The sequence below is a fragment of the Ipomoea nil genome, unplaced genomic scaffold, assembly GCF_001879475.1.
Source record: "Ipomoea nil cultivar Tokyo-kokei standard unplaced genomic scaffold, Asagao_1.1 scaffold0804, whole genome shotgun sequence".
Lineage (NCBI taxonomy): Eukaryota > Viridiplantae > Streptophyta > Magnoliopsida > Solanales > Convolvulaceae > Ipomoea > Ipomoea nil.
In genome coordinates this window covers 2,155,666-2,221,974 of record NW_017617232.1, presented here as the reverse complement: position 1 = coordinate 2,221,974, position 66,309 = coordinate 2,155,666, and the positions used below count along the sequence as shown (strand labels likewise).

General features: G+C 34.1%; 6 protein-coding genes, 1 long non-coding RNA gene and 7 other non-coding genes across 19 annotated transcripts in view; 6 read left to right on the top strand and 8 right to left on the bottom strand.

Moving 5' to 3' along the window:
- The window catches only part of LOC109177345 (ubiquitin-conjugating enzyme E2-17 kDa-like), a 3,630-nt gene extending 1,455 nt beyond the window's left edge, over positions 1 to 2,175 (bottom strand). The window contains exons 1-3 of the mRNA XM_019326675.1: positions 2,087 to 2,175; positions 1,886 to 1,969; positions 533 to 660 (exon numbers count right to left, since the gene is read on the bottom strand). Of these exons, the coding sequence (XP_019182220.1) occupies positions 533 to 660; positions 1,886 to 1,955 (198 nt within the window). The 5' untranslated portion in view covers positions 1,956 to 1,969; positions 2,087 to 2,175. The remainder of the gene's footprint in view (positions 1 to 532; positions 661 to 1,885; positions 1,970 to 2,086) is intronic.
- A 4,949-nt stretch (positions 2,176 to 7,124) lies between these two features.
- TRNAG-UCC lies at positions 7,125 to 7,196 on the top strand. Its single transcript has one exon. It is a non-coding gene; the product is annotated as a tRNA-Gly (tRNA).
- A 3,087-nt stretch (positions 7,197 to 10,283) lies between these two features.
- On the bottom strand, positions 10,284 to 10,356 carry TRNAV-UAC. The gene has a single exon. It is a non-coding gene; the product is annotated as a tRNA-Val (tRNA).
- Positions 10,357 to 10,808: 452 nt separating this feature from the next.
- On the bottom strand, positions 10,809 to 10,881 carry TRNAV-UAC. Its single transcript has one exon. It is a non-coding gene; the product is annotated as a tRNA-Val (tRNA).
- Positions 10,882 to 10,958: 77 nt separating this feature from the next.
- TRNAV-UAC lies at positions 10,959 to 11,031 on the bottom strand. Its single transcript has one exon. It is a non-coding gene; the product is annotated as a tRNA-Val (tRNA).
- A 1,731-nt stretch (positions 11,032 to 12,762) lies between these two features.
- On the top strand, positions 12,763 to 15,307 carry LOC109177278. Its single transcript, XM_019326588.1, has 3 exons — positions 12,763 to 12,817; positions 13,225 to 15,164; positions 15,227 to 15,307. Exons 1-3 carry the CDS (start codon positions 12,763 to 12,765, stop codon positions 15,305 to 15,307), a joined length of 2,076 nt encoding a protein of 691 aa, XP_019182133.1.
- A 3,341-nt stretch (positions 15,308 to 18,648) lies between these two features.
- On the top strand, positions 18,649 to 29,216 carry LOC109177404 (monofunctional biosynthetic peptidoglycan transglycosylase-like). Of its 4 annotated transcripts, none has more exons than XM_019326780.1 (6): positions 18,649 to 19,225; positions 24,523 to 24,648; positions 25,276 to 25,427; positions 25,543 to 25,702; positions 26,570 to 26,750; positions 28,873 to 29,216. In XM_019326780.1, the coding sequence occupies exons 1-5, from the start codon at positions 18,728 to 18,730 to the stop codon at positions 26,735 to 26,737; spliced, it is 1,104 nt and encodes a 367-aa protein (XP_019182325.1). In that variant the 5' UTR covers positions 18,649 to 18,727; the 3' UTR covers positions 26,738 to 26,750; positions 28,873 to 29,216. The 4 variants fall into 4 exon arrangements, with proteins under 4 accessions (XP_019182325.1, XP_019182326.1, XP_019182328.1 ...); XM_019326781.1 differs by having other exon boundaries at positions 26,570 to 26,767; XM_019326783.1 differs by lacking the exon at positions 28,873 to 29,216 and adding an exon at positions 26,862 to 26,925.
- Positions 26,802 to 33,564, bottom strand: LOC109177406. The gene is made up of 3 exons (XR_002053576.1): positions 31,597 to 33,564; positions 30,070 to 30,074; positions 26,802 to 26,815 (listed from the first exon to the last, which is right to left on the bottom strand). It is a non-coding gene; the product is annotated as an uncharacterized LOC109177406 (long non-coding RNA).
- LOC109177405 (selenoprotein K-like) lies at positions 31,070 to 36,325 on the top strand. Its single transcript, XM_019326784.1, has 4 exons — positions 31,070 to 31,177; positions 35,636 to 35,739; positions 35,820 to 35,967; positions 36,055 to 36,325. Exons 1-4 carry the CDS (start codon positions 31,159 to 31,161, stop codon positions 36,090 to 36,092), a joined length of 309 nt encoding a protein of 102 aa, XP_019182329.1. The 5' UTR covers positions 31,070 to 31,158; the 3' UTR covers positions 36,093 to 36,325.
- Positions 36,326 to 42,661: 6,336 nt separating this feature from the next.
- On the top strand, positions 42,662 to 42,733 carry TRNAG-UCC. The gene has a single exon. It is a non-coding gene; the product is annotated as a tRNA-Gly (tRNA).
- Positions 42,734 to 42,827: 94 nt separating this feature from the next.
- On the bottom strand, positions 42,828 to 42,900 carry TRNAV-UAC. The gene has a single exon. It is a non-coding gene; the product is annotated as a tRNA-Val (tRNA).
- A 70-nt stretch (positions 42,901 to 42,970) lies between these two features.
- Positions 42,971 to 43,043, bottom strand: TRNAV-UAC. Its single transcript has one exon. It is a non-coding gene; the product is annotated as a tRNA-Val (tRNA).
- Positions 43,044 to 46,565: 3,522 nt separating this feature from the next.
- LOC109177298 lies at positions 46,566 to 48,841 on the top strand. 3 transcript variants are annotated; one of them, XM_019326611.1, is made up of 3 exons: positions 46,566 to 47,070; positions 48,044 to 48,622; positions 48,703 to 48,841. In XM_019326611.1, exons 1-3 carry the CDS (start codon positions 47,038 to 47,040, stop codon positions 48,835 to 48,837), a joined length of 747 nt encoding a protein of 248 aa, XP_019182156.1. In that variant the 5' UTR covers positions 46,566 to 47,037; the 3' UTR covers positions 48,838 to 48,841. The 3 variants fall into 3 exon arrangements, with proteins under 3 accessions (XP_019182156.1, XP_019182154.1, XP_019182155.1); XM_019326609.1 differs by lacking the exon at positions 46,566 to 47,070 and adding an exon at positions 47,892 to 47,988 and having other exon boundaries at positions 48,036 to 48,622; XM_019326610.1 differs by lacking the exon at positions 46,566 to 47,070 and adding an exon at positions 47,896 to 47,982 and having other exon boundaries at positions 48,030 to 48,622.
- Positions 48,842 to 65,991: 17,150 nt separating this feature from the next.
- LOC109177459 (cytochrome b) overlaps positions 65,992 to 66,309 on the bottom strand; it is a 16,588-nt gene continuing 16,270 nt past the window's right edge. Inside the window, exon 3 of the mRNA XM_019326854.1 lies at positions 65,992 to 66,309. This exon is cut by the window's right edge and continues 207 nt beyond it. Within this exon, the coding sequence (XP_019182399.1) occupies positions 66,001 to 66,309 (309 nt within the window). The 3' untranslated portion in view covers positions 65,992 to 66,000.

The following is a 66,309-nucleotide window of genomic DNA, read 5'->3' as shown; positions in this document are numbered from 1 at the left end:
TTCACAAGAACTATTTATACTGGTAATAGCCTAAAGGTAATAATCAATCTTCAGAACTGTCCCGTAATCGTTGAACTCATACCTTCTCAATTGACTGCAACCACTTAGAGGCATCACTCAGTAAAAGTTTAGTATACTACACAGAGTACTTACAGTTACCTGGTTCAATCACCAATTGAGAGAAATGAATGAAATAGAAAGATCTAACAATCTCTAACTGCTCATGGTAAAGCAGTTGTATAATCTTTTGAGTAATTAACATCCAGAATCCAATCCAAGCATGTCCAAGCTAACCAATGCCAAGGAAATGAGAATCTACTTTTATATGGAAAAAGGTTTATCTTAACATTGGCATCCAAATTGGAAAGGAAAGATGTAAACTCTAAAGTGGTTATAATGTATGCATTTTTGGGCATCACAAATGTAGTCATGTAGAAATATCAAAACATTAGGAAACAAACTTATGCACATGTATCAGTGATCACCTCATGTAATAACCATGACTGCATTAAAGCTATTGATGATGGGTTACCTTAGGTGGCTTGAATGGATAATCAGGTGGGAAATGAATGGTAACAAGAAATACTCCGCCTGCATAAGGACTGTCAGGTGGACCCATTATTGTTGCTTGCCAGTGAAACATATCTTCAGCAACTGGGCCTAATGTTTTACATCAGGAGCAAAAAATGAAGTATATTGTTTTGGAATGAAGATGAGAAGATCATAAAAAGTTTCAAGCAAATGCATCTAAAAAATATAAGTGGCAGATCTGTGCTCCTAGGATGATATGTCAACACTTTATGAGGGTAGCGGGTGTTCTCTTCAAGTGTCAAGTGAGATTTCCTCGGGGTTGTTATGTTCACAAGTTTGCATATGTTTTTAGTGCAATTGATAGTTGGTGCTACGTGAAAATTGATCTCATTGTGTACATTAACATATAATATCACTGGAAGTCTCTGATTATTAATAACATGCAAAGCACAAATTCAGAACTTTTTACACCACTCTGGCCCACCATGGTCTTTGGTAGTGGTACTCTTGTAAGAAGTCAACTGTGCATCCATTACATCAAGTTTAAAAACAGAAAGTGAAAGCCAGAATCTTGAGAATATACTTAAGCAAAAATATAAGTAGCATAATTCATTAACAAGCAATATCATCCATTTCCCTTTCTCTTTGTTTTTTTCACACTTCTGTAGGCCCTTTAATTTCAGAAGCATTAGGATTCATACATACAGGTGTAAACTAGAAAGTAAACAAACGGGTCAATGATATAACCTAGAATGAAGAAAACTTATGAATGCCAAATCCAATCACTAGAGAAGACCTAGGAATGGAACTTTTCTATAGACCAATTGCATCAACTGAAAATCAGTTTGGTGATAGATCAAAGATTCATAGCAATTGCAATTAGACTTCTCCTTTGACCAGTTTTCAGAAGCATTTATCATCCAACTTTCTATTATTTCTTTTACAAATCAGATCATGGTCCAAGGAGAGACAACCGCAAAGAACAAAAAGGTCACACCAAGGCTCCAGCCAGTAGGATCTGGATGCAATCTCAGGTTAATGCGTTAGAACTTCAAGCTTCACTACACCAAGCCCAACTTGCAAGTACAGAGAACTATTACCTTTTAGTAAACAGACAGTACCAAGGCTAAATTACACCTCAGAATGAAAGCTCTGGTTTTATAAACTCACCATTTGCCAAGAAACTTAGATAAAAACTGAATCGTTACACCAGCCAAACCAAAACAACAGTTCAGATAGTGGCATCAAAATATATTGCAGTAAAATTACGCAAACGAAGTTGAGAACTCAAAAAAAGAAAAAAAATATTAAATTTGTCACAACGAGACAATCAATTAATTGGGATCACACATACCAGCACTGCAAGAGGTAGGAGGATCTTTCTGGAGATCCTTGAGCTCTTTCAGAATTCGCTTCGAGGCCATGTCGAACCAAAACCCTAGTTTCCCAGAAAAACTAGATCAACTCCACGACCAACAAATATGCACACACATATATACAGAGACAGAGAGATGATAGGTGGTTTTTCTCGGGGCGGTGAGGGTTCGGGTCTTACCTGAGAGATCCTCCTACTGCGAAAGGAGAGATTCTGAGCACCGAGACTGCGGGGAGGTCTACAGTTCAGACAAATGAATGTATATAGCCAACAAAAAGGAACATTTTTATTCTACTTTACTCTAAATTACCAAAATAGTCACTTGACTATGTTGATTTCACAAATTTTCACCATTTTGATTTGGTTAATTACAATATTCGACTCTCAACTGTTTTATCCATTTTAGTCCTCCAGCAATTTAAGGCAATTCTGATAAGTATAAGGATAATACAGTAATTTTATTACATTTTGCGTTTGTTCTTTCAAAATACCGAACTCATTTGTTAAAATGTCTAAATATTTAGTCAAAATAAACACTTGCAATTATGAAAGCCTTTATTTACTAACAACCCTAACCATGAATTCCAGTCCAAATATTTAGTCAAAATAAACACTTGCAACTATTTTTTTTTTTTTGGTGAATTTGAGGCCCTCTCAAGAGAGCATTACCTAACCCTTAGGAAAGGGGTATTACAAGCATCCGCTAGAAGCAGATTAATCATATCAACCGGGGCGTCTTCAAAGAATCTTGTCCCCCAATCCGCCTCTTGACCCCAATTGGCCAGCCAGTCCGCGCATTTATTTCCTTCTCTATCAATATGAGAGATACGAGTAACCGTGATCCTTTCCATGAGGTCCAGGCAATCTTTAATGAGAGTATCTAACGTGTCTTTACGAATAGAGCCGCTGGTCAGAATGGACACCACCGCAGCTGAGCCTATTTCCACCCACACCCTATCCAAGCCTTCTTCCAGACAAAGCCGTAGACCCTCCCTTAGGCCCCACAGCTCCGCCGAAAAGCTATCAGTAAGCCCGATTTTTGTCACAAACCCCTTGATCCAAGTCCCCTGAGAGTTACGAATGAGACCCCCGGCGCTAGCCATACCCGTGTTAGATTTCATAGCCCCATCCGTGTTTAGTTTCATCCATCCATGTTGTGGATTTACCCATCTCACCCATTTCTGTTGGCCATGCAAAGAGCCTTTGTGTTTGTCTATGTAGCATCGTGCCTCCATCGCCATGGTGCCGGCTGACTTAATAATGGAAGCAGTCGTGGTTCTGTTATTGTTGAAGGTGAGGTTGTTTCTTGCCTTCCAGATATGCCAAAGCATGTAGCAGAAGGTCGAATTCCAGGCAGTGCCATCATGCATGACGCTTTTGCTTTGGCAGTTCCTCTTGATCCAGACGTTAAAGGGCGAGAAGCTTACAAGATCCACTCCTCCACCGACTTTGGCCATCCCCCAGCATTGCACCGCAAGTGGACAGTCCCGGAACAAGTGTGAGAGCGACTCTTCATCATACCCGCAAGTTACGCACGATCCATCTTGAGTCAGATTGCGTTTCACCCTTTCAGTGTTTGTTAAGAGTTTCCCTTTGAACAGGAGCCATAGGAAAGTTTTAATTTTCTCGACCACGTTCAGTTTCCACACCCACTTCCAGTTCTCCTCATCACTTGGAGTACCTGCAATGAGAGAGTAGGTAGATTTAACAGAAAACATACCTGAATTGTGGGTTGGCCAAACCAGCTTGTCGGAGGTGTTCCCATCCACCGGCAGAGGTATAGTTCTGATTTTGTCAATAATCCGGTCGGGAAGAAAGTCCCTCATAGCCACCGTGTTCCAGTTGCGATCCACCGTAATGAAGTCGCACAGCCTTGCGTTCGAGCACCAAACTGGAATGTCGACATCATGCTCCAGTCCTAGCGGTTTGTCATTGATCCACCAATCGGACCAGAAGTGCAGGGATTCGCCATTCCTCACTCTCCACCTAGCCCCCGTTTCAATGATCGCTCTTCCTTTGAGGATGCTTTTCCAGCCCCATGAGGCATTCGGGGAAGCTGATGCCGTGAAGAAGTCACCAGTGGGGATATATTTTTTCCTTAAAGCACTAACCCAGAGCTTCTCTGGATTGTTAATAATTTGCCAAGCTAGTTTGGCTAAGAGGGCTGCGTTAAAGTCTTTTGCTTTGCGAAGACCCAGGCCCCCGTAGACTCGGGGCGTACACACTTCATCCCAGTTGATGGGGTGAATTTTTCTCATAGCTTCAGTGTAGCCCCAAAGGAAATCCCTGCACATTTTATCAATATCGTTACAAGTACCTGTGGGTAGCGCAGTGGTTTGCATGGTGTAGACGGGGATCGTAGCCAGAGCTGATTGAACAAGGATTCTCCTTCCTGCCAGGCTTAAGAAACCTGCTTTCCAGTTAGCCAGTTTCCTCCGCATGATGTCTAAGATATAGGAAAAATGACTCTTTGTGACTCTCTTTTGGAGAATGGGGATCCCCAAGTATTTCCCCAAGTTCTCGGTGATGGGAATATTGGCCGTGGAACCCACCAGACGCTTTAACCTGTTAGGGGTGTTCGGGGAGCAATATATGAGGGATTTAGCAAGATTAATGTGTAAACCTGATTTACGGGAGAACTTATCCAAGCAGCCCATAATGACCTTCAAAATACCGAACTCATTTTGACCATATTATTACAAATGAGTTCAGTGGCGTATTTGACCTTTATTCCATTTGTTAAAGCAAATTTTATTACATTTTGCGTTTGTTCTTTCAAAATACCGAACTCATTTGTGGTTAGGGTTGTTAGTAAATAAAAGCTTTCATAGTTGCAAGTGTTTATTTGGACTGGAATTCATGGTTACGAATTTTCCTATTTCTTTATTGGTGTATGAAATAGGCTTTCTTTATTTGTTTCATGTGTGTTGTAATTGGTGTATGAAATAGGAACTGTTTTACCTGTGCAACGAATTTTCCGCGCAACCTACAGAAACACAAAGAACCAATAACGATTTTCTGCGCAACCTACAGAAACACAAAGAACCAATAATGCCTCCACTGAGGCTCAAACTCACAACCTTCCAAATAGAAGTCCAACCCGGGTACCATTAGACCACATAGTCTTGGTATATGGATTCTAACTTTGTTGAACATTATTCTAATAAATATTTTGTACTATTGATTTGAAATAGACTTTCTACTATGATTGTTGGTTAGCATAAGTAAATTAATTTTCCATGTTATTGTAATATAACTAGGTTCTTATTCTTTCATATTAAAACTAAGGCATGGAGGTTGGATAGAACAAAGCTTGTCCCCAAAATATGTAGCAGATAAAATATATGTATTTCAAAATATAGAGGTAGATGAATGAGGATTCATTACCTTGCAAGAAAAGTACCAAGAATTTAAATATAATAAGGATGATCCCATTAGGTTTTTTACAATGACTAACATATGTTTAGTGGAGTTAGTAGATGATTTTGAGACTTTTTGCTTGGTAAATTATGTGGATAGACCTACCGAAGTAGAGGTTTGGATAATTAGGAGAGCTATTGCCTATTGGTGATGATGAAGTAGAGTTACATGGTAGTGAAGAGGATTGTGACATGAATAATGGAGCGTATGATGAGGGTATTAATGATGATAGTGATTTAGAAACGCATCGTGGTAGAGTAGATGATTGTGAAAGAATAAAATAGATTTATTGTATTCAGTGTAAAGAACGTAACTGTATAGATATATACTATTTATATATGAATTAACTATTAACCTAATGAGCTCATTCTTAAAATGACCTAGAGTTTCAACACTCCCCACAAGTTGGAGAGCATAAATCATATGCTCTAAGCTTCTTACAAATATACCCAACTCTAGGAGCTCTATGGGACTTTGTCAGGATATCAACTAACTGATCTGCAAAACTGACAAAGCTAGTTTTAATTAATACAGCCTGACAAGATCTTCTCTTTGATGAAGTAGCAATCAACCTCGATGTGTTTGGACCTCTCATGATAAATTGGATTTGAGGCGATGTGTAGAGCTGCTTGGTTTCACATATCAGTGTCATTTGAGCAACATTGTCACATTGCAACTCTTGAAGTAGGTGCTTCAACCACATTAGCTCACATGTGGTAATGACGATAGCCTGATATTCATCTTCAGCACTAGACCTGGAACCACATCATGCATTTTACTTTTTCAAGATATAAGATTACCACCAATGAGTACATAATAACCTGAAGTAAAGTGTCTTTGAAACGGATAACCAGCCCGATCTGCATCAAAATGCCAACAACTTGAGCATGTCATTTATCTTCATATAATAAACCTCGCTCTGGTGTTTCTTGATATACCTTAGAACCCGAACAGCAACATCCCAATGAGTATCACAAGGGTTAACAAGAAATTGACTCAATACATTAACTGCAAACAAGATATCCGGTCGTGTGATTGTCAGATAATTTAATTTTTCAATTAATCTCCTGTATCATTCTTAGTCAAGCAATTGGCTCCCCTTGTCCTGGTAAAAATTTAACATTTGGATCGATTGGATTATCCACATGTCTACAATCCAATATACCAGTTTCTTCTAAAACATTCAAGACATACTTTATTTGAGAAATGACTATACCACTGCTAGACTGAGCCACTTCAATTATGAGAAAATACTTTAGCTTACCCAAATCCTTAGTTTGTAGATGCTCTTCTCAAATTCTTTTCAAAATTATGTTATTAGATTACAATATTAATTTCCAAATTTTTAACTAATGCATAAACTTGTAGATAAGCACTTGAAACAATTAGTCTTGTATCTCTATCTATATACAAGTCATTCTTATATTTATCTCTTATTTTAATAATTCTTTCAAATTCGTTATATATGCCCAAAAACGTAGGTTTAGCATACTAAAGTTATTGAAGTGAGGTCCCAACTTTGCTCCCTCAAACTTTTAATTTTGAATCTTGATTAAAAATACTATATTTGAGATATTTTAATATCTTTGAAATTTAATTTTATTCATTTAGAAGTATCATATTGCACTATTTATGTGTTTAGAGATAACAAAATATGCCGTATTGGCGTATTATGTTTCCATCAATTGGATGGAATTAGATTATATGGAAAAATAAATAACATTAAAAGCCTAAATACTTTGTTACAATCTTTTTTATATCGGTGTAATATGTTTACAATCAATTAATTTGCAGTTCAGCGTTTGTAGTCCAACGGTTAGGATAATTGCCTTCCAAGCAATAGACCCGGGTTCGACTCCCGGCAAACGCAAGCTCCTTTGGCACAGTATCTATGAAATAGAAGACAATTAAAAACTGTCCCCCCCCCCCCCCCCCTCCCTTTATTTCTTCGTTTCCCACTTGTAAAATTTATACATAGTGTTTTGTATTATTCATTCACACACTTATTATTATTATTAACTCAAATGTTTCATCCAATTTAGATGTCTTTTTTAAATCACTTATATTTATTAATTTACTGAACAATTAATTTTACTAAATACTTTTAATCCTAATCAATTAGATTAACAATTTCTAACTACTACCTTTTTTGATAGACATATAAAACAAAACCAATGTAGCATGACTCTAAACAATATAAGTTCTACATTTCTAAAATATAAGTACCCTAGTCACTATTATACCAGTCAGCCGTTAGTAACCAAAATAGTAGCTATGAAATTTAAAACAATTATATGATAAATTCGACCAAATTTAAAATTAAAGACTAAATTAACAGTTGCAAAATAATTAATAGACCAAAACATGTCAAGCACCTTGTGCTCAAATGGCACCTTTGTGGCTCTCCTTGAGGAAGGTCACATGATCGAACCCCTATGGTTAGGTATTGACTCTTTGGGTTGCAGTAGTTAGAAAAAGTATAGAACATATACTACTTTGTAATAGAGTCAATAGTATAAAAAAAAAGACCAAAACATTGATTTTCCCAAAATAATTTACTTAAAGTCCTATTCATACCTTATTTAAGTTGCAGAGGTAGACATACATCTAGGTTTAACTTAATGGTTCAGTATGTAGTATTTGGGAGAAGAGGTCAATGTTTAATTTAAACCTCAGCATTGACAGTGTGGGATTTATGTCCAAAGTTGGTAGATTCATTGTGCGCACCGGCATCTGACCATGTCTGCTAAATCATTGTATTACCGTGATTTATATCCTCTTAAATGCCCTGTTGGGCCAGAGTGTGAGGCTCTTTAATTTAGAGTTGGGGATTCAACTTTTTGGGAGAAGAACTTTGGAATGTCCCAAGGACAATAAAGACCAAGCATCATTCTCGGGCAGTGGTTAGTTTCCTTTGTTAGTTGTCAAACCATTCATGATTAGCAGTTGACACTTCACACTCGTTATGACTATTGACCTTCTTGATTTGAACCACTAGAATTTATACGGTGTATATCTCAAATAGTGACTACAAATTTTTCTCGTCACTAAAAAAAAAAAAAAAAAAAAACTTAACATATCTTTATTATATAGGGGTTTTTGAATACTTATAGTAATTATTTCTAACAACTTATTTCCAACCAATCAAATAATGAAATCACTATTCCAAATAATTTATTTTATAATGAATTTAAATTCAATTCTTTTTTATATTTTTTTCACAAACCAAATGAGTTGTTACTGTTAGATCTTTTCATGGATAGAATCAACGAATAGGCTATTACTATTTTTTTTTTTTTGAAATATTAATATTTTTATTACTAATTTTTAAATAATATGTTTATTTGGTTGATCTGATATTGTTAGAATGTTATATTTTTGGTTGTGCAAAATTTATACATGTTTGGTTCTTTATTGAAATAATTTTTGTATTAAAAAGAGTGCAAATATGCTAACTGAAATCTTCTTCTTTTTAATGAACTCCTAATTATTTACCATATGTTTTTAGAGGGAAAAGTGGAAAACGGAATACGGATGATTATAAACTTGAGTAATAAAATTTGGAAAAAAAAGTCAAATAAATCACTCAAGATAATAGCGCATTTAGCATGTGAATTGGGTTTAGGTTCTTCTAGTTGAGGATATGGATTTTTGTATATTTATATATTCAAAACAAATAACATATGAATAAGAATTGAATCTCAAAATATATTATGAAGTTGAGCAATATGAGAAACTCGTGAAGAGAGCGAGAGGAAAAAAAATTCTTTTAAAGTAGACATTGTTATTATGGGAAAAAGTATGGATTGAACTATAATTTTATCAATAGATAGAAAGAGAGATTACAAGGAAATTCTAATATGTGATGTAAGAAGAATTCTAAATTGATGTAATGAATTGGTAATGTAATGTTAAAAGTATTTATATTAGGAGATGAAATCGTTTTAACCGAACCGAATTAATAAAAAATTTTAAAGCTCTAACCGTTAACTGAACCGAACATTTTATTACCGAATTAACCAAATCGATTTTTTTTTTTCAGTTAACCAATTAACCAAAGTTTTTTAAACTACATTTTTTTAATCCTTAAAATTATAAATAAAAATTAACATTACCAATTATATCAATACCTATATATAATAATGAATCTATTAAAAAATATACAAAAATAATACAATAACAACACTACAATATAAAAGCACAAATTTAAAAGTGTAAGTATAAATAAATAGTACTTTTTAGTCTTGATATTTTACTTGTAGAATAAAAAAAACTTAATTTTAACAAGTTTGTGTAGAGAAAATTGAGGCAATATACCACAATTAAAAAATAAGTTTAGAAAAGTTGCAAATGAAATATCAAACAGGTAAAATTGTAATAAAGTTTGTTGCTCAAGATATTAAAAGGGATAAAGTACAAATAAGTCACTGAACTATTTGAGAAATGACAATTAAGCCACCGAATTCAAATAACTCCCAAATAAGCTAATGAACTCGAAAAAAAATAGCAAATAAGTCATTGAACCCGGAAAAAATAGCAATTAACATTTTTAACAAGTTAACTCCATATTTTTGCTGATTGGATTGCCAAATATTTATTTTATTTACGTTTTTTATTATTATTATAATCCACCTACATAGTAATATATTTTAAATTAATCATACTCAAAATAGTTTTGTCTTGTCGAGATTTGATTTATTTATTATTATTTTTTCATTGGATCTTCTGTTTAAAAAATAATAAGAAATAAATAAATTATATCTAGACAAGACAAAATTATTTTGATTATAATTACTTTAAAATATATTACTATGTAGGTGGATTATAATTTAAAAAAACGTACATAAAATAAACATTTGATAATCAAGTAAAAACTTAAAGTTATAACAACATATTGAGTTGGCTTATTTGTACTTTCCAACTATAACATTGGCCTTTTTACCATAGAATTGTTAAATGTTGTTACCCAGGATTGAACTGAGGACCTTTAGTGTGTAAGACTGACGTGATAACCACTACACCACAACAACACACAACATTTAATTGAACCGAACTTTTTATTACCGAATTAACCAAATCGATTTTTTTATTCGGTTAACCAATTAACCGAAGTTTGTTAAGCTACATTTTTAAATCATTCAAATTATAAATAAAAATTAACATTACCAATTATATCAATACCTATAATAATAAATCTATAAAAAAAAATACAAAAACAATACAATAACAACACTACAATATAAAAGCACAAATTTAAAAGTGTAAGTATAAATAAATAGTACTTTTTAGTCTTGATATTTTACTTGTAGAATAGAAAAACTTAATTTTAACAAGTTTGTGTAGAGAAAATAGGGACAATATACCACAATTAAAAAATAAGTTTAGAAAATATATATTTTGCAAATGAAATATCAAACAGGAAAAATTTAATACAGTTTGTTGCTTAATAAGCAAATTGCAACAGCATGTTTGGGTTGTAAGATGTTGCTGCCCAGGATTGAACTGGGGACCTTCAGTGTGTAAGACTGACGTGATAACCACTACACCACAGCAACGCACAACGTTAAATTGTTTGATTCTCAAGGTATTATATGATAATAGCATTTGGCCCTTTTACAATAGAATTATAAAATGTTGCTGCCCAGGATCGAACTGGGGACCTTCAGTGTGTAAGACTGACGTGATAACCACTACACCACAGCAACACGACGTCTGAAATCTGTATTAGATTTATTAGTAGATATATTATTATTTTGTCTCTTTTGAGCATTACTTCTGCTTAACAGTGGCGTTATTTCGGTTAATTTTTCATAATTCTTTTAAGATTTTGTCAATTACTCACGAATATGTGAAATGTATACTCTGTTCATTTAAAAATTAAAATAAATAACAAAATCTCTTATTATTATTTTTTTTTTTGAAGAGAAATTTCTAATCATCTTATGCATTCTTATTTGTGAGATAGATATTTTTTATAAGTATTATAATTTCTCCCATAAGCAAATCTTCAATCATAAATATTAAGCATTACATTTTTTCAATATATTCATAATTTTGTATTATAAATGATTAGTAATTATGGGTGGATCCACAGTGGTCAGTTACCACCACTATCCTAACTCCACAGTGGGAGCGATGTGTGTGTGCGTGTATATATATATATTAGATGTTTTAGTTGAAATAGATAATGGGTGGTTGGTAAAAAGTTGTTAGCTGATTGTGTTAGTGGGTTACATGCAAAATGACTTTCTCAAAAAGCTAATCATAAAAACTACTTTGAACAACTTTTTGAATTTTAACATTTTGGAGCAATAAGTTGTTATAAAAAAACTAATTAATCAAACACTCATATTGATTGTTTAACCAAGTCAAACATTTAATAGTGGTCATAAGTCAAAATTGGTTGATAGACTAACTATTTTACCAAACAAGACCAATATAATATTAGTCCGCATATGATTAACTAACTGGTTCAGTAAGTAGTATTTATGAGAAGAGATCAATGTTCAGAATTCGAAATCAATATTATAGAGATTATGCATAAAGTGAAGATGTCTCAAATTGAGCGTTTTTATTTTTTGAGTTTTCAAACAAGACCCTTATAAAATTGTTAAAAATGTTAGATTACCTTAGCGAATGTGAGATGATTGGGAATGTAATATTACTGAGAATGTTAGATTTCTGTATTTGGTTTAAAATTGAGGTATCTATTTGGTTGAAGTGCTAATTTTTTTTTTATTTTATTTTATGTTATAATGATTAGTTTACTTTAATATCATTTTAATAAATTTCAAAAATTAAAATAAATAAATACGGTAAAATATAGAAGTAAATGATTTAAAATTAATTAACTAAGAGTTTGAACTTTATAAACACTAGTAATTCACCCACGCGATGCACGGGAAAAAATTATGTTATTATAAATATAAATAAAAAATAGAAAAATTAAAATATTTTAAATTATTTAATATAATAATATTTTTGAACTTCCACTGGTCAAGTATTTATTATTTTTATAGAATACAAAATTACAATTAAAATTAAAATTATAATTTTGTATGGTTAATATAATCTCTAAGAGAAAATTACACTTTTGGTCCTATGACTATAGTGGAGGTGGTAATTTCAGTTCGTGACTTTTAAAACTAACAGATTTAGTCCTTTTAGTAAGCTTTTTTTTGACACATTGAGTCCTTTCGGCTAATTTGCCGGTAGAAAGCCGCCGGAATTACGATTGGAGTTGTTTATTAATTGTGTGGGAGGGGTAAAATCGTCCGTTCAGGCCATAGAAAAGGGGGGTAAATCCCACCTTAATCAACCTCCACGCAACCCTAATTTTATGTGAAAGTAGCGGGAAGACAACAGAGAAGCGCGAAGACAGTGTGGAAGAAGGAAGAAAGCGGGAACAAAGAGAACTCTTCACTTCGCCTACTGCAATGCGTAAATCATTGGCGACTGGAACGGGTTCTGCCCCAAATACGCTCCAACGAAGTAAGTTTGAATAATTTGTAACTGTTTGAATTGTATGAATTTTATAGTGAATGAGTTTGTGTTGTTTGTGTGGAGTGTTTTTTGTGGAGTTGTATGGAAGTTAAGCATTTGTAGGGTTTGCCGTGTGGGTTATATATGCATAAAGCATAAAGGAGATTGTACTCGTGTCTTGTGTCTTGTAATGTGGGGACCATTTTCTGTAGTGGTATGTTGTTTATTATTGTTAGTATGAATTCTGATGAGTATGGGAAAGTGTTGTAGTGGTATGTGGGGACCAATACTACTGTTGTACTTACTGATTCTTGTCATGTGCATATATAGGGTTTAGGAAACATTGTTGTTATTCTGTGGGGACCATTATGTTTAAACTTTTTGTGCATATACTCTGTTGACTGTTGGCTTTACAGGAGCTGGTGTTGGCCCATTTGAAGTTGTCCTTTTCCATAATGGGATAGTAAATAGGGTTGGTGAAGTTAAATACTTGGGTGGTGATGTAGAACTGTATGAAAGGATGGAAGCTAATGAAGTGTGTCTAGATGTGTTGAAGGATAAGATAAAACAGTTAGGGTATAGTGAGGTTGGTGCCCTGATTTATTGTTATTGGAATGATAGTTTGAAGTTGCTACAATCAGACAATGATCTTATACCTATATTGAATGAGGTCAACCCAAGTAAAAGGTTGGAGTTTTGGGTTGAAACAATGGATGAGCAGGACTTGATTGAAGCTGATATGGAAGTACTGGAGCCAGAAAGTGATTGGGAAAATGAGATTGAGGTACAGAGATTGGGGGTAGCTGAGCAGGTTGATATAGGGACTGGGGATGATGGCCAAGTTGTTGATTTCACTGTACAGGATGATAAAGTAGATGAGCATTTGGATGTAGCTCAAACAAAGAAAAAGGTTAAGAATTTGGATGACATCTTCTTTTCTGATGAGGAGTCAGTAGTGGATTCTAATAGTGATGGTGATGGGGAAAGCAAATGGCCCATATTTAGAGCTGCAACAGACATGAAAGACCCCCATTTCACTTTAGGCATGACATTTGCTTCAAAACAACAGTTTAGGGAAGCAGTTCAAAATTATGCTTTCAATAATGGCAAAGAAATTAGAACTCTAAAAAATGACAAGGAAAGGGTTATTGTTAAGTGTACACAGGAGGGTTGCCCTTGGAGAATAGGGTTGAGGAAAGTAATAGGGTCATATGCATGGAGGATTTTGAACATGGTGGATGAACATGAAGGTTGTTCTTGGGTTTGGGAGAACTCACTGGTGAAATCAACTGTGGTTGCTAAGAGGTGGGCAACTCAATTAAAAGATCACCCAGATTGGATGATGAGAAAGTTCAAAGATAAGGTTTGCACAGAGGAGGGATTTTATGTGAGTGATTCACAAGCATATAGGGATATTTGGAAGGCAAAGAAGATAAGAGTAGGTGATGAGGAAGCCAACTTCAAGAAGATTTGGAGTTATAGAGAAGAAGTCTTGACAACAAATCCCGGGTCTTCATGTCTTGTTAAGTTGAGTGACTTAAAGGATGGAAGTGGGCAGGAAAGATTCCTGAGAATGTATGTCTGTTGGAAAAGCAGCAAGGAAGGCTTCAGGATGTGTAGAAGACTAATTGGGGTAGATGGTTGTCACCTTAAATCTGAAACTGGAGGAATGCTTCTGACTGCTGTGAGTATAGATGCAAATGACTGTATATTTCCATTAGCTTATGCTATTGTGGAAGGAGAGAAAAAGGAATCTTGGATATGGTTTCTAAGACTGTTGAAAGATGATATGCAGATAAGTGATACAGAGGAGGATGAGTACTGCTTCATAAGTGACAAACAGAAGGGTCTAATTCCAGCCTTTGGTGAAGTGCTACCTGGTGTGGAAAACAGATTTTGTGTGAGACACCTACATGCAAATATGAAGGTGGCAGGTTTCCAGGGTAAGGCTATTAAGGATACATTATGGACTTGTGCTAGGGCAAACACTGTAAATGCTTACACTGATGCTTTGTATAAACTAAGGAGATTAGATGAAGCTGCATACCAATGGTTAGGTGATAAAAGCCCAACAGAATGGTCTAGATCCCACTTCTCTACAAAATCCCATTGCGACATGTTAGTGAATAACATTTGTGAGTCTTGGAATGCCTCTATAATGGAAGCAAGGGACAAGCCTATCATTGAGTGCCTAGAAATTATAAGGAAAATGATAATGGCTAAGTTGTTTGAGAATAGACAGAAAGCTGCAGAATGGAAGTCCTTGATATGTCCTAAGGTTGTCAGGAAGTTGAAGCAAATAGAGAAGGCTGCATCTGGTTACTTAGCAACACAATGTGATTTCTTCAAGTTTGAGGTTAGACACTTATATGGGGATCAACAACAAGTAGACCTTGAAAGAAAACAATGTTCTTGTAGGAGGTGGGAGTTGACAGGCATTCCATGCAAGCATGCTATATGTGCTATATGGAAAAAATTTGGGAAAGGTGGAGTGTTTGACTTTGTCCATCCATGCTACTCAAAAGAAGCATATCTGAAGATATACAGTGCATGTATCAACCCAATGGCAGGTCCTGCTGAGTGGCCTAGGTGTGATAGACCACCCCCATTGCCACCCTTGTATAATGCCAAGGTGATTGCTTGATTGCTGACCCTTATCCTTTAACTCTCTGCTGTATAAAAACTGATTTAAATTGTTGGTGCTTTTCAGGTTGGGAGGCCCAAAAAGTTAAGGACAAGATCAGCTGCTGAGTTAACCCAAGATGGAAATAGAGTGTCAAGAAACCACATTCAACTGCATTGTTCTGTGTGTAGGGAACCTGGACATAATGCTAGGAAGTGTCCATCTAATCCTAATAAAAAGGTGTAGTACTAAATTCTGTTGGATTACAATATACTGTGTATAAAACAATTGTAACCTAAACTCTATGTATTTCAGTTGAAGCCAAAAAAGAGGGTCATTTATGCCACTCACCAAATCCCCATCAATATGCCTACAAGAGAGCACCAGAGTGAGGAACAGAGTGGAGAAGGGGAACAGACTGGACAAGGGGAAGGGGAACAGAGTGGATTAGGGCAGCATGAGGTTGATGCCCAGCAAGGACAAGGGGAACAGACTAGACAAGGGGAAGGGGAACAGAGTGGATTAGGGCAGCATGAGGTTGATGCCCAGCAAGGACAAGGGGAACAGAGTGGATCAGGAGAACCTAAGATGAACCAACAGCTAGGCAAATCCAAGAAGGGAACCAAAGTGAAGCAATCAAACAGGAAAAAGCCATACTATACAAGGAGCAAGACTGTGTTCAAGTCCAAGTTCTTTGGCAACCATGATGACCCAATTGACATTTAGTGAATGCATGTGAAGTTAGTTTGTATGTATGTTTTGATGAAGTTAGTTTGTGTGTATGTTTTGGTAACTGATTTGGCTGCTAAATGATTACAAACTCTTTAGATAGCAGCTTGTTTTGGTCATAATGTATGATAACTATGAGATTATGGTATGCAGTGTTTTGGTCATATGTTAAATCATGGGCTTTTACAGTGTTGCTAAAAGAGTCACACATTGCTGAATTGTAAACCAAAACAAACCATCATCCTAAATTAACAAAAGAAACCATCATCCTTACATTAACAAAACCAACCATAATTCTTACATTAAGTAACCAAACCATAAATCTTACATTAACACAACATACCATACATCTTACATTACCATGATCCTTACATCACCAAGATCCTTACATCACCAACCATTCCACAATTCTAAAATTACCAAAACACATTACAAATACTGAACACTTTTTTGGATCAGTTCACTAGCAAAACCTACAACCAATAATTAGTGCAACTATTACAACAAAAACTGCTACAAACTTGTTCATCCACTTAGAACTACCAACCACTTTCCCATCATCTTTATTACCTTTACGCATCATATTTAATTTCTGTATCTCTTCCTCTTGTCGGTTGATGCGTCTTAGCAATCCCGGAATTATTTTCTTTGAACGATGGCACATTGGAGGATCATACCAATCAATAAATCCACAGCCCACATTACCCTGGATTAATTCAAAGAACATTTATTCAATTTCATTCATACATCCAGTACAAAAATTACAAAAACCTGTAAAAACCAAAACTTACAATAGCACCGGAGCATTGCCAAAATCTACGACCGGGATTTTCATTTGTCCATGAAGTTCGAATTTTCAATTGTTCACCACATCTACAATGATAATTGGAAACCTTTCCCCAAATTCATAGTACTCAGTAGCAGAATTAGAAGAACAAGAAGAATACGAATTAGCCATACCCAAGACGACCTGATGGAGAATGGAGCGTGCGAGTGGTGCGACTGATTTCTTCTCTTCCACTTCGTCTCTTGCTTCCTTCGCTTCGCGTGAGAATGGAGAATGGAACTGAAAACCCTTCTGCGTGGAGGTTGATTAAGGTGGGAAATGGGAATCCGTTTTACCCCCTTTTCTATGGCCTGAACGGACGATTTTACCCCTCCCAAACAATTAATAAACAACTCCAATCGCAATTCCGGCGGCATTCTACCGGCAAATTAGCCGGAAGGACTCAATGTGTCAAAAAAAGCTTACTAAAAGGACTAAATCTGTTAGTTTTAAAAGTCACGAACTGAAATTACCACCTCCGCTATAGTCATAGGACCAAAAGTGTAATTTTCTCTAATCTCTAATTATGTGCATATTCAAATAAACTTATAAAGAGAATTTACATAATTACATTGATTTATTCTTAATTGTATTTCATTTATATTATAATTTTCACAATACGAATAATAACTAAGATAATTACATTTGGAAAGCAAATTTTAAATTTTGTATGTGTAAATTTAAACTCTAATTGAACACATTTTTTATATGATTATATAATATATAGCTATTTTATTTTTCAAAAGTATATTTTTTATATGATTATATAATATATAGTTATTTTATTTTTTAAATGTTGTGTTTTTTTTTTTTATAATAAAAGATGTTGTGGCATTAATTGTAGCATTAATTATTTCCCAAACCATATAGCTTTATTATATAAAGGATTATATGTCTTGAGGGGAGAGAAAAATTAATGAATTAAAATGACAAAATTAGCAATAAGACAAGAGAATGTGAAAATATTTGAAAGAAATAAGGTTCAAATTGGCCACTGAACATAACCTGTAAATGCAATTAGGCCCTTGAACGAAAAAAATGCAATTAGCCCACTGAACACTCCAAATGTATGCAATTTTACCTGATAGCAGGTTACCATCAATTTTAGCAGGTTACATGCTTACGTGGCAGCTGAGTTGGCATTTTTAAATAATTTTTAATAAGTTTTAATAATAAATTAAAATAAAAAAAGGACGGGTGGCCGGGCAGCCACCTCGTTGTTTTATTTTTTTTGTAATTTTTAAAAATGTATTATTAAAATTATTTAAAAATTATTAAAAATGCAAACTCAACTGCCACGTAAGCAGGTAACCTGCTATCCGGTGAAATTGCATATATTTGAAGTGTTCAGTGGCCTAATTGCACTTTTTGGAGTGTTTATGACCTAATTGCATTTTTTTTTCTTTATTTAGTGGCCTAATTGCATTTTTAGGTTACGTTCAGTGGTCAATTTGAACCTTATTCCCATCTCAAATAATAAAAAGAAGAAACATGTCACATTCTCTTTCAATAGCTAAAAAAAAAAAAACTTTACGTATGAGTTATAATTTCTAAAATAAATTACATAAGTTCAACCAAATATGATTATATTCCCAATTAAATATAATGTTTGTTATTTTATACTTATACTCCGTATAACTTAACCAAACACCCCCTAAATTTTAGCAAGAAGCCTAGGAGTCAGTCTCTACATGTTTGATGTAGCAAACCGAGTTGTCCTGATTGGATCTGCTGTCCTCTGATGGCGTCTTTCGCTTTCCCCTTTGGTCAAACCCTACTGAACCGCAATCTGGTGGCGCCACCACCGATCCTTCGTGCATCCTTCACTACAATCACCATATTGCCTTCTTCAGCGACTCATTACCCTCCCAAAGCTCCACATTTTCAGCTTCACTTCTCCCACCGCCCCTCCGCCTCCCACGACCACACCATTTCTCGCAAAACCCATTCGTCTCTCGCCACTCTCATTCTTCTCGCTTTCTCCTTCGCCCTTCTTTCTCTCCGCCTCGTCTCTGGCGTCCTCCTCCCTGACTTTCCCGACAGATGGGCTCAGCTCATTGCCTTCTCCGAACGAGCCCATTCCGAGGTGATGGTCCATTGCCCACGGGATTTGGTGCGGGCCGTCGTCGCATATGAGGACCGGCGCTTCTTTAGACATTTTGGCGTCGACCCTATTGGCGTGGCTCGCGCAGTTTTGTCGTTCTCGGCTCGCGGTGGTGGCAGCACTATAACCCAACAGGTACGCGTAGTAATGCATATGACTTGTTTGATGTTTTGTCTCAGTGGGTTAGTTTAAGGTTGTTCAACCTGTTTTCCAAATTCCAAGTCCCCGGTTTTCTATTTTACTTGTATACATTTCAGAGGACAAAAATCACTGAGGGTAAAAATGTAAATACATTTTTAAGGGGACTAAGGGTTGATTTGGAAAGGTGGAAAATGATTTTTGGAAAACCTTTTATGAAAATGCGTCATTCTTCAGAATGTTTTTTTTTTTTTTTTTGATCATTTTTCAGAAAATGAGCATGAAAAATTGTATACTTCAACAATGTTATATACTCAAAAAATATTTTTATTATTTTGTTTAGAACATAACAATTTTTATTTCAAATTTCATGCAACATAACTTGAAACCACCATTACATATGAGAAACACCAAAAAGAAATCAACAAAATCAAGTCTTAAGATACAGTCCATGGTGTTTGGTTGAATGTAATTGAGTTGTAATTGAATTGTAATTCAATAAAGGCCTCATTACATTGTTTGGTTGAAGGAAATTGCAATTCTACCGAATTGCAATTCAATGTTTGTGGGAAAGGAAAAAATAGAAGAAATGACAAAAGTATCTTTGGTGATTGTTACAATTATTATTACACAATGACATTTTAGTCTTTATATCACTTTTTTTTCCTTCTCATTCCCAATAATTCTAATAATCCCTATCGAATTGTAATTCCTTTCCTTCTAATTTCTTCCTCCCAACCAAACGCCCCATAAAGTCTTAGCATCCAACATAACCATTAACCAACTACAAAGGCATATGTAAAAATCAAGTCTTATAGATTACAATCCACAATAAAGTCTTAGTATCCAAGATAACCAACTACAAATGCATTCATAATTTAATCCAAAGAAGAAATAAATTTTTCAATCCATTTTTTTTTCAAACTTGCATTTTTCGCTTTGAAAATCCGCGCTTGAACTACATTTGTCATAAGGAATTCAAATACTTTACATAGGTCATCCTCATGAAAGCCATCACCTATTTTCATCATATCATGAAACAATTGATTTTCATCAATACCGGTATTCAATGACTTAATTGTCATGGCAATCAGTTGACTTGAAGGTGGATGAAATGACTGAACAACTCGGTAACATTGCCACGACAATTAAGTCATTGAATACCGATATTGATGAAAATCAATTGTTTTGGGATGTAATGAAAATAGGTAATGACTTTCATGAGGATGACCTATGTATAGTATTTGAATTCCTGGTGACAAAATGAAGTTCAACTGCAGATTTTCAAGGCGAAGAATGCAAGTTTGAAGAGGAAATGTATTGAGAAATTTATTTATTCTTTGGATTAAATTATGAAATTTTTGTAGTTGGTTATGTTGGATGCTAAGATTTTATTGTGGACTGTAATCTTTAAGACTTGATTTTTATGTATGTCTTTGTAGTTGGCTATGTTGGATGCTAAGACTTTATAGTGAATTGTAATCTTTAAGATTTGATTTTGTTGATTTCTTTCTATTGTTTCTAATATGCAATTGTGGTTTCAAGTTATGTTGCATTGAATTTGAAATAAAGTTGTTATATTCTAAACAAAATAATAAATTTTTTTTGGGTATATAACAATTAAAATGTTGATTTTTATAATTCTGCTAATTTTCTGAAAAATGAATTAAAAACACAAAGACAGTTTTTCTGCTGTGCAGCCAAACATCGGAACGGAAAATGTTTTCTAGAAAACATTTCCAGAAGTCATTTTCATGTTTTCCAAACGGACCCTTAATAACTAATGTATTAGCTTGTAAATTGTTTTTTACATTAGCTGTTTGGTCTAAAAAAGTTGATTTTGAAAAGTACTTTGAGAAGCTTTTCACTTTGGCTTTTTTTTTTTTTTTTTTTTTTTTTTTTTTTTTTTATGAATAAATTATCAAATTCCTTTAATATCTTCGTTTTTGTTATCAAATTGTAGGATCCTTCTCATCATTTTGTGAACTTTTAATTTTAACTCATGTATTTTTATTTTATTTTAAATTTTAAAATTTAATATATTTGTTCATGAAAAATTGTGAAAAGTGGTGTTGAAATGAGTAAAGGGTGAGTTTCCCGTTAGACCATACCCGTGATACGGGTCGGGTCAAACTGGAAATGTAATACTTATGTCGGAAAATGTAATACTAATCATGAATAAATTGTTTGTTATTTATAAGGAAAAGTGTAATACTTTTGAAGAAAAATGTAATATTTTTAAATCAAAATGTATTCCCTCTGTCATATTTTATCTGTCTTACTTACTATTCATTGGTCAAACCAACTATTTTTTCTTTGTTTATTTTCTTTATTATTTTTTACTTATTTTTAAATTTGATTTTTTGTGTTTAATAGTACTTTTAGTGTAGTTTTTAAATATATAAATTTTGTATGCTAAACTTAATATTATGAAAAATTAAATTAAAAATAACTTCAGTCAAGCCTCGTTAACCGAACCAGACACATAAAATGGAATGAAGGGAGTAATATTTAGCGGTTGAAGTGTTGAACAATTATTCATGAGAAAAAGTGTAATACTAATCATGGATAAATTGATTGATTGTTACTTATGACTTGTGAGAGAAAGTGTAATACTTAAGAGGAAAAATGTAATACTTTTAAGGAATAAAGGTCAAATAGGCTATTGAACTGCACACGATAATGCAATTAGGCCACTGAACTCAAAAAAGCTACAATTGAGTCCCTAAACTAATCTATTTCAAGCAATTTGTCCAATTAGGTCACCCAAATTTAAAATATTTTTTAAAAATAATTTTTAAAAATAATTAATTAAAATAAATTAAAATTGAAAAAAAAACCACATCGTCTCCGGCCATGGAGACGAAGGGACCTTCATCTCTATGGTCGGAGACGATGTGTTTTTGTTTTTTGTTTTTTGTTTTTTGTTTTTTTGTTTTTTGTTTTGTTTTGTTTTGTTTTGTTTTTTTTTTTAATTTTAGTTTATTTTATTTAATTATTTGTTTAAAATTATTTTAAAAAATATTTTAAATTTGGGTGACCTGTTAGAAAGGGGGAAAACCTGCAAATTGGACAAATTGCTTGAAATGGGTTAGTTTTGGGACTCAATTGTAGTTTTTTTGAGTTCAGTGGCCTAATTGCATTATTGTGTGCGGTTCGATGGCCTATTTGACCCTTATTCCTACTTTTAATACAAAATGTAAATATGTAATAATTTTAAATCAAAATGTAATATTAGGGGTTCAAGAGTTACTTATGAGGGAAAATGTGATACTTATGAAAAACCCAATTTGACGGTCTCATGGAGATTTTGCCATGAGTAAAAGGGAATAATGGAATGATGGGCACTCATATTTTGCAAAATAATGGATGTCAACTCAATCATCTTCAGGAAAATATAGACAAAGCCATGACTTGCTTTCTCCAGAATACTCTCATTGGGATTTTATTTATCTACTGTTAAATTTTTTGTTAAACAGTTGGGGGTGGCTAGTATGATTTAATAATAAGATCAGTTGTATATTTTAAGAATGCACAACTCTTAAGTATATGAGCTGTACAAGTGGGATGATGTGCATTGGATATTTTTTATTAAGATATTGTGGAAGAGAATTCAATGGTCTTTGATATAACATATGCAAACATGCCAAATAGCAGTGAGAGTATATCTTTCACCTCCAGCAAATAATTTCATATTGTATGAACAATATTGTTATGATTTATCATATGTAACCTCACGAAGCCGCTCAAACACTTTCTTCCCTTATGTCTATCTCTTCACAGAAATATCAGGCTCAATATAGTGTCAGATTGAAATTTTGCATGCCTAGTTGACCCTATAATGCAAATTTCAAGTGTAGACTTTTGGTAACTCCTCCTGTTTAAAATCAACTTCCTCCAAAGAGAAACACACTGCACCATTCTTATCCTTATGATTTATGCTTGTCCAAAACTCGGTTTGGGCAGATATCCATGTTTTTTAGGTTTTATAATATCATCTAAGTTTTTAAACTCAAAACAGCTACTGTATTAAAAAGCTTGATGCTCTAAGCAGGTTGTCAGTGGCAGTGGATTCTAGAGTGTAATAGTGACAATTCAGTTTCAATGAGTAATTTTTCATGACACTTTAGCAATTAATTGCATTCAAGATGAGTAAACTGAAGGGGATAAATCGATGGATTTTTTTACATCACAAGGAGGTTGGGAGGCTGTTTCACAGTCACGGGAGATAATAGCACTAAGTATGTATATACATTTTTCAAATATAAAAGTAAACCATGGTTAACCGGGCACATCATCTTTGTTGTCTGCATGTTAATGATATTTTTATAAACTTATTCAGTAATTGCGGTCCACTGATATCTAATCCTTGAAGTTGATTTCTGAAATTTTGTTCAATATGCTAATGACTTATTCATATAGGGGATTAAGAATTATGAATTAGAAGCAATCTACTACATAATTATTCATAGTGGCACTACACTCTAATTCTGTTCTCTGGCTTCAACATGAGAACAGGGAGGGCAGGCTTTCTGGCTTATTTTGAGTAAAAATATAATTGTAACAAAGGTTATACTGTCACAGGAGTCAAAGTAAGTTAGAGCAGGTGGATAGTGGTCAATGCTAGTAATATGCATAAAATTGATCATTTACTTGACGCAACATTTGGTGCAGACTCAATATTATTCAATTCTTTGATTCTAACTACATTAATTTTATCATCTGCTTTCTTCCCAGATTTAAAGGTAATTTGCTAGAACCAACATATGCTTTCTATCTTTATTTATTTATGTCCTTAGTTTTGTGTTGAACTATTTTTAAAAATTTCTTGCTGTTTTTTCCTGTTCCTGTTATTCCTTTGATAATTCTAATCATACAACTATTTTGTCTCTTACCAATCAATAAAATGAAAATTAAGGACATACATCAAATTTATCATTTTTACACAAATAAACACACATATGTATACATATGATGCCTGCTGTTTCAATTTTCAATCATCCCTAAAATTTATTTTCCGAGTTTTATTAGAGTTGTAATTTTCTTTTTTAATAAGACAAATATTCTAATTCATCCTTCAGTCTCTACCTTTTGATTCTGACCAAATTCAAAACACTTTCACAAGTTAAAAAGCATTCATGCATGACAGAAACAGTTTTAAATAATTCTTACAGGATCTCTGTCATTTATTGATGCCAGTTCAAATGCAGTTTTATGCTTATATTATACTCTTGAATACTTTCTTTAATTAGTACCTTGGTTCTGTAACCTAATATCCAATATTCTAAATGCAGCTTGTCCGAAACACCTTGCTGAGGAATGAACGTACATTCTTGAGGAAAATTGTTGAGATGGTGCTGGCTCTGGCAGTTGAGAAGACAATTTCAAAGCTCACAATCTTGAGCTCTTATTTATGTAAGGTCAAGCATATTTGTACTGATTTTCTCTCTAAATTCTGTGACCCATGAATCAAGTTTCTCTTTGAACTACAGAGCTTGATAGCTTTGTGTTTTATTCCATACGAAGATATATACATTTTGTATAGAGGGTAGAGATTCCAAGCATCATAAGATTAGCATTATGGTGTATCTTTCAGACTATTTTGATAGGCACAATTTTTTTTAGAAGAAATCTCTAGATATAAATGTTTCAGGTAATTAAAATAAAAATAAAATAAAATAAAGAAGAAAGAAAAGAAGATAGAGAGGTGTGTGTTCGTGTATTATTCCATGCTTTGCATTTTGTGCACTTAAGAATTATTTTCTATTATGTGGGTTTGCACACACTGTACTGCATATTAGTATTATAGTTTGCATCACTATCTGGGTTGTTGATATTGAATTTGACAAATCACAGTGTTTCTTGTACATAAAGCACAGGAGTTGCAACTCTACTTCTTTCCTTAATTGTAACTTTTCTCTTTGTAGTAAAGCCTTCTGCTCTATCTTAACTTATCAGAGTTGACTAAATTTATTAGGCATTTCAGGACCAGAGCTTCCTTTTGGGATATCTCTTTCCAGTCTAATTGGGATCATGGTAAATTGCAGATATACTGGGGACATGGCATTTATGGTGTTCAGTCTGCATCAAATTTTTACTTCGGGAAGCATATATCCATTCTTAGCTTGGGTGAATGTGCTATGCTTGCAGCAATGATACCAGGACCTGAGATTCGTTCCCCATTCAGGGATTCTAGCGGGTTTTGAGCTCTCTGTCTTCTCTCTTTTCAATTATCTTCTAGAGTTATATTTGATACATATCTGCATATTCATCGGCTGTACATAACCTAATAGATTGTTTTCCACCATCTTAAGGGGAAAGATCTTCCAGGCTAGAGTTGTAAGAAGGATGGTGGAAGTTGGATTTCTTGATGTTAAGCTAGCCCTTATGGTTGTGAAGCAATCCCTAGAATTGAATTCTGAAAGTCATGATTATTCAGAAGCATTTGTTGTTCCCCTGCCTTCTCATAAAGTGGTAAATTCAAAATTACTTTCTTATCCTGCTAACATATTTCTACGGACTCTCTGTTTGCTATGTTGTTTACAGTAGATAAAGTTCATATGTTTAGTGTGAACCTATGTGAAACTTATGCTGCATGATGATTTTGTGCTCAAAGACTGTTTAACGTTCTTATCATGGTATATGCCAACTTGATGACAATTTAATTACCCCTCCATCCCATTTTTACAAAAAAATTGAATTTCTTTTGAACTTTTGATATTTTAACTGTTCCAATTTTTATTTGTTTATTAATATATATAAATGTTTCAACATCAAAGGTGAAGTCAAGTTTTGGTGAAATTATCTAAGAAATCAGTGTAGTGGCCAATAAGTTGGGTCAAAGGAAGTTCTGTTTTATTGTATGAACTTGTATGGGAAAAATGTGATCCATAGGAACTATTGGTACAAACAGATAGCAGTAAAAACTGTTCTTTATTTTAAGGGTTAGCATAATGTTCCAAGACACCATTGTTAATCTTTATTTATTTATTATTTTTCGAATTTGATTAGTGATTATAGTTAAATTAAAATTGACCAAACAGGTTATGACCCAAAAAAACAACTAGCAAAATGAGGGAGTTATATCTGACATGACTTGATGGAATTGCAAAAGGGGAACCCTTACTTCTATTTCTTTATATTACTAAATTCTAGTCAGTTTATCCCCAGCTTTGAATCAATTGTGTAAGGATAGCAAAAACGCTAAGATTGGATGCCATTGATAAATCTAAAAATGTTTGCAAGGCATGTTTATTTATAAACTGAATTTACTATCTGAGTATCTGAATGAACTTTGCTTTACACTTTTTAACTATTTTCCTTCCTTTTTGGGTGTTTTAGCAAGCACTTGTGAACATAAACAGTGAAACTGGTACATTATCAAATTTCAGAAAGATATGGAATTGGGAAAGGGAGAGCAAGATATGGGAAGTGAAGGAGGATATGGAAAGGTGGGCAATGAGTGTAACAGAGAAAAGCCGGATTACAAGTGACTTCTGGAGCCGATAGTGGAGAATGGGAGGTCAGATGATGTCTAAGGTTTAATGTTCTCATTTTCTAAAAATTTAAGCTCTAATTCTGTTATATCTGTTTTCTCATTGGACTGGTTTATTTGGTGAATGCTCATCAGTAGCTTATGGGAAATTTATCATTTAAGAGCTTGAATGCACAAACACAGTCACACACACAGAGATTTAGGGCTTATCTAGGTCTATGCTCAGTGGCAAAGTTCCAAAAAGCGAGTTTTAAATTATTCTGTATGGTTACGGCAAATATAAGCTTGTTTGAAATATGAATTGCCGCTTGATTATTACTGTTATTTCAAATATATCATAAGAGGGGGGTAACTTAGGATGTATGTAACTATGGGCCTTTTCAAACAATTCAATCCTTAATAATCGCAATAAACAAGAATATAAATTTGTAGTGAGGTTGTGTCTAGATGTTTGCAAATACAATGGTAAAGTAAATAGAGAAGAATAAATAGACACAAGATTTAGAGTGGTACGGCAATTGCCTAATCCACTGCCCAAGGACTCCTTTAGGCATTCTTACAATCTACTATCTCCTTTTGCTCTTTGAGCAAAGGTTTGGTCATCACTTGACCTTCCAATGAACAACCCTTGTTTGTGGGATACCTTTACAACACTTTGTAGGTTTTCTTGGCTAAACCTACAAGCACTCGAAAGGTTTTACAGCTCACCCAACTACCAAGTAATTTCCAATCACTTAAACGCACAAGTTGCAAGTCTAGTGGATTTTAGGGGGATCAAATCCAACAACTGCAGTATTGGGTTTTTAAAGGTTTAGCCAATCAAACCCAAAGTAATGTGGATTTATGGGATTATATTGGTTGTTAGAGTTAAGCACTAAAGTAATCTTGATAATCTACTTGCATGCAAATAAAAAGTGAGTGAAAATAAGAGAGGGAATGATTGGGACTTAGAATTAGTTCATTAGTTGCCTGTTTGCCAAGTGCCTATTCTATGGTAGAAAACTAGAAATGTGATTTGGTTTTATAGTGGGGGATTACAGTATGGTGTTTGAGGCCATTTTCATAGTCACCCAAATACATAGTTGTACAAGTAATCTTACTTCCACAGTCTCCAATGCACACAAACCAAATAGAGCTCAAGCAATCCACAAAACCTCCCTAATTTCTCTACCTACTGTGATAGACAAATTAGGTGCATTCATGAATGTTCTTGAATTATGTTCAACTTCCATTGCAACAAAACATAACATTCATGCATATGACTAGGCAAGTTAAACCCTAATCCCAAAATAGATATAGCCACCCATGTCTTTAGAAATAGAAACACAAATAATTTGAAGGAATAAATGATGAAAAGAGGAAGGAAAGAGAAAACTCTAGAAAAGGCTCAAGCCTTTCTTTGAGTTTGGATTAGCCTTGCACCCTTCCTTCCCTTGGCTTGCAGTTTTGGCGAGAACTTTGGCCTCAAGAAAGAAAGATTCCTTCTTCTCTCTAAGGGTTGTACACTCCCTTGATTTCTCTCTCTAGCTCCTGAGATCTCCCCTTAGTGTTGTACACTCCCTTTGATTTTTCTCTCTAGCTCCTGAGATTTCCCCTTAGTGTTAGAGAACATAATGCTTAAATAGATGGAGAAAGGAGGGCTTTGAGTGCAATTTCCGCGTAGGCTAAAAAAGTCTACTGAAATGCTTCTTGAATACCTCCCTCTGAAGTTTCTTGATGTGCTGGAGTGTAGCTTGACACGTTGGGCAATGCCTGAGTGCAATTGCTCCAACTTTAAGCTTCAGGAGTCACTGTAGGGGTATCCTTGCATTATCCTTTCATCTCGAGATTGTCCAAATTAACATGCCAGCTAATGCATAAAACCAATTCAAAGCAAACAAAAGGCTGTGATTCAAACCAATAGTAAGGAGTTTAAACACTATACTCTAAAACGAGTCCAAAATGAACAATAAACAAGTGCCAAAGTGTGTGCTTTTTGTATGTGCATCACATACCGTTGTTAACCACACTGTTTCCTCAACATAGATTTTACGTATTTGTCAAATTTTGATGTCAGTTTGTTGAATGCAACTGTGCTTCTTTATTGTTTAGTTTAACTAGAAGAATTTAAAGAAAGTATACCTGAAGTTCAGTCTTTTCATAATACCAGAAATGGAGAATTTACCTCGATCTGGTCTCCAATGTGAACAAGTGCACCTAATGAACAGGTGACAAGTGTCAGAGATGAATTACTATTTACTATCCTTCCATATTTGAAAGACTGGTCCATTGATGGACTTGACTATTATCAGAGCAGCCATGTATGCATGATTCAACTAAGAGGCCAATGCAGTTTGTGCACAACAGCTACATATGTGTTTATGTTATTTCCAATTCTATTGCTTGAGGGCTGTGCAAATATCAGTGTATTTCCTAGGTGCACTTTCTACATTTGTAATAAAATTCCTAGTCCTATTTTTTTCAAGTTAATAGAATTATATTTTCTGGGAGTTATTCTACTGAAAAGGATATGAATGTGATGGGGGAGAGCATTATTTTTGTGACAATTTGCACATAGTTACTGGTTCAGTTCGGGCTTTTTAAGAGCATCCACACTTGTGTATATTGTGGGGAGATTTCAGCATTAATTCTTCCCTACATGAGATAATAACTAGTGTGGAGGGGAGATAATTAAAAAAGAATCCTCCTGCAAATGTGAGGATATTGTTAGAAAAAAAAAAAAAAAAAAAAAAAAGAGAAAGAAGAAGTAAGGCTGTGCGCGTTCGCGCACAGCCTTGGGCAAAAGCCGGGCGCGTGCACTGCACGCGCCCGGAGGCGCGTCAGGCGCGCCAGTCGGCGCGCCTGACGCGTCTGATTACTTTTTTTTGTTTTTTTTAATTTTTTTTTTGTTTTTGTTTTTTTTTGTTTTTTTTTGTTTTTTTTTTCTCTCCTCTCCCACACTCTCTTTCCTAATCACCCTTACATTATCTCCCCATTCTTCCCAACCAATGTGGATGCTCTAAGTGCATTTCATACATGATGCCATGTTTTGTGCAGACACGAAAGATAGCTATTCATTCAAATTGTATAGGCCTTTGTCAGTTTATTTTTTAAATGCAGTTTATATTATTTCAAGCAAACAAATTAAAAAATGCTAAGCACCTACGCTAGAGAGATGACTTGTGAAGTAATTAATTACTAGTAATCGACATGTGCAATTATTGTTTTGATACCAGAATCATTTTCCAATGAGTTCTTCTACATATACTCCTATTTTTACTCCCAATACTTCTTTTGGTGTTATCACAAGAAAACAAGAAAAATGAAGAAGGGTGAGGCCCATGATTTCAAATTAGAGTTCTACTACATGTACTCCCTAAATTTTACTTACTGATGTGATGGATTTTGATAAGTTTTTTTTTTTTTTTTTTTTTTTTTTTTTTTTTTTTTTTTTTTTTTTTTTTTTTAATGTGGGTTTCAATACGAGTGTCTACATCAAGATTTTGTGTGTAGAAGTACAAAATGGGAGTACATATAGCATTTTCCTTCAAAGTATTGGTTGAAGTTATGCCACCTCATGGAGTATAGTTAAGGGAGTATAAAATTTTGTTCCTTCCAACATTTTCCTTGCGAATAAGCAAAACATGCCAAATATTACAAATGGGTAGACATCTAAATGTAATACTAATCAGAATAAAATGTTTGTTACTCTGTTTTGAGGAAAAATGTAATACTTTTACATTTTAATGTAAAAGTATTATATTTTTGTTATCAAAAATAATACACATCTTCCTATAAGTAATGTTGATAAATGTTTGTTACTTATAAAAAAAAATGTAATAATTATGAGAAAAAATATAATACTTTTAAATTAAAATGTAAAAATATTATATTTTATCATTTAAATAATAAACACTTTATTTTGACTAGTATTATATTATTTATTATAAATATTACAGTTTCATTTTGATCCAACCCGTCTCACAAACAAAAATTGTAAGATAATCTCACATATAAGTTTTTGCCTAATTTTATGACTCACTATCAAAATTGAAAGGGTATTGCATTAATTCAGATAGCCTTACACAATGCCATTTTTGAGATTTCTATTTTAATTTTGAATAAAAATGAGGAGAGACTTCAAAAAAGCTTTTTACAAGACCAAATCATTCCAATTGACCCGGCGACTTCCTATTGGTAGAGACAACGCAATATGACGTAAAACTTATTAAAAGAAAACAAGAAAACATTTGACATTGGTCAATGCTCATATTGAACAATGAAGATCGAGATATGGGCACGTGGCCACACTTAAGCGAGCAGAACACTTTTACTCTCTGTATCGCATTGTACTTGATCATAGCCGGACTCTTCTTATTGTCGAGTCAAGTCGCGCAACAACGCGTCGAGAAGAGCAGACGAAGATCCTGGATTGTGAAGGAGCTCTGAGCTTCCAATGGCTTACGTCGAGAGAGGTAACAATCTCATCAATTCATTTTTTTCACTAATCAGTTTCTCTTTTCATAGTTTTCTTTTTTAAAATCAAATTTCGAAATGTTACGTGGAATAGATAAATTGGTGATCTATTTTAGATAATATCTTGAAAATTGTTCGACTCGAATTAAGTTTTATCTTTATTATTTATTATTGTTTTGCTTATGATTGTTGTTAGGGAAAATGCAGAATTAATGTTAAGATTTATTTCCTACCGTTGTAATTGCAACAATGGAAAATTTGAGAAATCTCGTGCTAGGTTATTAGTAGGTCATCATATATCCTTTTTCCTAATTAAATTTGTTATTTGTTATTAAATTTGTTCGATGCCTTGTTTTTTTCTTGATACTTTCATTATGGTTTCGCAACTCCATGAATCACAGCTGTATTTTCTTGATACCTTGACTACGGTTTTGTAAATCCATGAACCGCAGCGGTATTTTCTTGATAGTTTATGTATCTTTCTGGAGGCTGGATTTACCTTTTAGGATGGATAATTGTGATCTAAAATATTTTGGTGTTAGGTGCATTAACCAGAATTTCTGATCCTTCACTAGTAACGTGTATAATTTTTCTCAATAAACTAGGGGAATTCTGGTGAGTTATTCTATGGGGATGGGTGTTGTGGGGCGGGGGGGGGGGGGGGGGGTTCCAATATTTTCTTAGGTTTCATTTTCCATCGAATACACAGATGAAATGAATAGTGAATTAGTGACCTGGAAGAGGGTCTTCCATGCTTGAGGTTTGACACTGAAGAGGGGCCTCTCATGCCAATTCTTGAGTGGCAAGGGGAAGCAGAAGAACCTTTTCCATTCTGCCATTTGTGAACTTTGTAACGAAATACAGTTTCTCCATTCTGCCTCTTCTGTTCCCCCTCAAGAGTAGTTAAATTGGCTTTTCCTGGCTCTTCTCTCACCAAATTTTCACCTCTCTCTCTCTCTCTCTCTCCCTCGAAGTTGATGTCCTCCATTTTTCCATTTCAAGTTTAGAAAATACTTCAACTTGAATGCAATCATTTTTCCATATTTATTTATTTTTTCCAAAAATTTGGAAAATTTTCCATGAGCTGAAGAACAGGCCCTTAGTCTCTCTATAGAGTATTTGATTATTGACTAATTGCAATTTCTTACTTGGTACTAGGAAGGATTGGCTGGCATATCTCTATTAAATGTGATTAGACTTGTCCAGCATGCCATCTTGCCCATCCTTCATGTCCTTAAATTTTTATTTTTAATGCATGTCCTGGACACATTACTAGTAGGAATGGCATGTCTTGGACATCTTCACTAGTGCAAATCATTTTGTTAGGGACCTATCCATGGAAAAGGTTAAGAACATAAAGCTATGTGATTTTTTTTGGTTAGATATCTATCACTCTATCAGTAGATGGTGCAATACACTTAGCAGATCTAAGAAAATTATGGAACTGCTTTTCACTTTAGCAATAGCTGGTGCTAAGGAGATATATTGGAGGGATGGCTGGGAATAGAAGATAGGCTATGTTACTTTGTTGAAAAGAAGCTAGATGTCCGAGTCTATTAGATTTGAATATTTATTAGCATTTACAATTGCAAGATTAACTTTTTCTTATCTGTTTTTGTCAGTCAGTTATAAACTTGGGGGGAACTACAATATACTTATATTCAATTAAAGTTATACGTACCCAAAAAAATAATCAGTTAAAAGTCTTTATAGCTTGGGCTTCTTGGGAACTTTATCTATTCTTTGATTCTTTCTACCTTGTTCCTTTATTATATTCTTTTGCTAATGTGTTACATGGCTTTCCACCTTGGCAAAGATGACCGGTATCTTATGCAAAGAGTTTAAATTTATTATAATTTCAATTTATGGTATGTTTCTTTGTACTTGAAGTATTTCTACAAAGATGTAAGGCATATAGCATTTTTTGTGCTAGTATATCTTAAGAGTTATGAGTAAGACCTGGATATGAGCGCGTGTTTGGAACTTATCCCTCTCTAATACCAATTACACATTGCAGACACCGAAACAAATTTCAGCATATTAAAATTGAATTTAATGGTTAACCCTAGTAGAACCTGGTTACTCAACCAAGAAATATAAGCAGTTCATGCTTTTCTAAAACTGAAACATACTGGATGATCAATGTTAATTAATGGTTGTTTTACTAAAGTATTAATGCATGCCTTTATACTGTTGGCACTCTATGATTCCCTTCTAATGAAAAATCCTTATGTATCTATCAAAGAATAAATAGTGCAGACACAAGTTCAGCAGGAAATTTTTTTACTTCAATCCTCACCCAAGCTTAAGCATTTATCTCCCTACGTGTGTGTCTGTGTGAATAGTGGGTAAGAAGGTGGGACCTATTTGGTATTTCTTTAATTGAAGAGAGCCGTGTTTTTATAAAATATTTTGAAAGCTAAAAGCAAAGTGTTAAGAGGCAAAACAAATTGCTAAGAGAAAGAGATAATTCAATTCTTGTCCTAGTTGGGTCTTTCCTTATCCGGCAAAAGTTGCCAAAGTTAAGTTCTTAAAATCTTAGCTACTAGGACTCAAATACAAAGTGTCCTTTCTTTGACTTCATCAAGTGTTCTATAGTTGAGAAATGGGTCTTCTTGAGCCATGTAAACGATGGGATTTTCTTGGGCTTTTTTTTGTGACTTGAGGGATGGGTTTTGGGCCTTTTGGCTATTGATCTGGAGGTAAATACAACATTTCCTTTATGATTGGGAAGTTAGAATAATGTATTGGGAATGTAAGATGTTTGAATTTAAATTAGGCACAACTGTCAAATAGGCCCATCTACTACTCCGAAGTGCTCAATTCCCCCCATCTACTAAAACATAAGTTAATCAGACACACTTACCTCCAAAAATTTGTCAATTAACTTTTTTTGCAGGTTACCTCCAGGTTGTCCCTCCAAACTGTTGACATGTAATTTTATTTAAATAAAACTAATGCTGATGTGGAATTTAGTTCTTAAATCTCCATCGACAACCCTAGTCCAAGCTGTTCCGAATCTCCGATATTCAAACATATTCTTCATAATACCCTGCGTTCATATATTCGCACATCTCCAGTTCCTAAATCTCCAAATAACCTGCGTTCAATATGTTGAAAGTACGAGCAGTTGTTGGGTAACCTTTCTCGATCATCTCATCTACTAGTGCCCACACGGCCTTGAATTCCCCTGCCTCAGACAAAATTCTCATCATTAAATGGTATGAATTTGCAGTGTGCATATAGTTTTCCTGGTTACCAGACCATTCAAAGAACAAGGACCCCATCTGGGCACAACTTTTCTTATCTGCATAATTTGCTGTTTTCAATATCCCTAAGAGAACTTCCCTCACTAGAAGGCCAGTAAGCCTAACATGCAAATCATCTAAAGCTGCTTTTGCATCAAACTGGGGATCACCTCTATGAAGAATTCCAAGAATCATCTGAGCCTCACTTCTAAAATTGCCAACAAAAGTTTTGCTTGTAGTATTTAGGCACACTGTCGAAGTCTTCACCGTCGGATTCTCAGCCGTTGAAGGTTTTATTGAAGCTGTGCTCAATTTCGCATCTCACTGATTAGGAATTAACAATTGACGTTGTGCTCAATTTTCGCATCTCACTGATTAGGAATTAACAATTTAGGGTTTAGAATTTCATTTTTAGGATGGTTTAATTTTATTATTTAATTTAATTGCAATGTCATCAAATTTTGTTATATAATTGCCATGTCATCATTGCCACATAATCAGTGACCGGGCCAAGTCAGACTCCACCGGAGGTAACCTGCAAAAAAAAGTTAATTGACAAATTTTTGGAGGTAAGTGTGTCTGATTAGCTTATGTTTTAGTAGATGGGGGGAATTGAGCACTTCGGAGTAGTAGATGGGCCTATTTGACACTTGTGCCTTTAAATTATGATTATTCTGGATAGTAGATGTGTAATGTTCCCACAGGTAGTGCAGTCGTGCATATTTTCTAAACTGAATTTCTTTACTTCATATCGAATATTAATATGAACTGATTTCATTGACAAGTTTGTCCTTGTAGAATTTTGAGTTGTGTTATGGTATCTCTCTTGCTTCCCCTGACAGGCTGACGGTACCAATTAGTTTTATAGAAATTTGGATAGGTTAAACTTTCACTGAATTAACTTATTAACTACTAACAGAGTTTGGAAGGATGTCAAACAAGTATTTAGTTCACCTAAGTTGGACTGTTTGGCTTTTTGGGTTTTCAGTGGTATCAAACATCTTGTGCTCAAATTTATTTCAAAACATAGTACAAGGAAAAGGGGAAAGGGAAGAAGGGGGTTGGGTGATGGTAGAGGGAACTGGAATGAAAGGTGATGTATAGATAGATAGATGTATACATAGATTCTTTTGTATATGTTATATTGTTATACATTCAATCTTCAGTAGATTACATATCAATTTTCTTGTAAATAAATTTATTTTGCAGGTGTTGTCAAATCCAAGCGGTCAATATGGCGTTTGAAAACAATCACTGATTTCTTTTGGGCAATCATCAACTTTATAGGCGTGTTTTTTGCTACTTTGTTTTCGGTAATACTGATTTTGTTTTCTTGTTGGTTAAATTTCATTTACTTTTCATATCTTATATTCAAGTTTTCTCTACCTTGCAGATGGAAAAGTCTGATGCTTATCGGAAGGGGACTGGGTCTAGCAAGAAGTGGGATGGTGGTGGCCCTGGAGGTCCTGGAAGTGGTCCCTATGGTGGTGGTCCAGGTGGACGGCCACGTGGATTAGATAATGTTAGAGGCATTGACCATAGTAAGTTCTCTCTCTGTCTTGAAGCTCCTTTTGTTGTTGTAATGTTGTTGTTTTGTTTAAATTCCAATTGTTATGGAAACAATGCAGGCTCTCTCCCTGCTTGTGGCTCCTGCTGTGGTGGTTAAGCACTAGCGATGCAAAATTTCAATATTCCGAGTGCTTGCTTTTGGAAATTAAAAACTATAGTATATATGTTTCACACTAATACAAAGTCCCTATCTATTTATCCTATTTCCTTATATAAATGGCTGTCCTTGTTTTGGGTATTTCTAAATGTATTTTCTTCAACTTTGACCTCTCAATTTTCTCAAGAATAAAAACTGATCATGTATATTAGTCGATGCAAAGTTATCCTAAAGTACATTTAGCGGGCGTGTAATTCAAGTTATATAAGATAATCAAAGTTATATTTGTATGTGAATATAAGATTATAATGTTTAGTTCAAGTTATGCAATTTCTCTTAGGAATCTATATCTATATCTATATCTATCTATATCTATATATATATATATAAGTAAAATCCTCCTTCACAAATTTTCCCCCCAAAACTTAGGGACATTTGTGTAATATATAAATTTAATTAATTAAAGAAATTATATACAAGATTAATTATACAAGATTAAGGAATATTTTGTGGGTCTAATTCCGTGTGAATAATAAGGAATGATGTGAGAATTTAAGGAATATCACTAAATGACTATTGAAATTTATTAATTAGGATATGCCAAGCAATACAGCAATACCATATTTCAGAAGACCAATAAGTAATCTATCTATATATAATATAAATAATCTATAACATATAATATATAATTAAAAGGAAACTTATTTGGTAAGCAAATTTAAAATGAAACCCTAATTTTAATTGGTATTGGTAATTGGTAATTAGTAATAATATAATAAAAATCATAACTGTTACCTTACTCATATCTAAACACCTATATATATACATCACATTTTCTTCAATACAAACAATACCAAGTTACAAAGAACGAAATGGAATATTCTTTGCAACTGCATAGCAATGGTGTAGAGAACATGGAGCTTCGAGAAGAGGAGGAACAAGACCCATATTCTTTGCGTGAGGTGTGGCCGCCGAAGCTTTCATATCCAGAAGAGCCGTTACACCACACCTGCACATTTGGTAAATCTCTGTATCCTTTTTCGACTTTTTTTTTTTTTTTTTTTATAAAGAATATAAAATTATACCATTGGTGAAATTTAAATTCTATCTACATATATTATATAAACTATGAATATATTGATCATATGTATAAGCTAATCCAGGGGTAAGTTAGTTAAACATAAATATTGAGTTTAATATTGTTTCTTTCAATTTTTACTGTTTTTTAAGACCCGAAAAATTATATGACATACAGAAATAGTTTATAACATACATGTTTATAATAATTTTGATGAAAATAGTCCAAAACATATATGTTTACCTCCTGATTTTCAGTACCATCAACCTTTTGTGCATAAGGTTTGTGCTTGAGGGCAGGTAATGCACTTCTCACTTCACCTTCTTCATCATCAATCTGGACGAGTTTGCTCAACCCATTAAAAGTTATTTATTAGTACACTTTGTGCAAGATTAAATAATGCACTATTCATAGTGATAGAAAAAAAAACTGACCATCTGATTATTAGTGGAATTTGAGCAACCAGATCTGCAGGTTCATTTGCATGAGAGGGGACACCATTGAATGAATTTGGACTATTAGGGGTCATTTACCAACTTGAAAAAATGGAGAAATTGAGAAGTGGAAAAAATAAAAATTGGAGAAATTGTTTACTAAATATCTTCTTCCAAATGCTTATTCCTTCTCCATTTTTCACTTCATGTACATTTTTGAAGAAAGAAAATTTAAACTTCTCCAAATGGAGGGATGGACATACACGCATGACCAGTACTCTTGGCCAAGAGGTCGTCGGCCTGCGCGTTTGATTTAGTTTTGCCTTTGCTTCACTTTTTGTTTACTGCTTCAGTTTTGCCATTGCTTCATTTTTTGTTTGCTTTGCGCCATTATTATTATTATTATTATTATTATTATTATTATTATTATTATTATTATTATTATTATTATTATTATTATTATTATTATTATCTTTGTTGTAGAAATGTAAAAATGCTATATGGGATGATTGTATTTAATAAAATCATAAAATTAGAGAAATGAAGAACTAGATGAATGGGGAATGAAAATTGGAAAATTGGAGAAATGGAAAACTGAAAGAATGGGGAAGGAAAACGGGAGAAATGAAAAAATGAAAAATTGAAAATGGAAAAACAGAGAAAAGAAGTAAACGATCCCTTAATATTTCTTTTTTCTGATGTGATGGCCCTTCCAGCACCAATAGGAGTAAAACAAGGATTTGGAGCCCTGACAATGTGTTGAGAACCAGGCCGGAGTGGTGCTCCTTGACAAAAGTCTAAAGCAGCAACATATGAATATGATGTGGGTGACGCAATGTGTTGCGCAAAAAATGAAACCTGAGCATATGTTGCAGACCTTAAAGGATCTGAGGTTGAATAGTCGTGATGAAAATTAGGAAGTTCAGTTTTAGCTGAAGCCAAGGTATCACCACTATTATCATAGTAACTGTTCAGGAAATAAGGAGTTACATTCATATGCAAGCATAGTTGAGATTAAAATTTTCCTCTTTATTTTCAATGTAGTATACAGAAGAAAAAAAAATGGTCCATACGCATGAATAGTTGAAAAAAAGGTACACAAATTTTAACTTAAGTCCCAAATTGAACAATTTTTTCTGCTTAAAACTCAAAATCAAGAAACAAATGAAATTTAACAAAACTTATTATGTAATAAAAAACAATTTGCTCAGAAGAAACATCTTTATCAATGAAATAACGCAATATACTTTGAAAACATAAAGACTATACTTAAAACTCAAAATCAAGAAACAAAGATAAATACCACTAATATAAACTTATTATGTTAAAAAAAAAAAAAGTGGCTCAAGAAAAATTGAAGTACAATTATTTTCATTAACAGTTTTGGGATGAAAAAGGAAGTACAAAACATCTAACAAAGGTATGTGGTCATAGCTTTAACCTTTCTTTCTAATCAAATTTTATTTTCTTCATGAACCTGTTTCTTCAACAATATAAATCCAACAAAGGTTAAATAACAGTTTAGACATGACATGCGATTCAATATTCTGTTCTAATTAATAAAAGAATACAATCAATATCTGACAAATTAAATTAGTTTGAAATATTTTAAGGAAAATAAGGGACTGTAAAAACTAGAGTTATACTAAGCCACAACCCTTATCTTTATTGTGACGAATGTGCAGTGTTTAACTGTTGAATTCCTATGCAATCTGTAAAAAACAGATTTAGACAAAATATTTGGTAAAGAATAGAAGAAAGGAACAACCATAGATCTACAACAATCAACAATTAGATGGTAATCACGAAGTAAGTAGATAAAAGTCAACTAATGAAGGTTACCAAAACATGCATCTGGAGCTTTCCCCTTAAATAAGCTTTGTTCTTAAAAATTTTATTTTGTATATCATTTAAATACCAAATAATAATCATTGATGTTTTTATATATAAGAAACTTTAATTTCTTAAACAACATCCAATTTCATTAAATGGTTGCAAAGGAGTTTTGGTATTATATCTTTTTAAAAATATTATCAACAATAAAGTTATTTAAATTTTATGGCGTGCATCGTACGGTGCCAAATATATTGTTCCCACTTCGTTTTTCGAGCTAATCTTGAAATAAATAAACATCTATTTTTACAACATATTTCTCGTGCATCGCACGGGGGCAAATACTAGCTTTTCTAAATTATTATACAAAAAGTATCAAATATAAAATGTAAAGTTAGTGAAAAAAAAAAAATTGTTATTAATAATTAACTAATTAATTAATATGTAGTAAAAAGAATAATTGACTGAGAATAAAAATGACACAAAATTTAGGCCAATTGAAATAGGAAATGACTATTAATAATTGACTGAAAATGAAAAATACTTCCAAACTGACTCAGTATATAGAGAAGAATATTAATCTCGGTTATATATTTTATAAAATATAAAGTTACTGGAAATATAAAAAAAAATCTGTTATATATATGTTACTGAAATATAGTTATGTAATATATATATATATATATATATATATATATATATATTTAAAAATTGAAAATGAAATAGAATCATTTATTATCCACAATTTATAAGGAAATTTAGTAATTAAAGATGGAAAATGTTTTGCAATACGAGATTGAAATATAAAGTTTAGCCGAGATAGAAAGAATATTAATCGATATGGAAATTAATAATTTTTACACCAAATGTTATTTTATACTAAGAATATAAGGATTGTGTAATTATAAGGTTTAGCCGAGTATGTCAAAAAAAAAAAAGTTTAGTCGAGCTGGAAAAAATATTAATCTCGGTTATATATTATATAAAATGTAAAGTTACTGGAAATATTAAAAAAAAAATGTGTGTATATATGTTACTGGAAATATAGTTGTGTAAAGATATATATTTACAAATGAAAAATTGAATAGAATCTTTTAGTATCCCCAATTTATAAGGAAAATTGTGTAATTAAAGATGGAAATGTTCTTGCAATACGTATGAATGATTCAAAAGAAATTAATTGTGACTGATTTTGTAGCACATCTTTATTCAAAATTATAGGACCTCATTACAATACACATATATAAAGATGTAAAATTATGTATAGAATGTGTAAGGATGATTTTGCTTAAAGATGGAAAACAAATTAGACCAATTGAAAAAGGTAATGAATATTAATAAGTCACTCAAAATTAAATATGATCCCCATATATAATTTACTGAACATTGATATTAAAAATATCTAAAGTTTCAGCATTTAATGCGTACATCTACACATTAAATATTAATTTTGGACAATTATTTGATCGAATTCAAATAATGATAACATTAGAAAATACAATCGATCCAACTCAATTCATCAATTGCATTATATTATATTCGATATAATAATTTATATACTTATATATCGATCCAAATATTCTTAAAATATTTTAACAAATCCATTCCGTGCATCGCACGGGGGCAAATACTAGTGTAACATAATTTTCATTACGATTTTTAACTATTGCAAGGGAATGTGAGATATCCTTCCTTTCTTAGGTATTCTCAAATTCTCTTGTCTTTGTTATTTTAATCCATTGCTTTAGTTAATTATTGTTCAAGTTTTTAGTTAATTAATTTAAATAGATCTAACAATTATGGACATGACACGAAAATAACAGGTTAGTGTTTAGTCTTAATGCGTTTCGGGTCCTTAATGAGTTAATGGGTAGACCTGTTATGTTCCGTTGCTTAACAGGTCCCGTTAAACTTATTAAGAACATATTTAATCCGTTAATATTATTGTGTTAACTTGTTTACACAAACTTGTTTATAATTTGCTAAGAACCATTGTTATAAATGAGATTACAAAAGATATCATGAACATGACTAATGATGAATGTAGTACATTAGGACAATGTTCACCAATTATTGATGTTCAACAATTTAAAATTTGAATCTTTATTGTGTTCAATTTTATTCTAAAATCTAATATAGACTAAGCAGGAAAGTTATCCCCCGAATTTGGTAGTGTAGAAGGTGAGCAAATTGGTCGCCTTCTTTGGCAAAACGCGACCGGCGAGCGTCAACGATTGCCAATCACTGGATTTGTCTTTTTTTTTTTTTTTTTTTTTTTTTTTTTGGGTCAGAATTTGGTCGGTCGGAGGTTCTTGGAGTTGGTTGGAACCCTAATTGACCTGCAATTACAGGTTACCAACAAGTTAGTGGGTTTCATTACTTCAAAATAACATGTTTGTGAGTTTAATTGCAACTTCTAAAAATTTAAAAGCCTAATTGACTTTTTGAATAAAGTTTAGAGACTTATTTAACCCATTTTTCTTAAAATATAAAGTGTCCAATCAAATATCATCGGAATCTTTAACTTAAATTTGTTTCAAAATTATGTATAGATTACAATATTAATTTTCAAACTCATAACTAATGCATAGGCGTGTAGATAATCACTTGGACCAATTAATCTTTAAAATGTATCTCTATCTATATACGAGTCATTCTTCTGATTTTCTCATATTTTAATAATTCTTTCAAATTCGTTATATATGCCCAAAAACACAAGTTTAGCATACTAAAGTTATTGAAGTGAGGTCCCAACTTTGCTCCCTCCAACTTTTAAATTTGAATTTTTGTTAAGAATACTATTTTAAAGATATTTTAATATCTTTGAAATTTAATTTAGTTTATTTGGAAGTATCATATTGCACTATTTATACGTTTAGAGATAAAAAAAATATGACGTATTATGTTTCCATCAATTGGTTGTAATTAAATTATATGTAAAAATACCGAAGGTCTTGTAGTCGAATGACATAATTTGTCTCCCCTCAAATGAGAGGTCTTAGGTTCGAATTCTAATATGGGAGCTTTGACTCTTTGTACTCCAATAGATTGAAAAAGTATGTCCATAATACATTGTAATGTAGTCAATAGCATTCAAAAAATAAAAATTATATGTAAAAATAAATAACATTTATACCTTTCAAAAAATAAACATTAATATTTTGTTACAATCTTTTGTATATGATAAATTATTATATATTTACAATCAAATAATTAACAGTTCAGCGTTTGTAGTCCAACAGTTAGGATAATTGCCTTCCAAGCAATAGACCCGGGTTCGACTCCCGGCAAACGCAAGCTATGTGTTTCCCATAAATTTTTTTACACAGTAAATGAAAAAGAAATGGAAGACAATTAAAAACTGGTTTTCTCCACCACCAGAACACTATGTGTTGCTGCCCAGGATCGAAATGGAGACCTTCAATGTGTAAGACTGACGTGATAACCACTACACCACAGCAACACACAGCATTTGTTTCTCAAGATATAAAAAGTATAACAGCATTTGTCCCTTTTACCATAGAATTATAAAATGTTGCTGCCCAGGATCGAACTGGGGACCTTCAGTGTGTAAGACTGACGTGATAACCACTACACCACAGCAACGGGACGTTTAAAGGCCGTATTAGATTTATTAGTAGAGATATTATTATTTTGTCTCTTTTCAGCATTACTTTTGTTTAACCGTGATCTTCTAAATCATTTAATTTTATACCATGGAGTAGGGTGTACCTTACATTGTGGATCCTGATCCCAAATGACATTTAAATGATGTGTTTTGCACTTAATAGATTATATGCTTATAAATAAAATGAGAACACACAATATGTTAATTGTAATCACATAATATGTATTTAACATATTATGTGAATTCAATTTATTACCGACACATATTTATTAATTGAAAACACATAATTTTTAGATCATGATTCACAATACGAGGTGAACTCTAGTCCATGGTATAACAATTGATGTAAATGCTAACCTCTATTATTTTACACGCTCGATCCTATTTTATTATATCCACCAAATAGATACAAATTAAAGGCGTCCGATCGTCTTCCCCTACCGCCATTTTCACTGCAGACAACGTTCGCCTTCATTGTCTTCTCTAACATCACTGTCTTCTCTTCCATTCTTCACCCAAGCCACCGGTTACGCCTGGCCCCAGTACCCCTCCATCTCCACCGGTCGTTACTCACTTATTTCGCACTGATGTTCCCCTTTGCTTTGTTTTACTGGTTTAATTTTGTTTGTATGTAGTTTCTGTGTTTTATTTTCCTCTAGTTGTTTTGACGAGTTCTTTTTCATAAAGCGTGAAACGATAAAACTGGTCATGACATATGTGAATCTCATCCAGGGTGACAAACATGACAATGAAAAAGAGAGTCCTCTGAACTATGATATGCAGTTCAACCCGATTGAGATATTGTCAATGGAAAGAAGACCATAATGGAAATAGATACTCAAGTGGTGTGCAAGACTATTGAATTAGAGTCAGTCTTGGGTACGTTTGACCAGATCATTAAAAAAGCTTTAAGTACCTCCAAAGAATTTAGCTTCAAATTTGTGAAATAGCCCGCGAATCAAGTTTTCTATAGCATTGCTAGGGAATGGTAGTATGGACATGGATTGGTAAAGGGTCAAGGGGTACATTTTGAACAAGAAAAGCTTGGCCAAGAAACAGTAGAACAGATATTGTCTCATTGCATGATCATATCACAACTTAATTATTTGGTTTGAACATGTTTATTGTTCTAACAAGATAAATATCAAGATATAATTAAAATAAAGTGCACAAAAATAATAATGCAAAAAAAAAAAAAAAGTGCACGTTAATTGATGTCTGCACACAAAGCACAGCAATCCCAATAGCCCTACATATATATCCATCAATCAATAATCAATTCAAACAGTCATTTTGCATGTTCTTCTATACCTATCTTTGTTGATTTTCGCAGAGAAAGCAGTATGGACAGCCTTATCTGAAAGAAAACTAACATCCCAACTGTTACTTGTTTGAAATCCTTTCTTCCATATATCATTGTTTACAAGTCAAAAAAGAGTCCAAGAAGAAGTGGACAACACACTTGATCTCTCATGCATTTCTGATTTGTGTGAGATCTAAGTGGTCCAATCCAGTACCCTTATCTACCCACTTGCCCTTGTCCAACACTTCATATTATTGTATATTGTGCTCTCTCTTTCAATTCCTAACCTTACAACTTGTGCCCATCTGTAATTTTCAAGTGGGAGTTGTTGAATGTAATGGGGCTACTGCCTACCTTAGCTTGGACTTCTCTTGCAAAATCCTTGTATTTGTTTCAGACAGACTATGTATGTTTGGGTGTATGCCATAGTATAGTAGCTTAATTATATATAGACCATAAGTCAATTTGTGGCTCCATAGTGGAATAAGAAAACAAATAAAATAATAGACACAATAGTTTTTGACATAAAAATTATAAAGAAAAACAATCATAAACTTTTTGAACAATTAAAATGGACGATGCTTGTGTATTCCCTCTTTAATCTTGATGTTTTCATTTCTTCGTTTGGACTTTCAACTAGAGTTTGGGGAGTCTTTTAATTTGAAGTCAATCGTTTTGAGTGTAGAATATTACGCACAGGCGGAGGTGTTGTCCACATTGATGGGTCAACCTTCCTTTGGTTCGAACACCAACCTTACTATTGGTAGCAAGCCTGATTATTGTTGATTGGTTATACCAATGTCAGTCCTAAGGATAGGCAGGTCGATTAGGCGTCTACTCAGGCTTAATGTTGAAAGAATCCCCTAATATGAGGTTATATAAATACTCGAGTTAATTGTGAAATCATAAATTAATAGAGGTGTATGAGAAAAGAAAAAGAGTAATGGAGAGAATTTTGAGCGTGGTACACCTCTGATCTCCAACATCATTGAAATGTTGCAATCTACATATACATCCTCTATATCTACCAAACTAGATAAAACCAAATTACCAAACAAAGTTAGATATTATATATGTGTTTGGGGAGTTGGAGACCTTTTGAAAATATTTTTATTTTATTTTATTTTTTTTATTAAACAAATTTTGAGAAACGGTTACCAAAGAGTGAAATTAATTACCATACGGTATGTGCACAAATTATGTTGGTCTTGAATGGATGATGAAAAGTCTAAGAGGGTGAATAGACTTTTCAAGCAAAGTAAAAATTATAACACTTTATCAAAATAACTCCAAGTAATTTTATTTTATTATTATTATTAGGGAAAAGTGCATTTTTCGTCCCTAAGTTATAGGGTAATTGTAGGATTCGTCCCTAAGTGTTGTAAATACCCACTTTTCATCCCTAAGTTATAAGCTATGATGCAATTTTCGTCCTTTTTCTAACAGAGGTGTTAAGTGACTGTTTAATGTAAGGGTAATTCTGTCCAAACACATTTAGGCTCATTATTAATTTAATATTTCCCTAATTATACTCTTGCATAGGTTTTCAACACTAACTCTTCCACTTCACAGTTCACGCTACTATTTTTTCATATTTCAAACACACAAAATTGATGGTCAAGAGATGAAGCATTCTAAAAATTTCTCGATAATTAATCGGCGATTACTTGGCTGGAAGGGAACTCTACCATGTAAGTTCTTCCCCTTTGTTAATTTTCGAAGGTTTAAGCAATTCAATTTCTCGTTAATTTTGCAAGGCATATTTTTCTTTAATTTCGTTATTTTGTTTTAATGTTTAGGGCTTAGTTTTTGTTTGTTTGCTTGTTGGGTTAAATGTTAGTTCGTGTTACTCCATATTTGTTTAATTGTTTTGCATTTAGATTCTAAATATTTTACAAATTAGTTTATATAATTGAAAAATTTGTGTATTTGTTTAATTGATTGTTGGGTAAAATATTAGTTCTTGTTATTTGTTTAATAGTTTCATGTTTAGGGTTTTGAAATTTTTATGAATTAGTTTATGTAATCAAAAAAATATTGGATCCACGTATGAATAAAACCAGAATAGTATATTTGTTATTCTTTGTTTGTCTTCATTATTTAATGTTGATTAGTGTTGTACTTGTTTAATTGTAAAATATATTTTGGTTTGTTTGTTTGTTTTTTTTTTTTAACCGAGTCTTTTGGTTTGTTAGATTCACATGAAGGACATAGTGGTGAAGGGGGTAACTGTAATTCTGAGAATGAAAAATCAACATCATTAGATGGTGAATTTGATGATTCTCAGTTTTAAAGTGAAGATGAACATGGTAATGTTGCTGATAGTGCAGCTACAAATGTTGTAGAGGAATTTGGTAGTTCAATTGCCCAAATAAATGAAGTAGATTGTGTTGATTCTGAAGATGAATTAAGGAGTATTAGTTCAAATTCTGATGTGGAGGAAGGGAGTAATTCTAGTTTAGTTTTTAGTGAATCAAAATTCAACTTGGAGGATTTTCAATTTCAAGAAGGAATGATTTTTAAAGATAACAAGGAGTTTAAGTGGGCAATTGAAAGGTATGAAGCATTGAGAAAAAAGGATGTCTACTTTGTGAAGAATGAGCCTAGGAGAGTTAGAGCAAAGTGTAGGGATGTAAATTGTGACTGGGTTATATTTGGTTCTAGGAGCAATGAAAATTGTCCTTTTACCATTAAAACATATAGGCTCAATCATAGTTGTGGTGAACAACATGACAATCAACTGATTAAATCTGGATTTCTTGCCAAATATTATAAGGATGAATTCAAATTAAATGAGGAATGGGGCAGAGTTCAATTCCAAAGGCATGTGAAGAAAAAGTTTAGATGCAATATTTCAAAATTTCAGTCATTTAGGGCCAAGCAAAAGGCAAAGTTGCTAGTAACTGGTTCTCAAAATCATCAGTATAATTTGTTGTCGGATTATTGTGAAGAACTTAAGAAAACTAACCCTGGCACTACTGTGAAGTTAATTTTGGACAACACTTATTCAATGGAGGGTAGGAGTAGATTCAAGAGGCTGTATATATGTTATGGTGCATGTAAAGAAGGGTTTTTAAATGGATGTAGGCCCTTAATTGGTGTAGATGGATGCCATTTGAAGGGAAATCAAAAGGGAGGACAATTATTAAGTGCAGTTGGAGTAGATGCTAATAACAACATGTACCCAATTGCATTTGCTGTGGTTGAAGGTGAGTTAAACGAAACTTGGAAGTGGTTTCTTGAGTTATTAGATGGTGATCTTCATATTTCTCAAAACCCCATTGGATGGACCTTTATTTCTGATAAACAAAAGGGATTAGTACCTGCTTTTGAAGAGTTATTTCCATATATAGAACATAGGCATTGTGTGAGGCATCTCCATGCTAATTTCAGCAAGGATGGATATGGTGGTCAAGTCATGAAGCAGAATTTTTGGGCTGTTTGTAGATCAACTACAGAAAGTGAATTTCAAAAGCACTTGGAAGGTTTGAGATTATTAAATCCAAAAACTGCCCAATGGATATTAGATAGGGAACCAAGACACTTTTGCAGGGCATATTTTTCTGATTATCTAAAGTCTGACATGCTGCTGAATAATTTGTGTGAGTCATTTAACAGCTCCATTCGTCATGCAAGGGATAAGTACATACTAACAATGTGGAGAGCTTGAGAATTTACCTAATGTCTAGGATGCAGAAGAACAGAGACAAAATGAAGGGAAGTGTAATGAAAATATGCCCTAAAATCATAAAAATTCTTGAACAAAACAAGGCACACACTGGTGATTTGATAGCATACAAAGCAAATGATGACAACTACCAAGTTGAAGACATTTCTGGCTTTTTTAAGACTTACAAGGTAAATTTGAATCAAAGATGTTGCAGTTGTAGGAGGTGGGATCTTAATGGAATCCCTTGTAGTCATGCCATTGCAGCAATTAGAACAAAAGGGGAAGTACCTGAAGATTATGTCCATCATTGCTATACTGTGGAAGCATATATGAGGAGTTATAAACCAGCAATAATGCCAATTCATCCCTCAGATTTATGGACAAAAACTGGCCAAAAACCACCACTACCACCCAAGTATAAAGTGCAACCAGGCAGACCAAAAAAACTAAGGAAGAGAGATCCTATTGAGAATGAATCTGTTGTGGGTGATAAGCTAATTAGCAAGTTATCAAGAAAGGGTGAGAAAAAGAAGTGTTCAATTTGTGGACAATATGGCCATAACAAGCGTAGCTGCAAAAACCAGGTAATTACACTTGTATTTGTCTTTACATTATGTTTTCTATATCGACAATTTCATTATCATTTATTACACTTTCTCAATAGAGGCAAAATGATGTTGAACCCCCTGCCGAAGTTGAAGTTGAACACCCTGTTGCTATTGAAGTTGAAGTTGAACACCCTGTGGCTAATATAGCTGCTGAAGTTGAACCACTTGCTGTTGAAGTTGCTAATGTTTAAGTCCAGCCCCTGGTGCTGTTGCATGGTTTGTTCCAAATGATAATGTCATTGAAATGATAATCTCTAATGCTTTGCATGATGAATTGATTGGTCAATACTCTTAAATTTTTCTTTTTCTTTAAAGATAATATGTAAATTTGCAAAAACTTTGATTTTCAATGGACTACAATTATCTAATTCCTTGTTTGCAGAACATAACTCCTTGGTCCCCAATGCACACAGATACATAGAGAAACAACTCCATCACAGACAGTTGGAAAGTCACCAAGAAAAAGAAAATTGAGTCAAGGTTGTGCACCAAGAAAGACCAAACAACATAAATGAAGATGATGCTTTATAGCATCAATTAGTATGTAGGTTTAGAAGGCTTTTTGAATGCTGCTTAGATCTTGAATTTTTTATTTTTATTTTTTGTAATGCAACCAATATTTAATACAAGCTAAGTAGTTAATAGGTAAGTTCTAGAATGATTTTTGTGAATCACTTTAATTTTGAAAGTCTTTTGTGTTGAAAACTACCAACATTTCAATATATTGAAAGAAATCAATATTATATTTATTGAAAGTCTTGAGTGTTGTTTTAAAATTTTTGTGTACTTACAAGCCGGAGCATCTCAAAAACAATTTTTAACATCATAAATTTTGCATGTTTAAAATATGAAAAAATGATAAAAGAAATGACCCAGTCTACGCAAGAGTACAAGAGTATAATTAGGGAAAGAGTATAATTAGGGAAATATTAAATTAATAATGAGCCTAAATGTGTTTGGACAGAATTACCCTTACATTAAACAGTCACTTAACACCTCTGTTAGAAAAAGGACGAAAATTGCATCATAGCTTATAACTTAGGGATGAAAAGTGGGTATTTACAACACTTAGGGACGAATCCTACAATTACCCTATAACTTAGGGACGAAAAATGCACTTTTCCCTTATTATTATTATTATTATTATTATTATTTTTTTTTTGGTGAGGAACTCCAAGTAAATTAGATTAATGAAAATCTAACTTAGAGTGCACAACATAATAAATGTACTAAAGTGCTATATTCAAAAATGAAATATTGAATAAGTAATCACTACATGTAATATGATAGAAATGTATGAAAGTTGTGTGTGAAGTTAGATATCTTGCATGCAAAGCAAACTATATGTGAGAGCAATAAATAAAAGAGAAAGAGAGAGAATTATTATAGTGGTTCGAAAATGGTGTAATCTTTTTACTCTACTCTACTCCTTTCACTTCAAGGAGGAATTCACTATTTTCAATCACCTAGATATAATAGTGAACAACCAAGTGCTAGTTCACCAACTCAACATCACTTTACAGCTCGAGTGCTTCGCACAAAGCCTGCACTTCTCAAGGTTTTCACAAGCTCCTCTTGTTACTCTTCCCTCTATCTACACCCAGTAGATATTTATGTTACAAGAAAATAAAAAAAAAAATTCTCCAATTTTCAGAGACTTTTTAAGGATTAGTCTCTTTTTTAGATATTTCTATGGAGTATATAAGACTAGTCTAGAAGATTACTTGATGCTTCGTATGTGCTCTTAGGATTGTTCTCAGAACTCTTTCGTTAGTGTGTTGATCTTTAAGTCTTCATGCCTTTTATAGATGATCAAATGTATCTGTTGGAGCGGGATAATCTGATTTTTGAATTCTTGTAACTTGTAGCCTGATCTGATAGGTTGACAATTTGATCGTCTCTTTTGGCTCCAGTTGCAACTTGATTATGACATGTTGAAATTTTTCCTTGCAACTTGGTCTATATCTTTAGGCTTTGTTGACTTTGAAATTCCTTTCACATTTGGCATATATTCTTTAGTAACTTCCATAGAAAAAGTTCTTGAATTTGTAGCATATAACCTTTTTCTCGTGTATATAGTTCTTCTTGTGTTTCTCCAGTTGTTTTTGTTCTCCTTGGACTCTTGATTTTAATTGATCTTCAATATTTGTTTAGCCCTTGTTTGGAACATGAGATTTGATTCATTCAAACTCTAGGTTGAGTTTTGATCTTCACTTTGGTTTTCTCCTGTGTTGCCTTGTTGATCCTCAATCATTCGGCCTTCACTTGAGTGGAACGAGAGATTGATTTCTGCCATCAAGCTTGCTAACATATTAGTTAACATCTTTGCTTACTAATCCTTGCATTGCTACAAATCTTTGCTACAACATTTCATTTTTGCCATGTAAAAAAAGTGTTGCTACCATGCTTGCAGGCCACTCTATGTCTTTCTCCCAAGTAGTGTTATCTTTCATTTCTAGTGGTGAGTGCTAATTTAGCATTCAAGCTTAGCAACACCATCTTCACTTCTAGCAACCAATGCTACTGCTCACTTCTATCGACTAATGCTACGTCCGACTTCTGTTTTAGCATCCCTTGCTACTTGTCAACTTCGCTAGCTATCTTTACTTTTAGTGATCAATGCTACTGCTCGCTTCTAGTGGCTAATGCTACGTCCAACTTCTGTTTTAGCATCCCTTACTACTTGTCAACTTTACTATCTTTACTTCTAGTGATCAATGCTACTAATCACTTCTATTTGCCAATGCTACTTCTTGATTCTAGAAGCCAATCCTTGTAGCATTCTTTTCTAGCAATCTTCCATTTCTTGTTACTTTACTTCTAGTAGCCAATGCTACTACTCACTTCTAGTAACTACTTCTAGCGACCTAATCCTTGATAGCATTTTCTTCTAGCTTTCTTCCACTTAGCATCCTTGCTACTTTGACTTCTAGTAGTTAATGCTAGTTTTAACATCTTTTGTAGCATCCATAAAAATATGTCACCAACACTGCTGGAAATTACGGAATTTTCGACCACCTGAACGTGATCTTATATCAAGTTGAAAGTAAAAAGTGGTCAGAAATAGCAACAAAGGTTTTTCCGGATACCAAAAATGGTCGGAACAAGGCTTTCGACTTGATTTAAGATCATTTTCAGGTGGTCAGAAATTCTATAATTTCCAGCAGTGCAATAAGATTCGAATCATGTACCTTTGGTATTACCTTCCTTGCAAGTAATTCTTTTACTTGATTAATTTGATGAGGGTGAAATTCGAACCATGCATTTCCTTCAAGACATGTATTTTAACATCCTTTCTAACATCTTTGCAACTTAAATATTTGCCTTTGCTATGATTCGAACCCAACACTTCTCTTGGTCTTTTCCATCCTTGCTAACACCCTTAGCTTGCTATTCCTTTAATATTGTCAAGAGTGAGATTCGAACCTTGTTTTTCTAAATCTTCTATACATTCAACCTTGCTAACATCTTTTCTATTTTTTTAAATATGTCCTCCTTGAGATTCGAAATATGGACCTTGTTTCCATTGTTAACCATTTTGCTAACTTGTCTTTTAACTTTAACACTTGAATATTGATTTTCTATAACCTTTTTGTGTGTTTGTTTTGTTGGGCATATAATATATATAAACACAAATGTGTAATTTAACTATCAGTTTAGACTTTTAGTTGAGATGAAGCACATACTTTAATATGCCCAGATTTTCGTAGCTTTGAATAACAATATTCTAGACAAAAGAATAAAATAAATTTGGGCCGGGGTTCTAATTTTTCAAAATATATTTTTTCTAATAAAAATTTATACATTTATTCTTACCAAATTATATCATATATCATTGTTCACCTTGCATTGTAGATTTTTGTCTAAATTGATGTCAATTAGTACAATATGTTTAATAGCATTCACCATGTATTATGTTTATAATATTTGCTCTATATGTTTATAAACTTAAACCTTAATGTACATGAAAATTAAGCAGTGTGTACATCAAATCAATCTATTTCTATTCACTATGTAGTAGGTTCATAATGTCAATTTTATATGTTCATAAAAACAAAATTTAATGTATATACAATTATATTACATATGCATTATGTTTAATAACATTCATATTATACTATATTCATAATATTTGTTCTATGAGTATGTCTTATGTAAGAATTTCTCACTTGAAACATGTAGTGTTTTTTAGTTAAAATATACGGGGTAATATTTTTCTATGCACCCATAAAAGTATCACATTTTAACAAAAAAATATTGCACGTCTCACGTAAGAGTGTAAGACGGTGTCACGCAACAATTATGTTTGTTCTGTATGATTATAGATATAAACCTTAATACACATAAATAATAATTAAATTGTAAGTACATCATATCTGGTTCCATTTACTCTGTTGTAAGTTCATAATGTTTCTTCGATATGTTCATAAAAAAAAAAAGGAAACATAATGTACATAAACATTATACTTTTTGGGCGGCGATTCAGAGAGTCGAGTCTATCATCATGCCATCAAAACGTAGCATTAACTGTTGTACAAGTATAATGAAATAAAGTTGCGTCTTCGCTACTAACTATAATTTTTGGCGTAGTGGTAAGCGTTTATCCTGACAATACTATAGGATGTCAATCGGGCCAGCCTGCTCGGTTTCAGGCAAGCCTTGTCGATCTGTCGGGCTAATCGGTTATTTATTATTTTATTCTCGATTTTGGGTTGGCCCTAACCCTAAACCTTGGGTTGTCGTACTTTTTCGGGTGGGCTGAACCAGTTGTTATATCTGTTAGTGTGACTATTATTTGTTATTATTATTTTATATTATATAGTTACATTTCGTGTGGTATTAGAATAGCTGACTTAGTTTATTCTATTAGTTAGAGTTTCATTCAAGATATACTCTGTAATCCTATTGTTGTGTTAATCAATCTTAGGAGACTTCTCTAATCTGGTATCAGTCAGGTTATCCGATCTCTCCAACCTCCACCGCAAAATTAACCCACTCTCACCGTACAATCTCCAGTATGTCTACCTCCCCCGGACGCACTGTCTCCGTCGCCGGTAATCCCTCGCCGGCCGGCGCAAATACACTCGCCGGAGCCCATCACTACGTCATGATGAAGCTGACGCTGAAGAACTTCTTGTTCTGGCGGATGCAGCTCGTCCCCTTCCTCCGTGGCCAGGAGCTCCTTGGCTTCGTGGATGGCAGGTCTCCCATGTCCACCGGAGACGATCGCCGGCGCGTCGTCGACTGGTGATTCCTCGACTACCACAGCTGAGGCGATGCCGGTTCCTAATTCGGCATATCAAGCCTGGGTGAAACAGGATCAAGCGATCCTTTCTCTGTTGATCTCCTCCATGTCGGACGAGGTCCTTCACCTAGCGCTCGGCCGGAACACCTCCGCCGAGATTTGGGCCTCCGTCACCAGCGCCCTCGATTCCTCCATTCAGGCGCAGTGTCTCAACCTCTTGGGGCAGTTCCAGATGCTGCGTCAAGGGAACTCCACCACGACAGATTACTTGGGGCGAGCAGGAGTGCTCATCGAGTCGATGATCCAGGCCGGCCGCTCTCGCTGATGGAGCAGAACCTGTACACCATTCGTGGACTCCGGCCGGAACCCAAATCCCTGGCGACATCTCTCACGGTGTCGGGAACTCCGGTGACTCTTTCTCATCTGTTCGATTTTCTGCAGGCACACGAGTTTATTCTCGTGGATGACTACCCAGCGGTGGATGGAGACGCTACGCATACGGCCTAGCTTGTATGCAGGCCCTGGCCGTGAGGCGAACGGTGGTGGCGGCCGGCAGACGCAGTACCCGCAGCAGCGCGGACGCGGTGCATAATCGATTATGCACTGCGCATCAAAACGGCGCCGTTTCTTTAAGTGAAGAAACGGTGCGCTGTTAGTGCTAACGGAGTGACACTACAGTGTATCTAAACCGACACTGCCTCACGTATTATTTTTATATTATCAAATGAAACTGTAGTTATATCAAAATGATAGTGTAGTTGTGGTAAAATGAAACTGCAGTATATATAAAATGAAACTGAATAACATTTCACATATTTGAGTGTATATTGTACAATGAAACTGTAATTATATCAAAATGATCATGTAGTTGTGTTTTAATAAAACTATAGTGTATATAAAATAAAATAAAATAACATGTTCATATATTTGAGTGTATAAATATTGAATGAAACTGTAGTTATATCGAAATGAAACTGTAGTTGTGTTGAACTGGAACTGCAGTGTATACAAAATGAAACTAAAGAACAGAGTTATTTTTTGCGGAACGACGCGAAACGGATTCCGTTTCTTTTCATTAAATAAAACGACGTCGTTTTGATGTGCGGTGCATAATTGATTATGCATTATATGATTGATTATGCACCGCGGTGCACGATATAATTTGCCGGGCTGAACGATCTAAACTAAATAGGGAATTGAGAGTGAATACTCATATTTAGAGCTGTAGAAACGACCCAATTTTCTGAGTTGGGCTCGTTTAGCCCATTTTAGGCAGGCCGGGTTCTATATTCCTCCGACCCAGTCTAAATGGATCACCCTGATTAGCCCGTAAGGTGAACTATATGAAACTAAAGGTGTAAACAAGCCGAGCCAAGCTCGAGCTCGATAAGAATGGTTGTCTCGAGCTCGGCTCGACAATTTTTCGAGCAACTCGTTTGGCTTGATTGTTCGAGCTCGAGCTCGAGCCAAAGATCGGCTCGAGATGGCTCGAATTGAACTCTAGCTCGATTTAATTTTGACCTATATTTGACTTCATATTTCAATTAATAATAAATATTGTTATATCCATACATAATTATAAAAACTTTAAAAAATTCAAAAGTTCAAACTTCAATGTTTAAAAACTCAAAACAAGCAAGGAACATACATGATACAAACTAATTAATACAAGCTGCATATTATGGTTTCTTCTGGAACCCTTTGTTGTAGATTTAAGATTTCACACACAAATCTGTGTTGGGAAATTGGTCAGAATATGTCGTAGATCTAGGCTACTGTTTATATAGGCTGAGTATAGAAGAAATCCTGAATCAATCGGTGACGTGCGCAAGACACTACCTTAAAAGCAAATATTGCCCGGAGACGGTAACAGTCTTACCGGTTGCTTTCGACCAGTTAACACCGAAGCTCAGGATTGCAAAAGAGAAGAAGAGAAGAATATATTGAGCGTTTAGAGCTCAGGGAGGAGCAGGGTATTTATAGCTATAGAATTACCTGCTCCTCCTCTCTTAGCCATTAAATTTCCACTAAAATAGGGGAGTTGTGGAGAGGACCACATTTGTAGGAGTTAAACCTCACTCCACAATTTATTGTGGATGGAAATAATTCACACTTATTTGGGTGTTATTCCCAACATCCCCCACACACTCAACAAGTGTGAATGCAGTCGATGTTTGAGCGGAAGTGAGCGCTGACTTTAATGCCAGTGGTTTAAACCTTGAACTGACACGTAGTGACTTGAGTAACTTTCTCCTTAGTAGTGAATTGAATCTTGAACTAGCAAAGGAGAGGTAGTTTTGAACTCATGTGCACACATCAGCACCCATTATGCAGGTTCTTCGGAAGTCAAACTCTTTGACTTGTGGTCTACCTCTGTGTAGACCCTAGCTTAGAACATCTCATGTTCAGTTGCTTTATGAATACGTAAGCTTGGCCTACTTTGTTGATTTTAAGCTCATTTCCTTCGACGTATCGAGGACGGCCTTTCTATTTAGTCCTTTAGCGAGAGGATCTGCTATTCTTCTCAGGCTCCATATACTCTAATGTGAGTGCTCCAGTCGTAATCAACTGTCTTACAGACTCATGTATGACCGTAATGTGCCTTCTTTGTGAGTTACAGTGTACGGGCATAGACGGTGTAGCACACCCCCACCATGGCACGTCTGCCAGTAGGTCTCTCAGCCACTCGGCTTTTTGCCCAACTAGATCAAGAAGTATAAATTCATTCTCCATTGTTGATCTAGCTTATACAAGTATGTTATATCTATCTTAATATAGACTTCCACCATGTCTAAGTCTATTTCACCATAGACTTTTAACTCTGACAAGTCTAATCACATTATAGTTTTTTATGTCTTGTCAAGTCCATCTCAATATAGACTTTTAACTCTATCAAGTATATCTCAGTATAGACCACCATTAAAGGCTTATAGAGTAGTTAAGTACATAAATCAGTTGTAAGTCTTTTCTTTCTATCATAGGCATTGTTCTTTGCAATGTAAACTACAGTTTGTGAATCACAATGTATATGTAGTGAAGGTGTTAGCTAGACACCCCCAAAACTCCACGTTTATCAACATATTTCTTAGCCACTCAGCTTCTTGGGATAACCCCAATATCTTTCATAAGAGGCGGTTAACCCTTTTCTACTCAAGTTAGGGATCTCTTTAGGTTTACCTCAACATAGACCATCCCAATTGAGTATAAGTCACCAAGAGCATTTTGTACTCATGTCATTATGCGGTGAATTCATTAGGTTTGTCTCAACAAAACCACCTTTTCTCAAAGAGTTATGAATTCATTAAGAGCTGTAGCTCAACCTCACAAGTACACACACTGTCGAAATGACCAACTAGTGTACTATTTTGTAACTCTTTTCATGGCTTCGCTTGACCACAGAAGTGGGATCCACCACGAATTCATTACCACTTGGACTTTAAGTCCTTCCAATGAGTCAGCGACTAATCCTCATAATTAGCCCTCAAGTAAGTTGATTCTCTTGACCAAACTTACATGCACTTTGACGAGTACTTTGTTTACTCGTAAATAATCCCTTGATATTTTCATGTTTAACATGAAACATTCTCTTTCATCATTATTCTCAATACCACAGAGAAACTTCTGATGAGAATATAAGGAGTTTATTACCCCCACAATGCAACACTTACAAATATTTGTTGTCAAATGTATTTGATCTCTTACCCAGACTGATCTTTGGTGCCCAACATTAGCTCCTTTGTAGACTGAGTTTTGCCGATTTGCTTTGTGGAGCATTATAGAAGCTTCGCACTCTGCCTGATACATGCTCAACAGTTGAATATATTTCAACAAACTTGGTTATCTCAATTGATCACAATTACCCTTTAATTAGGAATTATAGGTATTTCAATATGACTCAAGCAAGAGTTTAAATAATATATATATACAAACACTCATTGTTAGTAAGCCATAGAAATAATGTTGTCTACATGCTACATCAAGTTGAACAACATAATCACAAATTTCACATCATATTCTTATAAGAAATTAATGTTATGCACAAGGAATATGTTCGAGCTCATATTTATTCGGAAATATCTCTCAACAATGAGACTTTAGAGTTGCCACTTGCACAATTTTCCATTCCCTTTCAGAAAATTAAAACTCATATAAAGCCTTCATAAGATGCAGATCAATATTACTATTGCAGTACTTCAACAATTTCTATTGCAAGGCTTTGATTAACAACATATGAGAGTCAACCTCATTTCAGGTGAAGATCAAGTGACGCTCTAACTAGCCTGCATGATCAACACCATACTTCTTAAATCTCCCAGGTCGAGTGGTGAAACCGAAGTTTTCTTAAAAACCATCTTCCTAGACAGAGTATTCAAAAACAATGACTTTTCCATGCTACCACCATAAATGTGAGTAAAGCCTTTGAAATTAAACTCAGTACACAATTTAAATATTTAAGATTATGTGACTGTAATATAGTATGTATCTCATCAAATAGTGCAATGTTTGTAACATATCCACAATAATAACACATAATGTTGTAAATTGACATGTGCATAAGTACATAATTTATAGACTTTATATCATATTGATGATTTAATCACTTAGCAGTAGGGTTAAATCATCACTTCTAACACAACAAATTCATAAAGCTCATACATGTGAATAATAACAATTCACTTATCTTCCTGTACAGCGCTGTTAATTTTTTATATAATATTCAAAGCACTCACTATATAAAATATGGAATGGTGATTTCTAAAATGCTTGTCACAATATATATTTCACGTTTAACATGCTCTCAAAAGATAATAATCAATTGAATGCAAAGATATAGGCAAACCATCTTCTAAATTATGTCATTATGATAATTTTAAGGGACATGGTCAATGCCAATAATATATGACTACTAATGCTCAAGACAATCATTTGCATATGATAGTCTATTATCATATAAGTATGCATGTGCCATATTAAAATATGAGGAGGCAAATCTCATTGGCAAGACTGAGCTATGCAAAGAGTATACATGAATAATGACTCTTCAACTCCATGCTACAAACAAATTGCAACCAAAGACTGATATATATACTTATTAAATCTTTATACAAATAATTTTAGTACATGATTCAAATCTTTAAAACCATGTGACAAAGATATATAATTATATATGCATCTCATATTCAATTTGAAGGAACAAATAGCCCCCACTAATAAATTAATCATGCATCACTTAAATTTATGTTTCCCAGTTATCTAACGCATAATCACTTTTTGATCTCATTTTGTGAAGAACATCATATATAACATTTTCGAACAACTCTAAATCCAAGAAACACATGCCTACACATAGACATAACAATATGCATGAGATATTGATCATCAAGATTAACCATTTATATATCTTGGATGTTAAGAATGAGAGAGCATGTTTAAGTAATATAATGATCTTGCTATTTCAATTCTTCAAGACCAATATGCTATAAAAGATAATTATGAGATATATCATCATTGTAACTATAACTGCTTACACTTTAAATTCAAGAGCACAAGATTTAATAATGACTAAGTCATAATATATACAGAATATTAATAATTTTGTGTGCTGAAAAGCATGTAGCTAATTATCTCTTAGTTATGTCAATCCTCATGTTGTGCACACTGAAGAGAACGACCCAAAAGATGAAATATAACGTGGTGATGACGCATGAAAATATTTCTAACACCCATTAAAAGAGTTAACACACACACATGTATTAAAGAAATAATACTTAGCTCAGAGTTCGACAGACTTGAAGTGGATCATCATCTTAATCGCCTACCCGCAGTAGTTCAGACCGGTGAGAGGTTCGAGCTTGGCGAGGTCAGAGGAGGTTTAGATCCGAAGGTCAACATGATAACTTAAGCACATATATTTGCTTTTAACTGTTGGGAAATTGGTCAGAATATGTCGTAGATCTAGGCTACTGTTTATATAGGCTGAGTATAGAAGAAATCCTGAATCAATCGGTGACGTGCGCAAGACACTACCTTAAAAGCAAATATTGCCCGGAGACGGTAACAGTCTTACCGGTTGCTTTCGACCAGTTAACACCGAAGCTCAGGATTGCAAAAGAGAAGAAGAGAAGAATATATTGAGCGTTTAGAGCTCAGGGAGGAGCAGGGTATTTATAGCTATAGAATTACCTGCTCCTCCTCTCTTAGCCATTAAATTTCCACTAAAATAGGGGAGTTGTGGAGAGGACCACATTTGTAGGAGTTAAACCTCACTCCACAATTTATTGTGGATGGAAATAATTCACACTTATTTGGGTGTTATTCCCAACAATCTGTTGGTTGCCAGCAGAGTCTTCGGTGACAAAGATATAACTTCTGCATAAATTATCAAATAAGAATCAAGTCCTCATGAGAGTAGCAACACTATAGACAAAGTTAGAGTTTTTCAAATGTCCTAATAAGGAATGCTACTATCTGAGGATAATCAAAATACTAAAGACCACATGTTTAACAAAAAAAAATAAAATAAAATAAAATAAAAAAGGAATTACCATTTGACACATCAAGCAATCTCCTCATCATTACGGGCAATTTTTACTTAAAATAGTCATTTGTCCAACCAAAATACCCCTTATTAGGACCATTTTGATTAACAATTACATAGTTGAGATTTAAAAATAAACTTTTAATATGTTAAAAATAAACATGCATCAATTAATATCCATCTTATAAGATGGCCTGGGCTCCGGGATCCATGATATAATTTGCGGATTTAATTTATACTAGTCAAGTCTAATGGATAAAAATCAATTCAAATCCATCGATCATACTACTATGCTAGTTTGTTTACTTCCTAACTCTAGTTTAATGTTTAGTATCTGAACTAACTAAAACATTCAAAAGTAGACGCAACTAGTGAGAGATCAAATGGGTACGTGAGGGTAGGGAGTGGGGTTGGCACCTATTGCATATTTGCATTGCATTTGTAGTTGAATGACACTCCATTACAATGACAAGACATATATGCATATCACAAATATACTATGAACACTAGAAAGAAACTGGGATAGATGGCCCCATAGATGATCTTGATTCTTGAGCAAGTACAATATATATGATTAAAATGCGAAAAAAATCTCAACTCGCTATCTCAAAAAATGAAATGGAATTTATATTTAAAATCAAGATAGGGTAGCATTTAGATAAATAAAAAAAATTTGAATAAGTAAAGGATGCACATTTATCTTAAAACGATATATAATACTATAATCGATGCCTAGACTTTCTCTAATATATTTATGCGTATTTAGATCAAAATGATGATTGTATTAGACTGCATGTACTTAGTCTGAATAATGCAGGTAAAGAAAGTTAGCACAATGCTTATTTCGTTTAAGGCCATGTTAGGTAAAAAATTGGCCTATAGGTCAATTTTGACTTATTTGACCACTATTAATTATTTAATTTAGTTAAAATATCAATATAAATATTTTGTTAATTAACTTTTTGCAACTCCAAAATGTTAAATTTCAAAAAGCTACTCCAAGCAACTTTTTCAATTAACTTTTTGAGAAAAAAATTATACCAAACAGCTATCAGCTAACAACTAATTTACCAAACACTTTTCTACAATCAGTTAATATTATCAACTATTTATACCATCTAATTAACACAATCAGCTAACAGCTAACATCCATTTTACCAAACAGGACCTCAAACAATGCAAACTTAGCTTTTTTCAAATTGATACGATTTTATCTAAAACTAATATAGAAAAAAACTTTTACGTATTTACAAATCACTACATCTTTCATTTAAACTTTTGTCTATTTTACTAAGTTTATTTTTTTTTTTAATGTGAATTTTTCCAAGGTGATGTTTTTTATTCGGAAAGGGTCCAATAAGTCTTTCAACTATAGGCCAAACTACAATTAGCTCCTTAAACTAAAAAATGAGTTTCAATTGACACTTTAACTTCTCATTTTTATTCAATTAAGTTAATTAACAGGTTACCTCTAAGTAATCAGTAAAATTTTTTTTTTAAAAATTAAATTAATTAAAATAAAAATATATTTTTATTTCCAAAAAATTAATTAAATAAAAATGTCTCCAACTACAAAGTCAACCTTGACTTCTTCGTCCGAGTGGATGGAGAAGCCTCACTGGCTCCTCCGTCCAATTGGACGGAGAAGTCGGCATGCCTCCTTCGTCCAGTTGGACAAAGGCCTGCTTGGCTTCTTCATTGAGGAGAAGCCGACAAATTTTTTTTTCTTTTTTCTTTAATTTTAGTTTTCTGGCTTCTCCATCGGCCGGCCGCCTAGACCACCGATTATGGAGATACGCTAGGTAGTCGGCCGACGCCTAGCGCCTAGGCGAGATTTTTACAACATTGTTGAGATTATCTTCAAAATGAGCTAATTGCACAAATTTAAGAAGTTATTGATTAAATTGCATAAAAGTGAAGAAATGAAGTATCTAATTAGAATTTTTCTTAATTTAGGGGGCTAATTGCACTTTGGCCTATAATTGAAGGCATATTTAACCTTATTCTTTATTTTATATTTGTAAATATGTAAAAGATAATATTTGATTTTGAACATAATCATTATTTTTTTAATGATTAGCTCCTTGTGAAGAGAAAGCAATGAGAGTAGCTGTAAGATGTGTATGATTGAGAAGCAGCAGCCACGCACATGCTTTCTAATCCCTTTACAGCACGTTTGGTTCACGGAATGAATTTTGAGGTAATAGAAATACTATTTCATAAGGAATGGAATAGACAAGGAATAGAATAAGAATTGTATTCTATTGTTTGGTTCGCGAAAGCAATAGACTTTAGGAATTATATTACAGTGTTTGGTTGATTTAAGGAATAGAAATGAAATATGTTTTAAAAGACATAAATACCCTTATAAAAATATGTGGTGGTGGTGGTGGTGGTGGCGATGGTGGTGGCGATGGTGGTGGTGGTGCTGGGGTGGTAGTGGTGGTGGTGGCGGTGGCAATGGTGGGGGTGACGGTTGTAGCGGTGGTGCTGCTGCTGGGTGGTGGTTCTGGTGGCGGTGGTGGTGGTGGTGGCGACGACGGCAATGATGGTGGTGGCGACGACGGCAATGATGGTGGCGGCGGTGGTGATGGTGGTGGTGCTGGGGTGGTAGTGGTGGTGGTAGTGGTGGGGGCGGCGGCGGTGGTGGGGGCAGCGACGGTTGTGGCGGCGGTGATGGTGGTGGTGGCGACGACGGTGGTGAAATAGGATAAATTTATATATAGGATAAAAAAATTAGGTTAAAGAAAGGGGTAAAAAAGAAAATAGATTCTAAAATCTATTCTTGAGCGTTCAGTAATAGGCTAATACCAGGGGGCCCTAGTAATAGCTATTACCTTATTTGAGGTAATAGGCTATTACCAGGAATATTATTCCTGATAATAGAAATGGTTACCAAACAAAGGAATAGGCCTATTACTGGGAATGTTATGCCATTCCCGGCCTATTCCGTGAACCAAACGGGCCATTAATGAATTTTCTTTAGAAACCAATATAATTAAATAAGCCTATCTAGCTAGTTATGCATTTACTAGGCCGGATAGCTTTTATTCGATCTTGAGTTTTCCTCTTCCATCGATCATGTCTTTCATTTTCAGCAGTTTCTTTTCTTGTTAGGTCCGGAAAGTGAACTGTGAACATTGCTTTCTGATATGTGGAAAAAGGCTTGAAAAGATGAAATTGCAAAGCAAAAAAACTCCCTTTTTCTCCACATGTTCATGAAGGAAACCTACTCCTATATATTGTGCTTTATTTTAAAACAGACTTTATTCACATGAGCCTACCCAAGCTCATCTCGTTGGGTCATTATATTTGTGCTTTTAGGATCCATGTAGTTTAGTCCTATCTTGATAGAATTTGGTGAAGGTCTACCCCATGTATAGCTTTATGGACATGCATCTATCATTATCAATGGATATATTTTATAAGTCAAATGCATGGGTGTTCACTCCAAAAGCAATTTACACTGCAATCATAAATTTTATTGCCTTAAATTCATCTCCAAGGCCCCTTGCAACTAAAGTTCGTGGTACGCAACTTTTGATGATATGTACGAATATGATATCTTCCGAGAGAAATCCGTAGCTACTACGTGAGGGTGTGTATTGTGTAAACCCTGTCCTATGCATAAGGGTGCTGCCTAAGCACTTGGAGCCCATCCCATAGGTCGAGGAAATTTTACCCTTAGGCGGACATTAGTCGACTGGCCTATTGGCAGATCGACTAGGCAGCCTAGGCGCCTGAATCGCACAACTTAGACAAGTTCTGCCAAACAACCTTGCATTTCGGAGGATCTAGGAGTCGAAAGGCGGGCTGGGGCTTATTCATTTAGGACTGCACAAATAGACTTTTATAAGCTTATTTGTTGTTGATTTATCTGAGCTCTTGGATCCTACGGTATGGGTTGTTTTCCAACCATCTAAGTGGAACCCTTTCTTTCGTAGAATGAAAAAAAATTGTTTAGGCTAGTTTCTCGATCATTTGATTTTGCCAAGTTCTTGTAGTACATTCACTTAGGGTGCGTTTGAAAATCCGTAAAATGACTTCCGGAAAATGTTTTCTGAATTTTCAGTGTTTGGCAAGAGGTGGGAAAATGAGGTAAATGGAAAATGATTCATTAGTCAAAGAAAAATATGTATGTTTTGGGGGAAAATGACTTCCCCTTTTTGTTGGGAAGTCATTTTCCAAGAGATGCACATGCAAAATTTTTCGGGCCTAATTTTTTGCGGGCTTTTGCGAGTCGGCCTACCAAACTCGCAAGCTAGGGTTCATGCAACCAAAGCCCGCCCCATGCGGGTTGACGGGCCTCGCGGGCCGATCCGCGTTTTTTTTTTTTTTTTTTTTTTAAATTCAAAGTTAAAAAAAAATAGTCTACAAATAATATTAAGTTTTGAGTAAATACCCAAAATGGTCTCTCGACTATAGCTAAATTCACAAATTGGTCCTCGACTTTCAATTTCAACCAATTAAGTCCTTAACTTTGCAATTTTAACACAATTTAGTCCTCTGTCTATTTGACCGTTTGTTGACTGTGATTTTTGAGGATATATTTGTAATTTCATGGTCCATCGTTGGTTTTTTAAGGTTCCGGTTGCATTTCCAGACCGCACTGTTAATTTGAATCCACCGCCGAAAGCAATCTACCAAATTCGGTCGCCTTTCTTCATCCTCCCATTGGGTTCAATGTAGTTGAGTTCGTACCAGAGCGAAAAAGACAACGTGTTTCCGAATCGGTGCAACATCATCCTGGAGGCCTCCACGTGCTCTGACGAGAGCTGCAGGTTCTTCTGGAGATCGTCGATGACGGCGCGGCCGCCGGCGTTGATGTAGAAGCGTTCGAAGGCCTGTTTGAAGTTGGGAATGTAGGGTTTCCATATGGGATTGAAGATTTTTCGGCCGATTAGGGTGAAGAGGAAGAGGAGTTGCTCCAACACCGGGAGAACAAGCGAGCCGATTGTGGTTATGTTGGATTTGAGGGCTTCGCCGACGGTCTTTTGAGATGTTGATTCTGACTTTCCCTTGTGGATCTTTCTGCTCGTAAACGTAGTGGTAGGTTTTGTCGTCGGTGCCCTTGTGCATGGGGACCACGTGCATGAGCCGGTAATGGCCCCGACCCGAATCGTGCTTTATTTGGACACGAGAATCACGATCAACAAACGGTCAAATTGATGGAGGATCAAATCGTGTCAAAATTGCAAAGTTAAGGACTTAATTGGTTGAAATTAAAAGTCGAGGACCAATTTGTGAATTTAGCTATAGTCGAGGGACCATTTTAGGTATTTACTCTTAATTTTTTTGTATTAAAAATTTAAAAAATTACATTTTTAGAAAAGAGTGCTATTCACAAAAGGATTTTATCAAAAGTATCAAATAATTAAAATTTTAAAGTATTCAATTCTTTTCATTTTCCTACTCATTTTTTGGAAAATGAACCAAACACACAAAGACAGTTTTCCGTTGTATAGCCGAACACCAGAAAGGAAAATGTTTTCTGGAAAATGTCATTTTCCAGAAGTCATTTTACTAGTTTCCAAACGGAGCCTTAGTTACTTACGGAGAATTTTTCACTAATCAGATGTGATCAGTCTCATCCGTGTAAGAATTAGGAATTCCTCTTCCAACTCGTCCCAAAATTGGTGTTATGGCAAAGAACAAGAAGAATACAAAAGGAGAAATTTGTCCAATAGTAACAAATGGTGCCTCCACAGGTTGACATCCGATCCAACCTAGTAGTAAGAAATCTGCCAAAAGCAACCAAAATATTCCTTGGTGAATCGGGCGAAAACTTAAACTACGTACATATATACTTTTAAAAAAAGGTAAACCCAACAGACATATAAAAACTGGTGCTATTGCGGCTACACCTCCCGATTTGTCAGG

Excerpts from the sequence above, each read along its gene's own strand:
- LOC109177405 (XM_019326784.1), top strand. Across the intron at positions 35,740-35,819 it reads TTTTTGCTACTTTGTTTTCG|ATGGAAAAGTCTGATGCTTA; the intron begins GTAATACTGATT and ends TCTACCTTGCAG. Across the intron at positions 35,968-36,054 it reads TGTTAGAGGCATTGACCATA|GCTCTCTCCCTGCTTGTGGC; the intron begins GTAAGTTCTCTC and ends GAAACAATGCAG.
- LOC109177278 (XM_019326588.1), top strand. The coding sequence starts at position 12,763 with ATGCGTAAATCATTGGCGACTGGAACGGGTTCTGCCCCAAATACGCTC. Across the intron at positions 12,818-13,224 it reads CCCAAATACGCTCCAACGAA|GAGCTGGTGTTGGCCCATTT; the intron begins GTAAGTTTGAAT and ends TTGGCTTTACAG. Across the intron at positions 15,165-15,226 it reads GTGATTTCTTCAAGTTTGAG|GAGGTGGGAGTTGACAGGCA; the intron begins GTTAGACACTTA and ends ATGTTCTTGTAG.
- LOC109177298 (XM_019326609.1), top strand. The coding sequence starts at position 47,952 with ATGCTGCTGAATAATTTGTGTGAGTCATTTAACAGCT. Across the intron at positions 47,989-48,035 it reads GTGTGAGTCATTTAACAGCT|TGAGAATTTACCTAATGTCT; the intron begins CCATTCGTCATG and ends ATGTGGAGAGCT. Across the intron at positions 48,623-48,702 it reads AGCGTAGCTGCAAAAACCAG|AGGCAAAATGATGTTGAACC; the intron begins GTAATTACACTT and ends CTTTCTCAATAG.
- LOC109177404 (XM_019326780.1), top strand. The coding sequence starts at position 18,728 with ATGGCGTCTTTCGCTTTCCCCTTTGGTCAAACCCTACTGAACCGCAAT. Across the intron at positions 25,428-25,542 it reads CCATTCAGGGATTCTAGCGG|GGGAAAGATCTTCCAGGCTA; the intron begins GTTTTGAGCTCT and ends CACCATCTTAAG. Across the intron at positions 25,703-26,569 it reads CCCTGCCTTCTCATAAAGTG|CAAGCACTTGTGAACATAAA; the intron begins GTAAATTCAAAA and ends TGGGTGTTTTAG.